General features: G+C 37.4%; 2 protein-coding genes across 2 annotated transcripts; one reads left to right on the top strand and one right to left on the bottom strand.

Moving 5' to 3' along the window:
- The first annotated feature begins 15,951 nt into the window (after positions 1-15,951).
- Positions 15,952-34,781, top strand: LOC131146931 (protein LPA2). Its single transcript, XM_058096785.1, has 2 exons — positions 15,952-16,443; positions 34,306-34,781. Exons 1-2 carry the CDS (start codon positions 15,981-15,983, stop codon positions 34,449-34,451), a joined length of 609 nt encoding a protein of 202 aa, XP_057952768.1. The 5' UTR covers positions 15,952-15,980; the 3' UTR covers positions 34,452-34,781.
- A 34,195-nt stretch (positions 34,782-68,976) lies between these two features.
- LOC131146930 (protein EXORDIUM-like 3) lies at positions 68,977-70,310 on the bottom strand. Its single transcript, XM_058096783.1, has one exon. It carries the CDS (start codon positions 70,199-70,201, stop codon positions 69,179-69,181), a length of 1,023 nt encoding a protein of 340 aa, XP_057952766.1. The 5' UTR covers positions 70,202-70,310; the 3' UTR covers positions 68,977-69,178.
- Positions 70,311-72,089: the final 1,779 nt, after the last annotated feature.

The following is a 72,089-nucleotide window of genomic DNA, read 5'->3' as shown; positions in this document are numbered from 1 at the left end:
ATCTTGTTTGAAAAATCTTATACTCACGATTTTGTTCTTTGAATTACATATCATATACATTCACATATTACAAAGATCGAGTTGTGATTAAATATTTGATAGAAAGCTTTTTGATATAGATTGATAAAATATTAAAAATAAGGCTTCTATCAAGTTCACATTAAATATATGTGTGCATCGTTACAAAGTAAACTAGAACCCTAGTATACTCTAAAGCATTTTAAATATATCATTATGTGGGAGTTTTGGTTAAAGAGGGTTTGTGTGTTGAAGCATATCATACATAAAACGATTGTATCATTTTCATACATTCATGAGCTTCAAGTTTAATCATATGTTAATGTGTTAGGAATTTGATTTGTACTCAGACGCTTTTGTTAGAAGCATTTTTGAGTGTTATTTTTCAGATTCTATTGTATACACTGTTCGGTGTGTAAACTGGTGTGTAAGGAGAGAGTTGTATCTCTTGTAAGCAGCGGAGTAGGAGGGAGTTGTACCTCTTGTAAGCAGCGGATTGTAAGGGAAGTTCCGTCCCAATTTAAGGAGTAGGGATTTAGTGAAATCCTTGAGTGGTTGCTCAAGGCGAGGACGTAGGCCAAGTCGGTTGAACCTCGTAAAAACTGTGTTTGTCTTCTCTGTTCCCTTTACTTTTTATTTTCAACACTGCATTTAAATTGTGTATATTGCATGTATAGGTTGGATAGCCTTACGCATAAGTAATTGAGTAACAAGAATTCATTGGTAAATATATAAGAAGGGTTAAGCGGTAAATAAGTGTCAAAGAATTTTTTAAATACCCAATTCACCCCCCCTTTTGGGATTACACCTGATTTAACATTTGGTATCAGAGCGGGTTTACATAAACTTGATAGTTAATTTGTAAAATGATCACATGACACACATTGGTGTAACTCCATTTGGTGAGGGATTCTCATCCACTAGACCACCCATTTTTGTGGTGTAAATTACACCTATTTGAAACGTAGGATGAGCATATATCTACTGAACGTAGATTGGAAGGTTTGGAAAATATTGACTAAGGGAAATCACATTCCCATGAAAGTAATTGATAAGATTAATGTACCTAAAACTGAAGATGATTATATTGAAGAGGATTGGAAGTTAATACAAATCAATGCCACTACCATGAACTTACTTTTTTGTACATTAGATGTCAGTGAATTTAATAGGGTAATGGCATGTAACTCAGCTAAAGAAATTTGAGAAAAATTAGAAGTTTCATATGAAGGCACTAAGGAAGTCAAGGATAGTAGGATAAACATGCTCACTAGTGAATATGAAGCATTTAAAATGACGACTGATGAATCCATACAATCCATGTACACTAGATTCACACATATCATTAACTCTTTAAATGCTCTTGGAAAAACTTACCCTACTTATGAGTTGATCAGGAAAATACTCAGGAGATTACCTCCAGTGTGGGAAGCGAAAGCTACGACAATAGCAGAAGGGAGAAATCTCAAGGAGATGTCGGTGGACGAACTCATTGGATCGCTCATTGCCTATGAGTTGGCAATAAACGAGAGGAAAAATAAGCAAAGCAAAGCAAAGAAGGTTACTGCACTTAAGGCATCATCAAGCTGTTCAAGTGAAGGAAGTGATTCCGAAACGGATGATGACATGGCCTTGCTAACAAAGAAGTTCGGGAAGTTTTTGAAGAAGAACAAGAAGTTTAACAAAAAATTCTGGAACTCTAAATCGGAAAGAGGAGAGCAAAGCATGAAGAAAAAGAATGAGGATCCACCAACATGCTACAACTATCGAGAAGTTGGACACATCAAGCCTGAGTGCCCCAAGCTCATAAAAGCCTCAAAGAAAAAGAAGAAGGCGCTGAAAGTTAGCTGGGATACATACAGCACTAGCGGTTCAGAATTCTGAATCTAGTGACGACGAGGTGGCCAATCTGTGTCTAATGGCACATGATGACCTTGAGGTACAATCATCATTTTCATCATCTTCATATTATTCTAGTGATTCTGAAAATGAAAATGATATGATTTCATATGATGAACTGAAACAAGAATACCTGTACACTATTAAAATGCTTGAGAAAAAAACAAAGAAAATTTCTGAGTTAAGAAGTAAAGTCAAAGAACTTTCAAGCTTACTTGAACGTCAAAATGAATCTCGTGCATCTTTCATAAGAAATAAAGATTTGAAAATTGAGGAGTTAGAAAATGATTTGAAAGATAAATCTGAAATTATTTGTAAATTTACGGAAGGACAAAACAATTTTGAAAAGCTCTTAGGATCTCAAAGAAATTCCCTAGATAAGGAAGGGTTTGGTTTTAATGGTAAGGAAAATCTAAAGAAAAGACATATTTACATGAGTTATTTTACAAAAGAATCAAAGTCATATGTTCCAACTAAGAATTATTATAGAAATACTACATGCTTTGAATGTAGAAGGTTGGGTCACATACAATTCGACTGTCCTTTCAAAAATAAAGATGTAAAAATAAAGAAAGTATGGAAGGTCAAAGGTCAATCTAGCACTAACCCCCCTGGACCCAAGACAATCTGGGTACCAAAGCTAGTTGTTTGATTGTGTCATGCAGATTTGCTTAAGATCAACATCCTCAAAAGATAGATGGTATATGGATAGCGGATGCACACATCACATAACCGAGGATAAAACAAAGTTCACATCCATCATACCCAAGGATGAAGGGTTTGTTACTTTTGGAGATAATGATAAGGGAATGATCATAGGTGTGGGTAAAGTCGGTAATGATTCCCCACTCATTATAGATGATATTTTATTAGTTGAAGGTTTAAAGCACTATTTATTGAGCATAAGTCAACTATGGGATAAAGGCTACAAAGTATCATTTGAACATGACAAGTGCATAGTTGAACACAAAATTGATTATAAGACACTCTTCATTGCTAAGCATCATGAAAACGTATATACCACAAGCTTTGATAACTTAACTACACAAAGTGTGACATGCCTATATGCCTATCTAGCATATTACATTTATTATGAGCATATTTCATACACCTTGTGTATGAACATGAGCATATTATCCTTCATTAATTATTTGATGCATTAATTGAGGGGGAGCTTTGTTTAAGTGTAACCCATTATATATATTTTTTGCTTGTGCATTTGTCATCATCAAAAAGGGGGAGATTGTTGACTCTACGAGTCCAATCCTATTTTGATAATGACAAATCACTTGATATTTAATCTGTGTATTGAGTTTGTGAACAGGACTTACACTGAACATGCACAGAAAGATAACGAGTCATGGACGCCATAAAGTAAAGCTTATACATTTTAGAAAGCACCATGGAACTCAAAGAGTATGAGAATCAAGATGCAAGCGGCAAAGTTCAAGAATATTTTGGGAATGGGTATTTAGATCTCATGTACTTACATTTTCGTATAACTTAATTTGAGGCTCATAACTTAGAATGATTGTTAGGATTCATGCATTTCATGTACATCATTAGGGAATCTTCATGGACCTAGAAATGTTTGGAAAATCATGAAATATATGTTTTATAAAAGGCCTAAGAAAAAGAGCAAAACATTTTTTTTTAATTAGAAAAAAAGGAGGGGACTTCAGTAGCCTGAAGTTAACCTCAGGCGCCTGATGAATTTTTTCGGTAGCCTGAAGATTAAATTTAGTAGCCTGAAGAATTAAATGGGAAAGACAGAACCTGGCAGAGGTACCTCGGTCGCCTGACCCTGGAACCTCAGGCGCCTGAAGTTGCAACTTCAGGAGCCTGAAGTCGAGTTCGGTTGCCTGAACTCGCGGGAAAGCCTAAAAATCAGTTTTTTATTAAAAAGACTCGCAAGCTATCTTATTGATCCAACGGCTGAGATCAATCCTAAAGGTAATGTACTATATATTACGAATATCTAAACCCTAGAACATGAGTTAGACACACAAGAAAGACAAAAACACACCTTGTTGCAAGATCATTGAAAAGTGTTATACGATTGCCTATACATCAATCTAAAATCTTCAAGCTTGGGCAAATCAAATCAGATTTTCAAAGAGAACTTGTTTACTCTACTGGACTTCAATCTAGTATTGAGGTTTGATCTTTCAAGTTATTAGTGTTGTGACTTTTCATCTCATCTCAGTGCTTGTTCTTGACTAGGTATTGAAAAGTTTTGATATTGAGTGTGCCTATTCATATAAAATATATTTTCGAGAAGATCATTACTTGAGAAAACTTATTTAACTTGCTTGATTGATTTTTTGATTCAAGTGTGTATTTTCTAAAGGATATATATTTTAGTTATATTACTACTTGATTAAATATCCTTAGTACTTACAACTATACATTTAATTGAGGGATATTTTTTGAAAATTAATATTCTCAGTTTGTGATTGAATACATGAAATAAAGCTTTGTGATTTTGATTGAGTTTGTATTCAAGACAAAGATTTTGTTAATGAGTTCACTTCAAACATACTTTTTGCATCTTTACAAAGTGAACCAAGAACCCTAGTTAACTCCAAGGCATTTCAAATATATTTTTACTTTGGAGTTTTGATTAAATACGAATTTGTGTGTTGACACATATCATACATCAAACGATTGTATTGTTTTTCATACATTCATGAGTTTCAAGTTATATCATATGTTAATGTGTTAGGAATTTGAATTGTACTCACAAGCTTTTGTTAGAAGCATTGTTTTGAGTGTATTTTTCAGATTTTATTGTATACACGGTTCGGGGTGTGAACCGGTGTGTGAGGAGAGAGTTGTATCTCTTGTAAGCAGCAGAGTAGGAGGAAGTTGTGCCTCTTGTAAGCAGCGGACTGTACGGGAAGTTCTGTCCCACTTTAAGGAGCAGGGTTTTAGTGAATCCTTGAGTGGTTGCTCAAGGCGAGGACGTAGGCCAAGTCGGCTGAATCTCAAAAAACTGTGTTTGTCTTCTCTCTTCCCTTCACTCTTTATTTTCAGCATTGCATTTAATTTGTGTATATTGCATGCATAGATAGGATAGTCTTGCACTTAAGTAATTGAGTAACAAGAACTTATTGGTAAATTTATAAGAAGGGTGTAAGAGGTAACTAAGTGCCTTAGAATTTTTTAAATACCCAATTCAAGCCCCCTCTTGGGATGACACCTTAATCAACAAATTGTGTATTGAATTTGCCAATACCATGCAAAATGAATTTGAGATGAGCATGATGGGTGAACTAAATTTCTTCCTAGGACTTCAAATCAAATAAGCAAATCATGGAATATTCATAAATCAATCAAAGTATATTAGAGACTTACTCAAAAAGTTTAATATGGAAGACGAAAAAATACTAGGTACACCTATGAGCGCTTCATTGAAATTAGACAAGGATGAGTAAGGTATACCAGTAGACGTCAAACTATATCGTGGAATGATAGGTAGCTTGTTATACCTGATTGCCAGTAGACTTGATATAATGTTTAGCGTATGCTTGTGCGCAAGATTTCAGTCTGCACTAAAAGAGTCTCATTTGCTAGCTGTTAAACGGATACTTAGATATTTGATAGGAACCGTGGACATTGGGTTATGGTATCCTAAGTACACATCCTTTGAGATTCTTAGTTATTCAAATGCTGATTTTGCGGGTAGCAAAGTGGATAGGAAGAGCACTAGTGGTACTTGTCATTTCTTAGGACACTCCTTGGTCTCTTGGTTTTCCAATAAACAAAATTCAGTTGCTCTTTCCACAGCTGAGGCTGAACACATAGCGGTAGGTAGTTGTTGTGCTCAAACACTATACATGAAACAACAACTAAAGGATTTTGGAATAAGTTATGAAACAATCCCTTTATGATGCGATAATACGAGTGCAATAAATATCTCAAAGAATCTCATATTACATTAACGAACTAAGCACATAGAAATACGACATCACTTTCTTTGTGATCATGTACAAAAAGGGGATGTAACACTAGAGTTTGTATGCATGGATGAACAATGGATAGATATATTCACGAAACCACTTGCGGAGGATAGGTTTATCCAAATTAGGCGTGAATTAGGTCTCATGCATAGTCGAGAGGTTGTTTAGAATCATGTCAGATGATATAATTCAGGGGGAGCAACGTCACTTACGATATAATCACTTGGTATTGCATTAATTAACAATTGGACACGTTTAAAACCTTAAGATTTCTAAGGGGAGAAGAACATAAGGGTACGTCTACTCGTACTTTATTAGTTTACACATTTTTGTTGATGTCAAAAGGGGGAGAAAAATCAAGAGCAAAAATAATAACACACAAAAATCGGAAGCAAAGAAAAATTGGGAGCAAAAATTGTTATTGAAGTTATGCAAAGGGTGAGATATACAAAGGGGGAGAAACTGATTTCTACCGGAGTGGATTTGTCGTATGAGCGGCGTAGGCATATCTCCTGGGGTAAGCTAAATTCTCTCTCTTACCTCATTTTTTTTGTAAATCTTAAGCCTAATTGACAATCAGATACCACCACAAGAATTTAGGGACGATTCTCTACAAGTCTAGCGGAGCGGATTCCTCATGGGGTCGTCGTAAGCATAACCCCAAAATTAGGATAAGGAGATTATTAAGGGGCTAATTATTTTTTAATTAATGTAGATTAAGAAATGTTAGAATATTGGACATTTTGAGGTTGAACTAGGGTTATTGAATTCAGGGTTCACGTAAGCGCCGCGAGTGTAATTTTGGGACCGTGCAAGCATAGTTCAGGAAACGAGGTAAGTGTGTTCAATATTAGTTTATATGTTAATTTGGAGTATATGGAGCCTAAGGAAGGTTATATGAGTATTATTTCAGGAAATGAATTAATTAATCTAGGGAAAACACGAATTGTAGGATTTGAGTTTCGGGCGCTGGAGGTGTAGGATATGGGTTTTAACAAGACTCTTAGTAAATCAGGTAGAGGGAATAAATTATAACAGTATTTTTGATATTATTGATTGAATGAATATGTGAAAAATGAAGTTATGATATTTTTCCCTGTGAAATTAGTATATTACAAATATTAGATGAAAATTGTGTGGTTTATGATGTATATTGAAAAATATGAAATTTGATGATGAGTATTTTATGAGAAAATGATGAAATGAGAACTATTGATATGTTTGTTAGAAATGATGAAAATGATATATAAATACGTGTATAGAAATAATTTTTTATGAAAATAGGAAAGTACGAATACTAATTTGAGTATGTTGAGAAGTGTTGAAAAACGTGAAATGAGTTATATGCTAACATGAGAATGAAATGAAAGTGAAAAGATATATATATATATATATATATATATATATATGTATTACTATGAAATGAATTTTGAAATGTGGGAATATTGCAATGTAAATTTTGAAATATGAACATTGAAATGTGGAAGTTGAAATATGACTATTGAAATGTAAATATTGAAATAGGCATACTGGGAAATGTGAACATTGCAAAGTGTAAAAGCTGCAATGGGATCATTGGAAATATGATTAATGAAATGCCAATACCGTATAATGATTGCAGGTTTGTGGTAATAATAACCTTGATAGATGGATATGGAAACCCTAATGATGGGTTGTGATATTGAGCATGGTACCGTTGCTAGTGGTGTTAGTGCAACCACACGGACTCGTGGAGTGCGTGGTGTGACATTCGACTGAGTTGTATAGTAGAGTTGTTGTGCCCCCTGAGTCTAGATCAGGGCGATGGGCCAGCCAGTCATACTACAAATACGGGATATGTGATATGATATTTTGATCTAACCGAGTCGGCCAACTGCGGTTAGATCCATCCTTCGGACCGTACAACCCCGACCATGTGGGGAAGTATGGCAGAGTGAATATCCTCAAGGCTGTCATGAGTTATAGACACAAGTATATTGGTTATCAAGGACACTCATGAGCTAGATGAAAATGGAAATGCAATGAAAATGGAAATGTAATGAAACAAAATTAGGGAAGAAATAGTGTGAGCTAATAATATAAATAAATGAGGCGAATTAAAACTCTCTGCCTAAGGGCTTATTGAGTAAGGTGAGTGCTCTGATAATTATTAGTTGCGGCTAAACTCGAGTAATTGGGTAGGGTTGCAAACGATATCTTGGATAGATATTTTCCAGCTACTATTAGGGAAGCTAAAGTGGAAGAATTCCTAAATCTGAAGTAGGGACAGCTGTCGGTCCAGCAGTATGCGGCGCGGTTTATAGAGCTCTCTCACTTCGCTCTGTATATTGTTCCTGATGAGGTAAAGAAAACAAGATAGTTTGAAAGAGGATTGAGGCGAGACATATATAGGCAGGTGGTAATGCTAAAGATACAAGATTTTGTTGAGTTAGTCGACAGAGCAACCTTGGCAGAGGTTAGTGAGCGTATGAATGTAGAGGAACAGGGATAGAAGAAGAGATCTGCACCTTCAGGCTACCAGTAGGGTCCTAGGCAGGGTCAGTGGAGGATAGGAAACTATGGTAGAGGACGGAGGCAGGAGACTGGAGGTCGTAAGGTTCAAACGATGCAGAATCATCCTGTCTGTCAGACTTATGGGAGGAGACACTGAGGAGAGTGTCGAACGGGGAGAGCTATCTGCTATCGCTGCGGTAGACAGAGACATTTGGTGTGAGATTGCCCTACACCACCAAATGTTGCTCCTGCTCCCAGACCATACCAGGGAGGCTATCAAGTGCCACATGGAGGCTAACAGAAGAATATGGCTCTAGCCAAAGTTTTTGCTTTGACGCCGGGTGATGCTGAGACAGCCGACGACATGGTGACAGGTATGGTTAGCATGTTTTCCTTTAAAGTTATTGTATTATTTGATTTAGGGGCCACACACTCGTTCGTGTCTATGGGATGTATGAAATTGTGTGGGACAGAAACACAGTTGTTAGATACCGAATTGTTAGTTACTACACCGACAGGGTCTGCAGTGAGGTGTAGTAGGATGCTTCGGGGTTGTCCAGTTGACATTCAAGGGAAATTTTGTCTGTTGATCTGATAGTGTTAGACATGTATGGGTTCGATGTAATATTCAGTATGGACTGGTTGACAGCTAATTATGCCAGTATAGACTGTCGTTTGAAAGAAGTAATATTCAGACCTTCGGGAAAACCAGAATTCAGGTTTATAGGGTCGCGAGTGCAATCCTCACCCCAGTTAGTTTCAGCTATTCAAGCGAGGAGACTGCTCCTAAGTGGTTGTCAGGGATTTGTGGCATTTGTGAAGGAAATGATAGAGAATGAATTGAAACTCACTAGTATGCCTGTAGTAAAGGAATTTATGGATGTTTTTACATATGAGTTTCCAGAATTGCCAGCTAATTGTGAGGTAGATTTTACTATTGATCTGCTTCCAAATACAACGTTGATCTCTAAAGCACCCTACCGAATGGCGACAGCAGAGTTAGCATAATTAAAGAATCAGTTGTAAGATTTGCTTGATAAAGGTTTTATACAACCTAGTGTATCTCCGTGCGGAGCTCCAGTTCTATTTGTGAAGAAGAAAGACGAGACCATGAGGATGTGTATGGATTATACGGAAATCAATAAAGTGACAATCAATAACAAATATCCTCTACCTCGTATAGATGATTTATTTGACCAACTCCAGGGTATGCGGGTGTATTCTAAGATTGACCTCAGATTAGGTTATCATTAGGTAAAAGTGAAAGCAGAAGATGTCTCGAAGACAACTTTCAGGACCAGATATAGGCATTATGAATTTCTCGTTATGCCATTTGGTCTGATGAATGCTCCTGCTGTATTTATGGACTTGATGAATAGAGTCTTCTACCCGTATTTAGACCAGTTTGTTGTTGTTTTCATCGATGATGTATTGGTCTATTCAAGGAGCTATGAGGAGCATGAGATGCACTTGAGGTAGGTTTTACAGATGCTCAGGGAAAAGAAGTTATACGCCAAGTTCAGCAAATGCGAATTCTAGCTCGAGAAAGTTGTGTTTTTGGGGCATGTTATCTCAGGGGATGAAATTTCTATGGATCCTAGTAAGATTGATGCGGTAGTGAATTGGGCTAGACCAAAGAATGTCCAGGAGATTAGAAGTTTCTTAGGCTTAGCTAGGTCTTACCGTCATTTTGTTGAGGGATTCTCAACGCTATTAGGGCCTCTGACGCGACTGACTAAGAAGAACATCATATTTGAATGGAACGATAGCTGTGAGTAGAGTTTTCAGGAATTGAAGCAGAGGCTTCTCACGACACTAGTGCTGATTATTCTGTTAGGGGGTGAGGGTTATGTTATCTACAACGTTGCGTCATTGAAGGGACTTGACTATGTATTGATGCAGCATGGTATAGTGGTAAAGTATGCTTCCAGGCGGTTGAAAGAGTATGAGAAGAACTACCCTACCCATGATCTTGAATTGGCTGCAGTAGTACATGCATTGAAGATTTGGAGGCATTACCTCTACGATGAACGGTGTGAAATTTTCTTTGACCATAAAAGTTTAAAGTACTTTTTCACATAGAAAGAGCTAAACATGAGGCAGAGAAGGTGGTTGGAGCTTATTAAAGATTTTGATTGTACCATCAGTTACCACCAAGGGAAAGCAAACATGGTCGCTGATGCGTTGAGCAGGAAGTCTGTGGGACCAACGTTGGCAGTTTTGGAGATCCAATATCCTATCATGATGGATCTGGAGAGATTCAGCATAGAGTTCGTCGAGAGTGATCCTTAGGCATGTACTGCTAGTTTAGTGGTACAACCTACTATGCAGGAAAAGATTAAAGCTACTCAGAAAGAAGATTTAGAATCAGCAGAGGTAATGGTTAGAGTACAAAATGGTCAGGGAGAGGAATTTTGTATTTTAGATGACGGAACTTTGCTATTCCGTTCCAGATTTTGTGTTCCTGCCGTTGCTGACATCAGAAAGACCATCTTAGAAGGGGCTCACAGGTCTTTGTGTACAGTTCATCCAAGTAGCGCGAAAATTTATAGGGATCTGCGAGAGTCATATTGGTGGAGTAGTATGAAGAAGGAGATCGCCGAGTATGTAGCACAGTGTTTGATGTGCCAGCTAGGTAAAAGCTGAGTACCAGAGGCCAGCGGACCAGTTGCAGCCACTTTTTATCCTAGAGTGAAAATGGGATCACATATTTATGGATTTTGTTTCAGGACTGCTGACAACATTGCATGCCCAGAATGCCATTTGGGTGATTGTGGACCTTTTGACTAAGACCGTCCATTTCCTACCTATAAAGATCAGCTACTCCCTTAACCGCTTGGTGGAGATTTATATTCAAGAAATAGTCTGTTCTCTCGGAGTGCCAGTATCTATAATGTCAGATTGGGACCAGCGTTTCACGTCACGATTTTGGAGAAGCTTGCAGGAAGCTCTAGGGTCTCAGTTATCTTTTAGCACAACATTCCATCCTTAGTTAGATTGGTAGACTGAGAGGACGATACAAATATTAGAAGATATGCTTTGAGCATGCATGTTAGATTTTGGGGGTAGTTGGACCCAGCTTATGCTGCTGGTGGAGTTTGCGTATAATAACAGTTATCATACTAGCATTGACATGGCACCATTTGAGGCGCTTTATGGTAGGAGATGTCGTTCTCCTTTATATTGGGATGAGATGGATGATCGGAGAGTTGTGGCGTCAGAGTTAGTACAACAAGCGTATGATAAGGTTCAACTCATCAAAGATAGAATCAGTGCGGCTCAAAGTCGACAGAAGAGTTACGCTAATAACCTCTGCAGGGAATTGGAGTTTGATATTGGTAACCATGTGTTTTTGAAAATAGCTCCGCTGAAAGGGTTATGATATTTGGAAAGAAAAGTAAACTTAGCTCTAAGTTTATTGGCCCGTTCGAGATTCTAGAGAATGTGGAGCTGGTTGCCTACAGGTTAACTTTACCACCTGTTTTGTCTAGGATACACAATGTATTCCTCGTTTCCATGTTGAGGAAATACGTCCTAGATCCTTTTCATGTAATCAGTTATGATGAATTAGAGTTCAGTGATTCACTAGTTTATGAGGAGGTACTAGTACAAATTCTGGACAGAAAAGAACAGGAATTACATAATAAGAAGATTCCTCTAGTAAAGGTTATGTGGAGAAATCACGCAATAGAAGAGACTTCTTGGGAGCTTGAGGAACAGATAAGGCAGAAATACTTGCAATTGTTCCATGGGGTTCACACATAACCAGGGGAAGTGTAAGTGATTGTATATATCTTTTACAGGTACATGTATTAGTTTAGTTAGTAAGTAGTCTTTTGGTTTTGGGAGAATTTTTTATTTATTTTTTGTATGTGAATCTCCCAGAACTTTGAATGTAATCACGGTATTCCTCTGCCATAAGTGAGGGTAAGTAATAAAATATGTAGACTGTTTGTTTTCAAGGGATGGTGAATCGTATAAACAATAAATTTCGATGACGAAATTTTATAAGGAGGGGAGAATGTAGAGACCTGCATAATTACCATAATTTAATAATGAAAGAAGGAGAAAAGGAAATTGTATTTGGAATACTTAAATAAGGCCTCGTCGACGAACATAGGAAGTTCATTGACAAGCACACATGAGGGGCTCGTCGACGAGGACACGTGTCTCGTCGACGAGAAGATACCGAGAGATTGTATTCAGCTCTGAATTTTGTCGATGAGTGATAGGTGTTCGTTGACGAAATTCCTTTGTGGCCTCGTCAACGAAGTGACGTGTCTCGTCGATGAAGCCCAGTGTATAAATAGTTCTAAACTCATATTTCAGCGCAGATTATTCAATGAAATCATACTTTCTCTCTCCTCTTCGGTTCCCTTTCCTTCTCTCTAAAATTTTGGGTCTGTTCTTCGTCGGATCGACAATTCGAAGCCACCACAACACTCGTGGGGAAGTTCTCTTCAAGTATATTAGAGTGGATTGTTGGTGGGGTTAGCTTGAACTCCATCCCAAGTTAGGGTAAGGTTTTTTTTATTCAGTGTTTGACTTTCCTACAGTTGTAGAAAATGTAGTAGTTGAAAAAATACTGAAATTTTACTCTAGGAGATGTTGCTTTGAGGGTGTTGAACGGGAACCCTGCTGGTGTAAGGCTAAACTTTATAAGAGCTTTTCTAGAAGTCAGGTAAGGGGATAAACTAAGTCAATTGTTTTTCATGGAAATATATGTATAATTTTACAGCATTTAATTTCAGGAAAATAAATATATATTAGCATTATGTTTGGGAAATACTGCTGTAAATAATGATATGATTTAAATATGAGTAATACCCATTTTGTGTGGCATGAGTAAAATTTATCATGGGATACTATGTTTTCAAAATAAGTATGGTTTACTGTTTCTAGGAAAATGTTAAAATGAAATAGAATTTTTATATGATATGTCAGTATACGAGCTGGGGGTTTTATTATGATATATCCGCATACGGGCTGAGGGTTTTCTTTACATGATATGTTAGCGTACTGACCGAGCCTTCTATATGATATGTCAGCGTATGGGCCGAGAATTTTATCTGAAATGTAATACGGCGTACGGGTCGTGATTGAAAAAATACGGAATGCCGGCTTAAGGGCCGAATATTTTCACGTTATGCATGCAAAATGATATGATGATATTAACTTGGAAATTATTATTATGAAATAGTCATGTATCACTATTTGAATATATGTTATATGTTATCAGAACCTGGTTGACTTGATTTAGGCTTTCACGAGCATGGTATCGTAGTTATATGATCATGATCATGATATGTTAGTGCTACCGCTAGCTGTACGGGCAGTGGAAGATTGACAGTCGATGTGGTTTATTATAGAGTTGGCGCCCTTGGTGTACGGACCAGTAGAGGCAGATCCATCGTACTTACAGACTTTTGCTTTTGATTCGGCAGTGGTTGGCCAGCCATTGTCGGGTCCCGCCTTTGGGCCGCACAATCCAGTTATGTGGGGGTAAGACATGACACCAGCCAACTAACCTTACAAGCTGTTTTCTATTATTATTATTATTATTATTATTATTATTATTATTATTATTATTATTATTATTACATGAGATGAATTATGTTTGAGGGAAATCAGTTTGTTCTATCATGTTATGATTATATATGTTTTCTTAGATACGATAGACAGTTCTACCAAGTATGTTTATGTACTGTTGAATGTATAACACAAAAAAATACTTATGTTACCACACACTGGTATTAGTTTATTTTCCCTTACTGAGAAGTGTTTCACCCCAAATTATATAAACATTTCAGGAGCCCCTGATAGAAGAGTGGATAAAGCTCCGCAGCGCTAGAGTTCGATAGTCCTACCTTACCTGAAGGGTGAGTACTTGTTAGGGTTAGACGAATTTTTGGGTAGCGACCTTAAGACTCTTTTTGGATATTTTTGAGATATATATATTTATATGACGGTTGTAGCAAACTCTGGTATTGTGTTGAATGATATTTTGATTTGTATATGATATCACGTTTCTTGCTGCTTAGGTAATGGTAATGAATTTCAGGTTACCCTTGGTACCATTGGGTCTAGGTGGATTATGAATTGTCAGGTCTATTATTGGAAAGAAAAAGAAAAAAAAATATAGAAAATAAGCAAGTTGTTACAAGTACACTTTAGCCATTAATTAATTATATCTTCAGAAGAAAGAAAAAGAAGAAGAAAAAAAAGAAGAAGGGAAACAATAGTTAGGAAAGAAGCATATAATGACTGCTACATGACTCATTCCTATTGAAGGTTGGTCATTGTACTTGAATAAGGATCAACCAATGCAAAATATATTAAAGCAAAAGAATCCACCCATCTGTCACCTCCTATAGGTTCACATTTTAGAAATTTCATAAAAACAATATATGACAAATAAATAATGTTTGCATGAAAGCAAATGTTGTCGATAACGAATATGAAACTACTAAATTTGTTCTTTCCTTTACTAGTGATGCATGCTTTAAAAATCATCAGGTGATGGACCAAACAACGAGATTTAAATGGTAGCCCAATCGAATAAGTACAAGGAGGGACAAGTCCACTAAATAACTTTTCATTCTCCTAAATTTCAATTTTTTTCATAAAGTATCAACATAGCATTAAGAAGTCTTCATGTGAATTTGACACCAAATTAACTCAAAATAATAAGCTATTAAGTATTTGCTATTCATTTGTGACTTCCCGGGACTCGATTTTTATATTGCTTGTTAGTATATGAAAAATGTTACGTCAATTTCACCTTAAATAAGAAATTAATATGACACGTTATTATTGATGAATTTTAAATCTTATACTTCTTTATAAATATTTATCAATTTTGCCACCACTACTGTGACTGAATTGTTATGAAAACTTGTTCACACCATAAATTACAACTAAGTATGAACATTTGGAGCAAAAGAAGTTGGGACGCATAAGAAGGGAATATGTACATTTCAATCAATGTGTAACGTGGGATCCATCCTCCCCCCCAAACACACCCATGATATAAAAAAAATAATTAATTAATTAGACAAACGACCATTTTTTTGGCCACACAAATAATAATTGATTTATTTTTCTTTTTTTATTTTTTATTTCTGAGTGGCCGAGATTGAAACTATTGTCAAAAACTAAATTAACTAAATTTAATTTATTATTATTATTATAATAAATAAATAAAAAAGGAGAACACAAAGAGTTGAAACAATTCATGTTGTAATTGTAGTTAAAAAGATTTTTAAAAATAACATACTTTGGATTATTAATAAAAAAAATAAATGCACAGTAAATCTCGTTGCTTGATCTAGCGGAATTTAAACAAATTTTACTGAATTAAGCAGCAAGATTTAAATAGTAGCCCAATCGATTGAGCGGCACGTGACAAGTAAACTCGCACATGATCCAACGAGATATGTCTAAGAAATAAATTGGTGATGAAGTGTGACAAATCTCACACACACGAACATCATTTGGAATTATTTTTTGGAACAGATTATTTTTTAATATATTATTTTAAATTAAAGATAAAAGGGTGAAAAAACTCATATAAAAGCGCATGGCAAAACATGTGGTTAACCAACTAAAATGAAAATGGCGCTACCAATCCAATCTTCTTCCTTCGCCACGAAACCCTTTGGTCTCGTCCATAATTCTCTCCTTCTTCTCCCCACCAGAACAAGATTTGTCATCAAATCGCAAAACCCACCAGAGGCTCAAAACCCCCCGGTCAATGGCGAGTCCACCGACGAATCCTCCCCCGTTCTGGTCCCACCTGAGAAACCCAGTTCATCTGGGCTTGGATTTGGCTCCTCTTCGTCTTCATCCACCAAATCTGCTGCAACTACCGGGGGTACCGAGAAGAAGCAGAAGAAGGGAAGAGAGCGGGCATCTGTAATTCGCCGGTCGCCGATGGCAAGACCTGCTTTTGCGTCTCAGCAGGAAGAGGGTCAATCCAAGGAACTGGGAAGGAATGAGAGCACTTTTCTTCTGGCTTGGTTAGGCCTCGGATCGATTATTCTCGTCGAGGGCATTGTTCTTGCAGCTTCAGGTGAAGTCGCCGATTTCTCGTCCTGTTAAACTTCAAAAATTGTGATTTTGTTGATTTTCATTAGGGTATATAATGTAGGTGTCTTTTTTTGGAGAGAAAAACATTTACCCAGTGCTTGCTACTCCAAACCTTCAACATTTTCCCCTGAAGTGGCACTCAAAGGAGTCGAACCTATATGTCTACCATTGAGCTCGAGCGAAGTTCAAATTAGACCTTTTACTTTTTGTTTTATTTGTATAGATTTACACTAATGCATGTGGCTGTATCTGTTATTGTTAAATTTAGGCAGTCAATGTGGGAATAGCCAGCACTGTTATGCAGCCTCATTATTTAATCTACTCTTTCCTCTCTAAGTACACGATGAGCCAATAGGTTTATGTCAGCCGGTGTTGTCACAGTGTTTTCAACCATTTGATGTTCATCCATGGATGCTTCACTTGCATCGAAAGCAAAAAATCTTTTTTTTCAGTTAAGCAATTTTGTTCAATTGATTTACCATGCAATCATCCTTTTTCTGTTTTGAGAAGTAAAGAAGCACCAAGGTATGCAACCCAAATATAAGAAAGGAATTTCCGGAGATATTGTATTAATAAAATCAATGATATACCATCCAAGGTATTGAATGCACATGCCAACAAACAATGCATGTTGCCACAAGTGGACTTGTTCAAGGAATTATGCTTGCCTTTGACCGTTTCTTGTGTACATGGGATGGTTAACCATTTTATAACAATGCCTTGTGTAATGAGAGTGTGACTCCTTGATCAATGTTATGTTTCCTATTGCCATAGGTAGAATAAAGTAAAAAGCTCTTTAGGGAGGGTGAGTGTTCATCAATCATTTTTAATTTCACTAGCATTTGTGTTGTGAAAATGCCCCTCAAACAATGCACAGCGGAATATGTAGGTTGTGTAAAGAATCAAACAAAACCAAATGCAACAATATAAATGGTGATTATGCAGATTCATTCCTCAACCACAGCATATAAACAAAGTAATAGTAAGAGCAATGACACCAGGAATTACGTGGTTCGGCAAAGCCTACATCTATGGGAGCAATCGGGAAAAATTTCACTATGAAGATCACAAATTACATAATACAATGATTTTCAATGATCTTCACTCATCTCCTCTATTCAATATGCCCAGAATAGCATATTTAACAACCCCATAGAGGCTTCCCTTCAAATGCCCAATCGTCCCAACGTTCACATTCAAAATTTGAAATCTTCCTCACAGCCTTGAGTCCATTCGTCGACGAATAAAGTCCATTCGTCGACAAATAGAGTCCATTCGTCGACGATTAGTGTTCATTCGTCGACGAACGAGACCTTTTCGTCGACGACTTCTGAATGTTTGAATTTTATCTGCTCTTGATATCTCCATTCGTCGATCAATGAGGCCCATTTGTCGACAAATACCTGCTGCACAACACAGAAGACTTCACACATATGTTTTTCTTCCTTTGTTTATGAACTCGACCAAGTATAAGAGTTACAAAAAATACAACAATCTTCACCTTGACGATTATACTCCCCTCAGGAGAACCTGAAAAAACATATCTGATTGCTCCACCTTGACCTTAGAACGTTCGATTAAAACCATCTCCCTTCTAGCACTTGGAAACATGGAGTAAGTTCAAGCAATGTCGCTTGAACTTGCCGCTGGTAGCTTTAGTTGTTACCATCAAACCCAATACAGTTGTAGATGCAACACCTGAAGACTTCATCTTAGGCTTCCAACAAGACCATCCCACAACAGTAAACACAAAAGCTGCTGCAAGCTTTATATCACTAAAGCCCTCTACATAGTCTTCAACAAAACTTGCAAATGGTGGTCCATTCTGTTACCTGCCGAAACACCCCATTGCACAATCATGGGGAACTTTTGACATATCCCGGACATCACAGCCCGTTCTTGGGTACTGAACGGTAGACATTCCATATTGATTCTCCACAGAACCCCCTTGAGATAGCAAATAAAGTCTCCCTGCGGTTTCATCCATAAAGCTACCTTGAGATAACACCAATCTCCCTGTAGCCCTATCCACAAAACTTCCTTGAGATAACTCTAATCTCCCTGCAGTTATGTCTATGCGAATTAGCAAATCAAGACCCATCTTGGGCGTACCCAACACATTCTTGTAAAAAACTTTCAACAGAGTTCCCAACTGATTAGCCTCAGTTAAAGCCTTTCTAGTCAATAACATGTCATTCACACACAATAGATACATCACTCCACTGCATCCTATTACCCTCTTCCAGGAAGTCTCATCAACTCACACACCTGGTACATATGCAATACCTCAATTTTCTCCACCATAACACTTATCCTTCTATTTTTCCCTTAGCCATGCATTGCAACTTGAAAAATAGTAGAAACCTTGCTGCTGGTAGTAATGAATACATGAAACACCAGAATGCCAAATTTACACCTAAATGGTGGTCTGATAGTGGTCATGGGCCCACCGTGATTCTGTTGGTCCCCCAAGCAGAAACTCCACGCAATATGACCAATGTCATCTCTGCCTTGAGTTTGTAGCTCCACTTGCATCACACGCCCATTCATACCGTGATACTGTTGACCCAAGATAGAACTCCCCGCATTTATGCCCTGAGTCCCTATCTCCGCCTAAATAACATGATTGCTATTGCAACCGTTTTTTGGCATTTGTTTCTCTTCCTTTACCTGAGTATGCTGCTCCATAGCTTCGTTAACAAAAGTCATGTCCTCGATCATCCCTTTATTTTCCATAGGTTCACTCAGCTTGAACCCACCTTTCTTATACCCCAGAAAAGTGTACTGTCCAAAAATAACACCAAGTCTAGATTCTCCATCACTAGAATATTGCACCAGTGGACATCCACTCACAATCGAGTTGTCTACCGCAAAACCTGCCCACAATTCACCTGCAACTTTCCCATCTAACGATACCTTTGGCGATTGGTCACACGAGAAACGTGCCATACTCACTGACTTTACCAATAAGTATCTTGCAAGCCCTGAATATGATCTGCCTTGCTCACAACACTCCTTGAACAAAACCAGCGTTCTCAGCCCCTAAATGTTTGATTTGAGAATCTTTCTCTCGGTCTGGTTCTCCACCTTAGTCAATGCATGAAGTACACCAAGACCCTTCGTGATAAACCCTAGAAATACATATGTCTATCCCTTGAGGCTATCATCATCGGTTCCCAAACATCTGAATACATGTAGTCACCCATATGCTTTAACTACATATGCCACAAGATATCTGACTCAGATTCAACAACTGCAGATCCACCTACAACTGTAACATCTTGCAGTGCATAGATATTTCCCGCTACTTTTTCTCCTTTCATCACTATCGAGTTGCCTTCACATATTTTCATTTCTCCACTTTTGGACTTGTAACGTTATCCATTACAATTTAAAGTACCCAATAAAATACCATTCTTCCTTAGACCCGGTTCATGCTTTACATCACATATGGTTCTTACAACACCATCATACATTCTGATTTTGACATTTTCAATAACAAATATTTTACATGAAATATCATTTTCCATCAAAATACAACTAACATAAACTGACCTGTAGGTGTCAAACCATTTTCTAGGATAAAAGCATCCGGTATCTAAGATCCAAGAATCACCCGTGAGGCACTCCGAACCTGATGAAACACATAGCATATCTCCATCAGTACATTCTGAATCTTCCTCAACTACACTTTCAGATTTTGACGAACCCTTAGACATATATTGGCATTCTAGTTTTTGCCAAACTAATGCCGGAGAATCCTCATCTGTGACGTGATACAACACATCATTAGCCAAACAAAGTCGAAAGGTTGATACTTCCGTTGCTCTTAATTCATTCCAAGTCGTTGCATCCATGCTATCCGGTTGAATTCTGTATAAAACTTTCACCATACCTTGTTGCACCTAGAGCTCCTTCACCCTCCTCTGCCACAAACCGAAATTTCCGGTTCCATAAAATTTAACAACATCAAATTTTGCAGAAGAAGAAGCAGAGGCTAGTACAACTTCGCTCTGATACCAATTGTTGTGAAATAATGTCTCTCAAACAATGCACAACGGAATATGTATATTGTATAAAAGGATCAAACATACACTTGCAACTATCTAAATGGTGAATACATAATACTTCCACAACCATAGCAATATAAAGAAAGTAATAATAAGAGCAATGACACTAGGAATTACGTGGTTCGGCAAAGCCTACATCCACAGGAGCAATCGGGAAAGATTTCACTATGAAGATTACAAATTACACAATACAATGATTTTCAATGATCTTTACTCATCTCCTCTATACAATATACCCAGAATAGTATATTTAATAATCCCACTGAGGCTTCCCTCCAAATGCCCAATCGTCCCAACATTCACATTCAAAATTTGAAACCTTCCTCGCAGCCCTAAGTCCATTTGTCGACGAATAGGATCCATTTGTCGATGATTAGTTTTCATTCGTCGACGAATGAGACCTTTTTGTCGATGACTTCTGAATGTTTGAAGTTTATCTGCTCTCAGTAACTCCATTCGTCGACGAATGAGGCCTATTCGTCGATGAATACCTGCTGCACAGCACCAAAGACTTCACACATATGCTTTTCTTCCTTTGTTTATGAACTCCACCAAGTATAAGAGCCACAAAAAACCCAACAATTTGTAACTGTGTTTAGCCTACTTGCCTCCCTCGCAAAACACACTTTACCTATGGAGGTATTAATAATGAACTACGTTCCTCATTGTTTAACGCATGACTCTTGTTTGCTTTCATGAATAGATCATAGGATCATAGAATCGCACAATCTGGACCAGGATTTTGATAATCATGATCCCAAGGGACCTAGAAAAGAGACTGTTGTCCTCAGAATTAGGAATCAATGGCCTAGTTGCGAATTGGGATTGCATGATTGTCAAGTAAGTGAAAATGGATAGAACTTAAAATGGCTAAAATTAAGACAATCTAGGCCGTTGAATTCCTAATTGAATTAACAATTCTTGCCTTGGAAAGAGGAAGAGTGAACCAGATATCTGTACAGTTTGTAAAAAGTGATATATATTAACTATGATGGACTATATGCTGAAGAAGGGTTCATTGGTTGACCCTAACTAGAGAGCTATAGGTGATGATAATAAGAGGGTTTGGATGGAGGATATATGTCTTAAATTTATTTAGTTGTATTTCAACAAGGTTTTGACTAGATTCATCTTGTCTTTTCCCCTCCATTTTCAAAGGAATTGATGAGTTTTAAGTTAAACTAACATTCATTTAGTTTTTAGCCTGCCATTACTTTGGCCATGATTTTAAGATGAACTATAATTTGCTTGTCTAGCCAATGGTCCTACAGCTGTTGTGTTAGGGGGAGGATTACTTTCCTGTAAGAAAACCATGTGCTATTGACTTGCTATGAATGTACTGCTATTTTATAGGTTTCATGTTGAAATATGGTCATTGAATTCCTTCTTGAATGATTTCATGGATAATGTACATAATTTCCCTTTCTATTCTGACATTTAGATGGGTTCTATCCCTTAAAACTTTAAAGGCTTGAGGTCAAGCTTCAAAACTTGAGGCTTCATAGATCTCTCAAACCATCTGGAGAGGTTTTTTATGATCATTATTTTGCATAGTTCAATGCAGTAACAAAAATATCCTTGACTTTGTTAGTGTTGAATGTTTCCATAGGCAATTCCAAATATGAACTTCCAGGATTGATGGCAGCATAGGTAAAACATGGCTTCATACTTGTGCAATTGATGTAAGCGTTGCCTGCTTGGCAACTGGGTCATATTCTGATAGTTGTGCTACCTGTCCTTAAAATGATAATCCTGTAGCAAATTGACTTAAGTAATTAGAAGGTGTTATATGCAGGTCACTGATTTTTCAAGGACTGCTTTTATTGTTCTCTTAGCATGCGAGAGGGCAGAGGCCATTTAATAAGGTTCTGTCTAGGACTCTAGGTTTATCATATTTAATGTTGTGGTCCTTGATTTAATTAATAATGCTTTCGCTATATTTATGTTTAGAATATATTAGCCCTTGTAAAAGGCACTCATACTGGTGCCCATGCAACCCAAAGGAATGGGTCTTGTTTGGAAAAAGGAATGGCAACACCACTGTATTTAAGGTTTGGGCTTTGTGGACTATTTAATACACGCAACCCAATATATTCCATTTTAGTCTTTTAAACATTGAAATGGGGTTGGTGGCTGTCAAATATTTTGTGAATGGCCGAATGAATTGGCCTTGAGTTTTGTATATTATATATAGACTTTACAAGAATGCTATACATGGAAAGTAAATAAGGTCTATCATGATTCTAGCCCTATACAAGTAAACTATAATTTGTCAATTCCCAATCATGTAAACTAAATATATGCTAACTATACAAAATAATGAATTTACATGTAAGGATATAAATGTGGGCTGAAGTAAGGAAAGAAATCTTTTGCTTTGCTGTTTGCTGTTTTGTTGACAACCCCCCTCAAATTGATGCGGGTTGATCAACAAGCATCAATTCGCTACTTAGGAAGCAATGTTGATGACGAGTGAGCGCCTTGGTGAAGATATTCGCAATTTGTAATTCAATGGCAATGTGTGGACGAGTGATAACACGAGCTTCAAATGCTTCACGGATAGAGTGACAATCGACTTCAATATGCTTCGTGCGCTCATGATAGACGGGGTTGGTCGTGATCTGGTAGCACTTGTATTATTGGCATGTAGAGGTGTATGATTGGTCTCAGAAAAATCTAGCTCAGCAAGCAAGCCTTGAAGCCAAATAATTTCAGAAAAAGCAAGAGACATTGCCCGTTATCTAGATTCCGTCGATGACTTAGAAATTTTATCTTGCTTCTTACTCTTCCAAGAGATCAATGCATCACCTAAGAACACACACCAACCAATGATGGAGCGACGTGTATCCGCACAACGAGCCCAATCAGCATCGCTATAAGTAGCAAGGCGAGTAGAATTGCTTATAGGGAAGAATAAACCACGGGCAAAAATGCCCTAAAAGTGTATGATCCTACGGACAACAGCCAAATGAAGATGATGAGGAGTTTGAAGAAACTAATTGACTTGTTGTACAACAAAAGAAATGTCTGGTCTAGTAATGGTGAGATAGACAAGACTACCCACCAGCTTTCGATATAAATGGGATCAGCAAGAAAATCACCCTTCTCTTCGCGAAGCTTGACATTTAATTCCATGGGAGTATCAACAGAAGTACCCTTCTGAAGGCCAGCTGTGGCCAACAAGTCACTAGCATACTCATGTTAATTGAGTGAAATACTTGAGGGACTACAATTCACCTCAAGACCAAGAAAATATGTGAGAGACCCAAGATCTTTCATATGAAAGGAGTCTGAGAGATGAGTCTTGAGTTGAGCAAGTAAAGTAGAATCCGAACTAGTAATCACAATATCATTAACATAAACCAAAAGAACAACAGTGCCATGTCTGATTTCTGAAGAAACAATGAAGTGTCATACTTGCTATGCTTGAATGAAAATTGTAATAAAGTGGTGCGGAATTTATCAAACCAGACCCTCGGAGCTTGTTTAAGACCATAAAGAGAACAACGAAGCTTACACACATGTGAAGTCGGAGAGGGAAACAAGCCCGGGGTTGGCTTCATATAAATACACTCTTTAAGATCCCCGTGAAGAAAAGCATTCTTGACATCCATCTGATGTAGTGGCCACTCATTGGAAGCAGCAATAGCCAGAATGGTACGAACAGTAGTCATCTTAGCCACAGGAGCAAAGGTCTCTTCATAATTGACACCATATTCCTGATTATTCCCAAGTGCAACAAGGCGAGCTTTGTAACGATCCAGACTTCTATTAGATCGGACCTTGACTGAGTAAACCCATTTACAACCCAGAGGAACAATAGTGGGAGAACAACGCTTAATGTCCTAGGTGTGATTGGCCTCTAGAGCGGCAATTTCTTCTTGCATAGCTGGTCGCCAACAATCATGCTTGGCAGCGTGCGAGTAGGAAGTGGGAATATCTAAATTGGACAATGTAGCAGTAAGAGCTGAAACAGAGTTACTAGAACTTGAAGAGGGAGACCCATAGCTGTCTGGGGATACAGACACTCAAGAAGAGCGACGTACCAAATGCTCTGGAGGTGCGGCAACTGACTGAATTTGGAGCATGGTAAGATCAAATATCAGATGAGCTACCAGAAGAGACTTCGGGCGGGGGCACCGTGTATACACAATACCTGGTTTAAAATGAGAACTGATTGGATGAGGATCCGAGAACTGCTCCTCAAAGGAAGGGAGAATCACAGTTGGAGAGGAGGGTACAGAGGACACAGGAAAGAAATGTTGATTTTTAAAGAAAATAACATTCCTAGAAATGCGTGTATGATGTAATGTAGGATCATAGCAAACAAATCCCTTTTGACACACATTTTATCCCAAGAATGCACATCGAACAGATTAAGCAGATAATTTATGTTGCTCATAAGGAGGTAAATGAACAAATATACACAACCAAAGGTACGAAGGATATCGTAACTCAGTTGCTTAGCAAATAAACGAAAATAGGGAGACTCCATGAGTAGGACTTGATAAGGTAAACGATTAGTCAAGTAGCAGTTTTCAAAGCCTCAACCTAGAACAAGGATGGAACAGAGGATTCCAGCAAGAGAGTACAGACCACATCTAGGATGACGATTTTTCCGTTTGGCTACTCCATTCTGTTGGGGAGTAGTAGGATATGAACGTTGATGAATAATGCCTTTAGAAGCCAAAAATTCCTGAAACTCAGTAGACACATATTCGCCCCCAGAATCTGTGCGTAATGTCTTAATAGAAGCAGAAAATTGATTGTCAACATACGCTAAAAACTCAATGAAAGTAGGAAAACCTCAGATTTAGAGTGAATAAAGTAGACCCAAGTAAATTTGCTATGATCATCAATGAAAGTCACATAGTATTTAAATTTTTCACGTGAACTAACTGGGGAAGGTCCCCAAACATCATTGTGGATAAGCTCAAAACACCGAGAAGCTCTACTAGCTTGCAAAGGGGAGGGAAGAGTTTTGCTTTTACCAAGTTTGCAAGAGGCGCATTCAAGAGATAAAGAAGAACGTTCTTTATTACCAAGTAAAGTAGAGTTCAATACATGAGATAAAATTTGAGTATTGGAATGGCCTAAATGACGATGCCACACCACACTAAGATCTGAAACATTATTACGAGCAAAAGACTTAATAGAAGAAACTGGAGAACGTGCTAGAATAGGCAAAAGTAGTGGAAACAAGCGCCCCACTTAGGTCCCTTTGCGATCGGATCCCCCGTTACTTGGCCTTGCACAACACAACCATTATCAGAAAAATTAATTGCACAATTGTTATCAACTAATTGACCAACAAAAATAAGATTCGTGGAAAGTTGAGGAGCAAGAAACACATTAGTGAACTTAGAAGAGGCATCTCCGATAGTAGCTATTGGCAAAGAACTGCCATTGACAGTCTGAATAGCAGATTGACCAACGTAGGGACGAACATGACACAAGGTAGTGGGATTATTCGTCATGTGATTCGAGGCACCCGAGTCCACATACCGTAGATTAATAGAATTGTTACCTTGGAGCCCCATTGCTGATAATGCCGAAATTAGCATCTGTTGCACCATTTCGGGTGTGTAGTAATTCGCTGGAGGAGGTACAGGAATAGAGAAGTCACCTGAAGAAGAGCCAGGAGCCGCAATCGTCACTGTGGGTGGTACACTAACAGAAGTCTGGAATGCCTGGGCCTGACAATTCTGTGGGCGGATACAACATTCTTTGATAATGTGACCCTTCTTCTTGCGATAAGAGCAGAATTTCTTTGAACAATTAGCAGCGATATGTCCAAATTCTTTGAAGCAAAAACATTGCAAAGTGCTAGAATGTGCAGGCGGTCCTCGTCGTTGAGCAGCATAAGGCACAGGGACAGACTTGAAACTACCATGAGATTGTGTCAGAGTAACTTGAGTACTAAGCCGTTGTTCTTCACGAAGTAACTCACTAAAACAAACATCTAGAGAAGGAACAGGGAGAGTGATTTAGCAGAGATGAGTGAATAGATTCATACTCGGGGTGGAGTTTCATAAGAAACTGATCACGGCGACTAGTCTTGTGAAGACGTTGAATAATGGGAAGAGAAGCCGCAAGAACATCCGCAGTAACCAGATCAGGATATTCATTCCAAAGAGTTAGAAACCCTGAATAATAGTGTTGGATGGAACGATTGTCATGTTGAAACATGGCAATCACATGCTCTAACTGAAAACGACGGGCATCGTTATCTTGATGATATACTGCTTTTAAATAAGCCCGCATGGATTGAGCGGTGTGATAAGGTCGCAAGTTGGGGACAATATGTGGATGAACCGAGCCAAGAAGCCAAGACATAATCCGAGCATCAAGCATAGACCATGAAGGATAAGCTGCAGACTCCTTGGATTAATTAGGATTGGGTGCACAATCTGAGCCATCAATATGACCCCAAAGATCTTTTTCCTTCAGGAAAAGTTAACATTGAAAAGCCCACGTAAAATAATTGTTGCCCAAAAATTGGCACATATAGGTTCGGAGTCCATGCTAAATAATGGAGAAAATCGAGAAGCCCAAAAAAAACAGATTGTGCTGAAAGAAATAGACCACCAGAAAATCTAGAAGCCCAAAATAAACAACACAGGTGTTGCGACGTCCCGGACCCGACCTTTCTTGATGCTGTGAGACTGAATGGTGCTTTTTTGATTGTTTGCTCGTGGTCCGTTTAGGCCTTGCTCATGTTTCGATCTCTGGATGGTCTTTAAGACTCGGGACGAAATGTAGGCTTAGGGATGTTGGCTCTCAGAAGAAAAGGAAACCCAGGCTCAAAAAACCCCATCGCCTGATAACTACCCCAGTTTGGGGTTTCTACGAGGTATTGACCGAACTTGTCACTTTAACAAGCTGCCTACGTACCTTTTCAGGATTAGGTCATTACGTAGTTCAGACTCGACATTGAGTCTGGCAAATCATTTTAGACAACAACGCGTGCACCAATCAGGTTAGGTCTTTTATTTAGACTATAACGTAGGCTAGGGGTACTGGTTAAATAAGGAAACGGCTTTGATATGACTCAAACTTTGATGAACTTAAAAGGGTAATCCTCCGTCAAAGATCACACCTTAAGCATGTCCATTTTGTTTCTTTTTTTTTTTCCTCTGCATTTTCTTCTTTTGCTTTCCCTTTTATGGAGGATTTTTGAGCGATGCTCAATAGGGACTAATCTTTTTAAAACTGCTCCAGTGTGGGGTGTGATCATTTGGTGGGTCGGTCGAGAATCGAACTCTTTCTAGGCTCAAGGGGGCTTGCAAAGAGGTTTTCTTTTTCTCAATTTTTACTTTTTCGGTAGCCAAAAAATGGTCTGCCATTTCTTTGGGTAACCAATTGCTGTCTCATATAATCTGTCAGACCTTTGAAAAACCCTGATCCAATTTGATTTTTGGGAAATGACTTTTTTGAACAAAATGGTTTAATTTTAAAGGTCAAAAGGTTCTTCAAGCGATTAACAAACTTTGGGTTTTTTAAAGGGAAATTGGTGGGCCAAAAATGGCCATCTGTCATTTAATCGAAACGATGAGTAAAGAGAGAACGCATACTGATCCTTTTATTAACTTTTCTTTGGGAATATACACAGCCATTAAGCGTAGTACTACTTTATAGCATCAGAATTAATAGGATGCAAGAGGTCGGTTCCGTCCATGTTTGCCAATAATAGGACGCCTCCTGAGAATGCCTTCTTCACCACGTAAGGCCCTTCGTAGTTAGGCATCCACTTGCTGCGAGGGTCCGTATGGATCGACAAAATCTTATTCAATACCAAATCCCCCTCCTGGAACTGCCGGGGGCACACCTTCTTGTTGAATGCCCTTATCATTCTCCTTTGGTACATTTGTCCATGGGCAATGGCGGCCATCCTTTTTTCTTTAATTAGGTTCAATTGATCGTATTGGGATTGTACCCATTCTGCCTCAGTCAATTTTGCTTATTTCAGGACCCTCAGAGATGGGATTTCGACTTCTATCGGGACCACAACCTCCATTCCGTATACTAGAGAGAAAGGGGTAGCACTTGTGGGGGTTCGGATTGTGGTTCTGTAGGCCATCAGAGCAAAGGGGAGCTTGTTATGCCAATCTTTGTAAGTTTCTGTTATTTTCTCCAAGATGTTCTTATTGGCTGCTTCCACCGCCCCATTCATCTGAGGTCTATAAGGTGCCAAATTGTGGTGCCTGACCTTGAACTGATCGCATAACTTCGTCATTACTTCGTTGTTCAAGTTCTTGGCATTGTCTGTAATTATCCTTTTGGGGATTCCGTATCGGCAGATCAGCTCTCTTTTGATGAAACGGCTAACCACGTTCTGCGTGACACTAGCATATCAGGCTGCCTCTACCCATTTTGTGAAATAATCAATAGCCACAAAGATGAAATAGTGCCCGTTACTGGCTTTCGGAGTAATCAGCCCAATCACGTCCATACCCCAAGATGAAAAGGGCCAAGGTGCGGATAGGGCGTGGAGTGGGGCTGGTGGAACTTGTATCCGGTCTCCGTAAACTTTGCATTTATGGCACTTTCGGGCATATTCAATGCAATCCCTTTTCATGATCATCCAGTAATATCCATTCTTGAGGATTTTCTGTGCCAACGAGTGACCCCCGACATGAGTACCACGGACTCCTTCGTGGACTTCATGCATGATATGTCGTGCTTCCCGCACTTCTACACAACGTAGAAGGGTCATATCGTGGTTCCTTTTGTACAACACCTCACCGTCCAAGAAGAATCCCATTGCCAACCTCCTGATTGCCTTTCGGTCATTGCTGGTTGCCCCTTTAGGGTACTCATTTTGCTGGATGTATGTCTTGATATCATGAATCCAAGGCTTTCCGTCGGCCTCCTCTATCACGGTGCAGTGGGCGGGCTCCGACTGTATTTTGATCTGAATAGGCTCAATCTCCACCCCTTCTTCTACTTTAAACAAGGTGGCCAGTGTAGCCAACGCATTAGGAATCACATTGTTTTCTCATGGCTGGTGGGAGAAACTGATACTATCAAATCCTTTGATCATCTCTTGGATGTACTCCTGATACGGTACCAGTTTGGCATCTTGAGTTTCCCATTCTCCAGTCAGCTGGTGAATGACCAAGGCCGAGTCTCCTCTTACCGTTAAATGCTCGGCACCCCGATCCATAGCGGCTTGCAATCCCAGTATACATGTCTCGTATTTTGCTATGTTATTGGTGCATGGAAAATTCTGCTTGGCTACGACCAGATAATGTCTCCTTCCTGGTGATATGAGTACGACTCCTATTCCATGTCCCCACACATTGACCGCCCCATCAAATAACATCATCTATCTTTCGTAATCTTCTTCTTCTTGGCTTATTGAATCGATATCCTTATCCGAGAAGTCAAACTCCATATGCTGGTAATCCTCCACAGCTCTATCTGCCAGATATTTCGCAATGATACTTTCCTTGATGGCTTTCCTGGTGACATAAGTAATGTCATATTCGGTCAACAACATCTGCTAATGTGCTAACCGTCCTGTCACTGCAGGCTTTTCAAACATGTACTTGATTGGGTCCATTTTGGAGATCAGCTAGGTGGAGTAATTGCCTCAACCTATTGACCGCCCATACCAAAGCACAACATTCCAAGTCGGAGTGCTTAGACTCGTAATTCGTGAACTTCTTTCTTAGGTAGTAAATGACCCTTTCTTTTCTCCCTGATTCATCGTGTTGGCCTAATACACATCCCATGGAGTTTTCTGATATAGCAAGGTAAAGGATTAGCGGCCTTCTAGGCACTGGAGGTACTAACATTGGAGGGTTCAAGAGGTACTCCTTTATCCTTTCGAAAGCTATTTGGCACTCTTAGTTCTACTTGATATGCCTAACCAAGCCCTGATCCGACCCCAAACCTCTCTTGAGAATTGACATGAGAAAAAGAGATGCTCATTGGACTCCACCTTTATGGTGAGGGACCTTTCTTGATGCTGGGGCAGTTGTTGAGAAGGGCGAGAGGTAGTTTTCATTAGTTAATGTCGGTATCATGAGACTAGGAGACGCTGGTGTAAGGTTTATCCTTTTCCTGAAACAATTTCTAAACATAGCATAACAACTATTTTGCATAGCCTGATATCTTGATTCAGCAAATTGATGACATAAATGCATAATCATTTTCATTACCAAAAACCCTCTTGTTTTTTCAAAAATCCCCAAAAACGGATAGTCAAAAGAATTAAGGTTCTGAAACACTGGGGCAGATTTCGAGCGCCAGTGGGAAATGGAAGCATGTCCAGAATCAACGGAAAATAAACACGGGGGCAGATTTCGAGCGTCGGTGGGAAATTGAAGCTTTTCTAGAATCAGCGGGAAGCTAACACTGCGGCAAAAGATATCTTTTGGGGGATGAGATGTTTGAGCCTTAGTTTCCATCTTCTTTTGAAAACCTAAATCCCCAAGGCCTACATTTCGTCTCGAGTCTTAAAGATCATCTTGAGATCAAAACATGGGTCGGACTGGTTGAACTAGGAGCAACAATTAAACAAGAGATTTTCAGTGGGTTCACAGCAAAATGAGATAAAAGAGGAGAAGTTTCCCTTGATAAAACAGGGGCAATCGACAAAGGGAGAAAGTCAGTTATCCAGCCTGATAGACTAGCATCAATATCACATGACTTTTGAATACTGGCATAAAAATTTTCCTTTCAAAATAGCATGAACATGGTAAAACATCTATTTTGTGCATTTGATCTCTTGATTTAGCAAATTGATGTCCTAAATGCATGAACATTCATCCTTTGAAAAAAGAGACTCCCTTTCTCACTCTTCAAAAGCTCCAAAAGAGGAATGGATAGTCACAGAAGGTATCCAGCAAGGAATTGCCAAGAAGGTCCCTATTGAAAGAATGCCAAGTGAACAGAATCAGCCATTGATGAATGTAACTAGGGCAAACTCCATGTTGAGTTCCTGTGAAGTCAATCCAGGTGCCTTCATGATAGAGCAAAAGTTGAAAGCGTAACCAAGATCAGTGACATGAAACTGGGGCAGATTTTGGGTTGAGTGTCATTTGAGCCAGATTCAGGGGCATTCACGTCAGATTGGAGTTCGAAAACATGGTCAAACTCAGAAATTGGGTTGATGATTACAAGCGCATTGGAAAAAGAAATTTCATTCATTATCATGCATTTCATTAAATAGAAAAGAAAAATGTATACATGATTTTGTGTCATAGGTAGCAACATGCATACATATAGCGACATATCCCTACATGCATACATAAAGCAATAGAGCATTATTCCTCCATACATGTCTTGTTAAATAAACTTCTGAACATCTTTTTGCACCTTTGACTGAGTAATTCTTGAAATTGGGGCAGCAAATCCCAGGCACAGATTGACACACTTTGAAACTGGGGTAGCTGACCCCAGACTTGGATTGATTCACTTTGAAACTATGGCAGCTGACCCTAGACTTAGATTGAGTCACTTTGAAATTGAGGCAGTTGGCCCCAGGCACAGATTGATATGCTTTGAAACTAGGGCAGGTGACCCCAAGAACAAATTGAGACATCTGTTTTGGAAACTGGGCTGTTGACCTAGGAGAAAATTAACCCATTTGTTTTAACACCTGAGCAATCCTTGAGTTTTTCGAGATCCTACACTCGAATGATCATTTTGACTCTCAAGATTCTACACTTGAGACTCTCAAGATTCCACACTTGAGATTGTTGAGATCCTACACTCGAGCAATCAGCAAACTCTCAGAATCCTACATCTGAGAAGTCCTCGAGATCCTACACTCGAGCAATCAACGGACTCTCAGAATCCTACATCTGAGAAGTTCTCGAGATCCTACACTCGAGCAATCAACAAACTCTTAGAATCCTACATTTGAGAAGTTCCCGAGATCCTACACTCGAACAATTAGCAAACTCTCAGAATCCTACATTTGAGAAGTCATCGAGATCCTACACTCGAGCATTTAGCAGACCCTCAGAAGCCTACATCTGAGAAGTCCTCGAGATCCTACACTTGAGCAGTTAGCAGACTCTTAGAATCCTACATCTGAGAAGTCCTCGAGATCATACACTCGAGCAATTAGCAGACTCTCAGAATCCTACATCTAAGAAATCCTCGAGATCCTACACTCGAGCAATCAACATACTCTCAGAATCCTACCTTTGAGAAATCTTCGAGATCCTACACTCGAGCAGCCAACAGACTCTCAGAATCCTTAGTCTGAGAAGTCCTTGAGATCCTACATGAGTAATCAGCAGACCGATTCTCCCCCTAACGGGGTAGCAATCAAGTGTTCTAACCGCACTTCAAAAGGTTAGTGGCGACTCCATACACCATGTTTTCCACGAAAATCACACATTCATTTTTTCCTGTTTGCAGCAGCACCCATTGCCAGAGTGGTTTCTGGCGGGTCTGGGACGTCGCGACAGCAGGTACGAAGAAAAACCAAGAACAACCTCCCTGCACTAAAAAATTAAATCTGGAACCAAATAACTGCACTCAAAATTAAATCTTGAACCAAGCACCTGCTGTGCTGAGAAGATAAGTGCCAGAAACAAAAACAGAAAGCTGTTGCTTGCTTGCCGAGAGTCACAAACAGCAACAGAAACTGGAGAAATAAGTGGCAAACCAGAAACCTGCTGTGTCTGCTTGCCGAAAGTCACAGGCCTGCTTGCCAAGAGTCCAGAAACTGGAGAAATAAGTGGCTAACCAGAAACCTGCTGTGCCTGCTTGCCGAAAGTCCCAAACAGCAACAGAAAAGTGTTGCCTGCTTGCCGAGAATCACAAGGACATAAACTGTACGAATAAATGGCAACCTGGAAACCTGCTGTGCCGACAGCCACGCAGCCACAGAAGTACCGAAAAACAGAGAAAAAATTCCAGAAGAGAAAAAAAAAACCCCAACAACCATGAAACCGAGAAGACAAAGAATCGAAAGGGGAATAAAACCTAGCAGTTGGCTGGCTCTGATACCATGTCAAATATTTTGTGAATGGCTGAATGAATTGGCCTTGAGTTCTGTATATTATATATAGACTTTACAAGAATGCTATACATGGAAAGTAAATAAGGTCTATCATGATTCTTGCCCTATACAAGTAAACTATAATCTGTCAAGTCCTATACATGTAAACTAAATATATGCTAACTGTACAAAATAATGAATTGAAATATAAGGAAATAAATGTGGGCTGAAGTAAGGAAAGAAATCTTTTGCTTTGCTGTTTGCTGTTCCATTGACAGTGACAACAAGTATCTACTTTTTAGAAATGTTGCTTTGTGACAATATGCATGAAATCTGCTCCTACCCACCTGCTAGATTAATCAGAAACATTTAGAATTTTCTTGAAGTTATATTTGGTTTGAAACAAAACAGATGATCTTGTTTAACAAAATTTGTATAATATCATGAATGGTAATGAATGTTTTCATTTCATAAATTGGGGTGAGTTCACAAACTCTTTCACTCCTTTACCAGCGGAACTTCTCATTATTCTGTTGCATAATAACCTTCTGATATGCTCTTGATTTTTACCTTCAGTTGCTTCCAACCATACTTTACAAAATCTGGCCTTCTGTTTGAAGGCAAGTCTCCCCAGCAAGATATATGTAATCTGTTTACTGCAGAATTTGATAATATTGCTGAGAAGTATATGGTTAACTGGTCCTGACCACATATTAGATTAAATCAATTTTATTCTTGCACTATTTTTCTTAAATTTGAAAGTTGTGATTTGCTTCTAGATTGTGACTTTTTTGCTCTGTTATATCTGCAGGCTTCCTACCAGAAGAGTGGGATAAATTCTTCGTGAAGTATCTCTACCCATCTTTCACTCCAACAGTCATCTTGTTTCTTGCTGGAACAGTTGTATATGGAGTGTCGAAGTACTTGCAGAATGAAAAACTTAAAGGACAAAAGTAATCTTTGAATCTAAACTGACATTTCAGGGTTGATTGAGGAAGTAATGGGTAGAACTTCGAGTAATCATGGATTAGTACGTTCACACTCTTACACCTAATGCTTTCCATGCTGAACAGACAGAAATATCACTGAGATTGGATGACTAAGTTGCCGTGGCTAGTTTTACAAAAGGGAACGAGACTTGCCGTCTTCTGGATCATTACAAGGGGGCAAGAAAAATAAATGCCAAGCTGGAGTGGCTGTGTGATGTATCTAAATATGTTTTCTATTATTCAATCTAACACTTCATATTTGGTTCATGCAATCTAGAATTACTTATTTTTGGTCAAATGATGCCCTACTGAATTGTCACTTAATCTTTAAACTGTTTGTGTACAGTTTTAAAATTTTCAATTTTGGTTTCCATTGTAGTGATTAGCTTTATTCGGATTGATTATGGAAATTGGTGTGTTTGAATGACATCTGAGCTTGAACTTGCTCAACCCAATGCCATTGATTTTAAGTCATGAACTGCAACATCTTCCGATAATTGTTTTATTCTTGGTTCTGGTTTGGTGAATCGGCATATTTGGGCATTTTTTTGTGTGATGTTAAAAGGATGGATTTTGGACCACCAAGTTTTGCTTCTGCTAGTTTGAGTTACAACACTTGCTTCAACTTGTTTTCTTCGTTTTTTTTGGGGGTGGGGGGTGGTTTGAGACAGCCATAGTAAGTGTGGATTAGAGTTCTCTGTTATGCTTGCTTACTCAGAAGTCTGTACAGGTATCTGAGTTAACAGTTTATGGATATTAACTGTCTAGACATGACAAAAATGACACAAAATTACAGTTTCTTGTATTTGTAGATAATATGGGGATTATTTGATGTGTGAACCCATCATACTTTGTCTAGGACTAAGGGAAGATTTTGATGATCAACAAGATGGAATGATTTGGCTTGCATAGAGATATCAGTATGCAATAGGTGTTAACCAAGGACGCTTTCCTTTGAAGTTTTTGTGTAGAAATGTAGGATTCTTTCGAAGGTTTCCCTCTTTGTTTGGACAGCTACTTTGGGCAGAATATTGACCATTGTTGAATCTTGTAAGAGGAGATTCATGCTAGTGTATAGCTTCTGTTTGTGTAAGCCTCAACAAGAGACAGTTTAGTCCCTTGCTTTTTCATTGCCAGTTAGCTTCTGAATCTTGGAATGTGCTTTTGGATCTCATGGATAATGCCTTTTTCTATTAAGGATATGCTGGTTAGTTGGAGGTACCAACTCCAAAGTCTAAAATGAAATGTCTGTAATATGTTCCAGTGAGAATTATGTGGTTTCTCCAGGAAGAACAAAATTGGGTGGTTACAGAGCTCTTGGTTGCAAGGCTGAAGAATACAATTCTCTTTAATTTTTTTTTTTCTAATGGATGCAAAATCCCAAACTCTACGAGGTTTTCAGTTCTCCTTTCCCTGATGTTATTGGTTACCTGTCCATTGGATACCGTCCCTTTGTAACTGTTGCAGTCTTTGTCTTATTCCTAAAAACTTATTTTTATTATTTTTTAAATGAATAAATAAACTTATTGCTCATTAGATAAAATGTTAAACTCAGGCATCAGGGAGGTTGCGCCCTAGTTGCAGGGATATTGTTTTCTGATTTTCTAGACAAGCAGGAAAAAAAAAGCTCATGTAAAAAGAAGGTTTATTATACTACGTATGTGCGTCCTTTCGAAAAAATTGTTGTTATTTTGTGGAGTAGTCAGAAACAGAGGAATAGTGCTTTGTTTCCTTGTGATGAACTTGATCCATATTTTGTGGTTTGTTTTCCGTCTGAAATTTTGTACTTTATAAATTGCTTCATTTTATCTAATGATAGATGGCTTTCTCAACAGTCACGATAAGGGTGTGCCAGAGTGATGAATCTTTTTGGAACCAGGGATGTTCAGTGTATTTGTTGGACTCCCCCTGGCCGCAGTTAGCCAAAATAAAATTTGATGGATGTTCATCCTGCAACTTGTTCTGCTGTTGTTGGCTTGGTTATTTGAGATAATGCAGGTGAAGTAGTAAGTGCCAGTGCTGGAAGGGAAGGTGTGGCTTCAGTTCCAATTGTTGAGTGTAGGGATCTCAAGCAGTGCTATTGGCAGCAAAAAGATGCAGGTCTCAATTATGTTCAGGTGGAAGGCAATTCTAAATTAGTCATTATCTGTCTTCTTGGTGATGCAAGGCACTGCGAATTTTGGATGCTTCCTAGGGATCTTTTGCTCGCCAATTTTCAAAATGTTTGTATTGCTCATGTATTTAGAGAAGCTAATTGTGCCACTTGCTATCTAGCTAAACTCGGTCATTCTGTTTAATGCTTATAGATTTCGGGAAAATACCATCTTACCCACTCTGATGGTTTGCTTAATTTGTGAAGAAGAGTATGTCGTCTCTTCCTTGTATTTGTTCAATTAGTGGCCAATTTTTTGGTTAAAAATATAGGTATCGTTGATGATTGAACATTGAAAACCAAACTTACCCCCATATTAGATGGTGTTTGACCCTTGCATAAAGTTTGCTCTTAATAAAGAAGAAAAAGTTATGATGACAGGTGCAGTTATGAAGAAGAGAAATGATTATTAATGGCATAAAGATATTCTGCTCATGTTCTAAGATGCACAAAATTGATTATTTAGTTTTGTTTTTAGTTATTATCACAATTTATAAAGTGTGGCAACTTTCCAGCTACTTTTGTGTCTTTATAATTTATCAAGGCAGATCACATGAATGATGTAAATGATGTATAACCATGCAGCCATTGTACCTAAAACAGCAGAAGAAGCATTAATCAGTTGTTGATCTACTATGATAGAATAATTGAAATTTGGTTCTCTTTCTTGTCATTATTACCTTAAGTTGCTATGGGACAACTAATGCTTCTTTGCTGCTTTAACAGGTAGTTGATAAAGAGAGATGGATCTTCATGCAGTTGCTGTTACTATTACACCTAGAGGACTGAGTCTTTAAATTATGTGGTAATATATGTCAAAAAAATATTATTTCCTGAAGTGATTTCCTTTGACTGGTTATATGGTGATATGGCTGAACCCAATGGTTGGACTGGTTGTAACTTTCAATAAGCCTTTAGCAAATGCCATGTTTGTTGAACATGTTCTTTAACTTATTTTTCTGTTGATTTTTAAGAAAAAAGAGGGTAGAATTTTAGAATTTTCTTTTGCTCTTTTGCTCATTAATTTCTAATCACTTGGATTTCATGTCTTTAGACTTTAGTCAAGGCTTTTGACATGTGTATAATTTCATTTTGAGCATCATAGTAATTCATTGTGTTTTAAAATATTGCAGCGTGGTTGGTGTACCGAGATTAAAAAATTGTAGTAAGGTTTAGTGAACTCTCAGTTATGACTGGCCATGAAGTTAAATTTCATTATAATGCAGTATTTGACATTGAGCAAGTGAGGGCCCAAGAAATAAATCATAAAATTTTCAATAAACCATTCTCTAAGATAAATTTGAAACTTGAAATGGTGGGAAGTTCAATATGGTCAAAATAATTAAATTAATAGTGAGTTTATTAATTTCCTACTGCATAATACTGTATCATTGTAAACATAAAAAAAGGTTGTGTCCTCAAATTCCATGATGGAGAATTCTAGAGAACAAAGAAAGAAAGGAAGAAAGGAAAGAACATCAAGTGCTGAAGGCACCCTCGCCGCATCAGGGTCCGAGCAAGGCATGATACACCCTGCCCCCACATCTGGATAGCCTATGACCCTTATCAGTGGGCAAGGCTTGCTCAGAATCCTGGAAAGTGGATACTTTTATTTTCCATTAATCATCTCTTTTGATGATTGAACATGCAATTGTGCTTTCCTCTCCGAAAATGACAAAAAATGCTTTATTCCATAAGATATTGTCTTGTTTTGATAGAGATTTCTTATCAACCTGACTACCACTGTTTAATATTTTTCAAAAATGAATTTTTTGTATAGTTTGGGAGCTGCCAAACTTTATGTTGAGTCTGTCAGGGGATCTATGTGTAGGGACTTAGAAGAACAGGTCGACTTATGCAAAATTTTGTGAACCTCCTTTTCTGTATAAATGATCGTCTTAATTTGTGCAAGAGAGAGCAGGCCTGCTTTGGATCAATGGTAAGATTGTTCCTTTGTGACCAGTTGGTTACTGGTTCAAGTGAAACAGCCTCTTTGCATAAAAGTAGGGGTAAGGCTGCTGTGTTTGCTGTGATGACCATCCCCCTATTCTCACAAAGCAAGGAGGCTTGTAGCTTGGAGATCACACATTTTAAACTTGTGCCAAGACCACTTTCATATATGGAATAGCATAATCCAGATAATAGATGCACCTACAGAGTCATGAAGAGGATTTACGTAGAAGGATGCTGCTGTCATTTTGTTGAAAATAAAGTAACTGACATACTGGTAAAGTAAATCTTGCGTAAAAATTTAAATAAACTCATAGGATTATCTCTTTCTGCTTTTTTTGGGGGGGATCCACATTTTTGTTATTTCCTATAGGAGTTCCTGTGATTCTGTCTTTTTCCATTTAATAGTTTCTTAATCACTGTGTCTGTCTCTCTGAATTAGTTTCCTACATTGCTAGGAAAGACCAAGGGGAACTCATTGTGATTGCACTAGGTGCTCAGGCTCTCTTAAAGTTTTTGTCCGCAAAGTGGTTGGCGTTCACTCCTTTGCCTTGAAATCACACGCACTGATGCACCTATATTTGAAACACGTTACTGGAGCTGATTGAAGAGGGCCATCATAGAGCGCATTTTTTTTTTTTTTGTTGTTGTATGAGAATTTCAGTGGACAATGTCAAGGCATGACAATGTTAACTTACACTGTCAACTGAAGTGGGTTTGCAAATTTGTCCTTACAGGGAACCAGAGCCTGCTACCCCCAATCCCTCACCTCAATGCTGGACAAGCCAAGCAGAGTCCCGAGAGGAGTGAGTTGGATGCAGATATGCAATTCCCTTTACTTCGTGCATTTTATTCATGAAAAGTGCCTCTTCTCAAGACTATCATTGCTTTCATAAAAGTTGAAAAGCCAGAATAAATTTGCGCTCATTCCTTCTAGGTGGAGTTCTGTTTACGTGGGGCACATTGGGTGGAGTACAGCTTGGTTCATAACTGCATTAATTTTTTGAAGTGATTTTGGTTGGGTGTGACTGTTGTTTCTTGGATTGCACTGGTGGGTTCCACTCTAGATTTTTCCCAAATTTGGGTGAGCACTAACTGTGGAATTCAAGTGCTCACCTGGGTAAATCATGCACACATGCTACTTTTTTTAGCGGAGGCTTCTGAAGAACAAATGACTGTCAGACACGAAAGCTGTGTTGCTTTCTTTTGGCATGCCATATTTAAATCAAAGCCTCTTGTCCTCCTTTGTGGATTGTGGTTGTACACATCCTGCTTTGCTACTCCTAGTAGAGCTGTAGTGCGTTGAAAAAAAAAAAAAAAAATCAGTCATCATTTTCTCAAGACTCTTTCAATCCTGACCCCCTTTTACATAATTCTCAAGGGCATCAATTTTAGTTCTCACAGCACACACATATATCCCTTTAATTCCCCCTTTTGCTTGCTTCCCTAATTTTCTAGGGTTATAGTCTTTGGGCAACTCTGCAATGACTTCTTGAAGCACAAATAGTCAAAAAAGGGTTTTGAAAGGCTTATACTTCTCTTCTAATCGAAGGTATAAATAGCTACTGTATAAGGTAGGATCCTAAAGTTTAGGATCACGATGGACTAATTTAGGAAAGTAATAAATACCTGGATACAAAATAATAATCACAGAGATCCTAATCTGTTATGTACAGTTTACAACAAAGGAAACAAAAAGGGAAAAAAGAAGACAATCTTGGATTATGGACAGAGGTTTAACAACTTGGATATAATCACTCAAAATTTCAACACTCCCTCTCAAATTGGTGTATAGGTATCACTTATGCCCAACTTGTCGAGACAACTGTCAAATGTTTGTTTGGACACTGCCTTGGTTAGCACATCAGCAAGCTGGTCTTGAGATCGAACATGAGGAACTTCAATAAGCTTTGCTTCTAGTTTCTCCTTGATAAAATGCCTATTAACCTCAACATGTTTAGTTTGATCATGTTAAACTAGGCCCTGGGCAACATGTTTGGTTTGATCATGTTTTGTTTGGATACTGCCTTGTTATCGCAGTATAGTTTCATAGGACTTATCTACTTAATATGTAACTCTTGCATTAGATTCTTAATCCATGGTAATTTGCATACTGCCATGGCCATTCCCATGTACTCAGCTTCAGTGCTGGATCTAGCAACCACCTCTTGTTTCTTACTTCGCCAAGTAACTATATTTTCGCCTACAAATGTGAAGTATCTAGATGTAGATTGTCTATCCTTGATTGACCCAGCCCAATCAGCATCAGTATAACCTTTTGATGCGAACTTCAATCGACACGCGTTAAGACCCAACAATCAATATTGGAATACTTACCAAATGATGCGAACCTTAACCAACACGCATTGAAACCCAACAATCAATATTGGAATACGTGCCAAATGATGTGAATCTCAACCAACACACGTTGAAACCCAACAATCAATATTGGAATACGTGCCCAAGAAAGCTAAAAATCAGGTTTTTGATAGAAAACCTTGACCCAACGTTTGTAAATGAAACGCGAACCGTAGATATAAAGTATCAAACCTTAACCCAATGATTATAATTAAATCACGAACCAAAGGTATAAAATTTGAACGCCACAAGAAAGAAATCCTTGATAAGTTCACAAGTTCTCTAAAGAACCAATAGAAGAAACAAAACCTCACATTTTTATTCAATGTCCTCTTTTGTAGAATGTGGCTACAAATTTATTTATAAACCCCTCCAATTAAATTTAAATTCAAATTCAAATTCAAAATCAAAATCAAATTTAAATTTAAATTCAAATTTAAATTCAAATTCAAATTCAAATAACGTAACCCTAAACACCTATAACTAATAAACATAAAATAGGCTCACATGCCTATACTTATTGAAATAAAAAGTCTACACTAAACACTAGGCTATGTCGTCCCCTGTTGTAATGGATTGCACCAATCCTTACATCGCTTCCTTGATCTTCTTAGCTCTTGACCTTGTGATTGGCCCATCTGGAACTTGCAATGGATCCTTTAGTGGTGCTTGTCAATTCTCATCACCTTCAATATTTAGTTTGTCCCCTTTTTTAAACAAAATTCCCTTTCCTGGAGATGATTTCAAGTAGTGCAAGATCAGGGTAACAACATTCATATGTTCTTCTTCTGGAGAGTGCATGAACTGACTGACCACACTTAGTACATAGGCTAAATCAGGTCTGGAATGCGTGAGGTACATTAACCTCCTAAGTAGTCTCTGATAACGTTCCTTGTTAGCATGAACTTGATTTGGATGGGTACCTAGTTTCAAATTTTCTTCCATAGGAGTGCTGGCTGGACTACACGCTGTCATTCCAGTTTCTTTCAATAGATCTAATGTATATTTTTGTTGAGACAAAAAAATCCCTTTCTTTGATCTTGACACTTCAATTCCAAGGAAGTATTTTAATTGACCGAGGTTTTTCATTTCAAACTCTCGACCAAGATGACTCTGCAATGTCTCTTCAGGATCATTTCCAGTCACTATCATATTATCAACATGCGCAATAAGAGTTGTGATAGATTTTTTATTATTCTTCAAGAAGAGAGAATGATCTGAGTTGCTTTGCTTGTATCCAGTAGACTTCATAAAGTTCGTGAACCTTCCAAACCATGCCCTGGGGGCCTACTTCAAACCATATAGGGACTTCCTTAATTTACAAACCTGTTTGCTTCCTTTCTTCTGCATAATACATCTAGGAGGCAACTCCATATATACTTCTTGGAGATCTTCGTGCAAAAAAGCATTCTTTACATCGAACTGCTGTAAGGGCCTGTCAAGATTCACAGTCAGAGATAGTAGAATACGAACGGTATTGATTTTGGCCACGGGTGCAAATGTCTCCATATAACCAATCCCATAGGTCTGAGTATATCCCTTGGCAACAAGCCTTGCTTTGAACCGTTCAATGGTACTATCAGCTTTGTATTTAATAGTGAAAACCCACTTACATCCAATGGGTGTCTTCCCTACAGGTAAGTCAACCACTTCCTATGTTGAATTCTGATGGAGGGACCTCATTTCTTCATTCATCGTTTCCCTCCATTTAGGATCTTTCAAAGCCTCCTACACACTACTATGAATAGATATTGTAGATAATTGATTCACAAATGCTTCACTTTCCTTTGACAATCTATGGTAAGACACAAAATAACTTATAGGATACTTAGACTTAGGATTAAGAAGAGGTTCATAGTTTACTCTAGGTTTTCCTCTTGTGGTTCGATTGTGTAGTACCTTTAGTTGGGTTTCAGAAGTTACCTGAGACTCAGACATGGGCTCGACTATTTAAAGCACTTGATCAACTGGTATATTGTAGAAGGGGGAAGTAGTTGGCTGAGTAACTGGTTGTACCACTTCTATTTGATCTTGACTATTCTCATCCTCCAAATTGTGCCCATTTGTATTATTTGGATATTCATTACTGTTATCCAAATATTCACCACTTGGAAATTCACCATTTGGACATTCACCCCTCTCATCCAATTTTTCACCACTTATAAGATCCAAGTTGTCAAGAGGATGAATAAGGGTCAACAATTCGTCCCCTGAATTGAAGACTTGGGAGTAGAATAATACATGTTGTCCTCATGAAATACAACATCAAGAGTGACGTACAATTTGCGAGAAAGGGGGTGATAGCACTGATAGCCTTTCTGATGTTGAGCATAGCCAACAAATATACACTTGAGAGCTCGAGGTTCCAACTTATTTCTCAATGGTGTATGAAGATGCACAAAGGCTACACACCCAAATATTCTAGGTGGTAGATTCGACACAGTAGGAGCACTTACGGCTTCATGAAGGACATTAAAAGGGGTCTGAAATTGTATTGCACTAGAAGGTATACGATTGATGAGGTAAGCTGTAGTGGTGATAGCTTCACCCCAATAATTGGTAGGCATATGAGTTTCAAACAAGGAAGCACGTACAACTTCAAGAAGGTGACGATTCTTGCGCTCCGCAGCCGCATTTTGCTGAGGGGTGGAAGGGCAAGTTGTCAGATGGGTGATGCCGTGAACCTCTAGATATTGTTTCAGATCTTGATTAACAAACTCTCCACCATTATCACCGCGGAGAACCTGTATATTAGATTGATACTGGGTGGCTATAATTTTGTGAAGTTTTTGGAACCATGAATAAACTTCATTTTTTGATTTCATTAAGCAAATCCAACTTATACGGGTGTGATCATCAATAAATGAAACAAACCAATGTTTACCACCAATAAAGGAGGTATTTGATGGACCCCATACATCAGAGTGAATAACCATAAATGGTGAATGGAACACAATGTCTTTAGCCAATTCACAAATGTCACACTTAAAATCTGAAATAGATAATTGAGTAAAGAGCTTTGGAAACAATTTCTTCAAGTATCCAAAAGATGCATGACCTAACCGTCTGTGCCACAACTTGATTCCATAATTCTATATTGTTGCAAACTTATTCATTGAGAAAGTTTGAGCTAATTGATGGGAGCTTACTCATATTAGATCAAGATAATAGAGCTTCCCTCTTCTAGTACCATAACCAATTTTCTTCCGAGTTCGGATGTCCTTTAAAACATTGAGGTTAGGCCAAAAAATCACAATACAATGCAAAGTGAGTGATTTAAGAAATAGACAATAAGTTATTGTTGAGGGTAGGAACAACTAGAACAGAGTCTAGACTCAAATTTTCAGTTAAAGTGATAAAACCTTCTCCAACAACAGGAGAGGGAATACAATTTGCTGTGGATACTATATGTTGTTGTAGAGACCCGAAGCCGTAAAATAAGGAAATTAAATAAGAAAAGGAAAAAGGGGATTTCAGTAGGCTTCGTTGATGAAGTCCAAGATCTCGTCGATGAAGGCCCTTCAGTGCTTTGTAACCGAAATTCAAAGCCTTGTCAACGAAGAGATCCAGAATGTCTGAAAATATCAAGTTTAGGGTTCGTCGATGAAGTTCTTCTTTCGTTGACGAACAACCTTTTGTGGTTGGTCGACGAAGGCACCATTTCGTCGACAAATTTCACCGGGTCAAGGGGTCTATAAATGGGATATTTTGTTTGCTTCTTTATTAAGAAACTTCATTTCTCTCTTTCTCTCTCTAGAACCAGTGCCCATACTGTAACGACCTGAACCCTTAAATCCGGGAACGGCGCGTTATACCTGATAATCCATAATCAACATATACGCAGCGGAAAACATAAATATAATCTCCACAAATATAGTACCAGAGTTTACTATCCCTATCTACCAACCATAATAAATTAATCATCCACCTGTATTCAACTTATATAAATATCCCCAAAAACATCCAGTATTCACAACCATTCCTATCTCAGAAAACTTAAAACATAGAACAAAAACATAATTTTTTTTTTTTCATTAAATTCATAAAAATTTTGATTTAATATATATTTTTCCCCTTACCTGGTTTCTTGAACTACGCCAACAGGGACCCAGAAAAATACCTGTGGCGCTCACCCAGATCCTAAATCAAAAATCCTAATTTCATTAAATTAATTCTAAATAAAATATTATTTTAATATTTTTTAGGCCCTTAAATTCTAAATAAATAATTATACCCTTAAATATAGTTAAATTACCAAAAATTTCAAATCCCACTCTCGCTTTGGAGTGGGGCCTAGAAAACCTCAATTGAAAAATTACCTACGCCAAAATGACGACGATCACGATTAGGACCCCGTGGTGGTGCCTAATCGTCGATTTAATGACAAATTTAACGAAAAATTGAGAAATTAGGGGAAATATACCTTTCCCCAAGAGTGGTGCCTACGCCGCTCTCACAACAAATCCGTTCCAGTAGAAATGTCGCTGGCGGAATTAGGAATCTAACGACACCTTCCTTTTTTTGATTGGCGCTCGTTAAACTGATGAAATCAAGGAGAGAGAGGAGGAGGGCGGAGGACTGAGACGAGGAGTACAGGGAGACAGAGAGATGTTGAGAAACGGCTGCGCAGGAAGATAAGGAAGCTCAGGCTTCCTTATCTCTTTTTTTGTTTTTCTTTTCTTTGTTTTTTTTTTCTTTTACTTACTTTATAATATATATTATAACAATATCATATTTTATATATATATATATATATATATATATATATATATATATTGTCCTTATATAACCACCATTTTACTTAATTTAATTAATTCAATTTAATAATATTTAATTAACTAATTAATAATTACTCTTAATTTTTTTCCTACTATTTCTTTTTATTTATTTATTTAATACATTAATTTAATAATGTTTAACTAATTAATTGATTAATAATTTTAATTTATTAATTAATTTTTTTTATTTAATTTTTTTTCCGAGTTATTACATTCTTCCATCTTTTAATAAATTTCGTCCTCGAAATTTCGCTAACTAATCAATTATTTCCTCATTTCAAGATTTCCACACATTTCCATATACTCATATTTAAATATAAACACCAACTTGACCACAAATCATTTGATCACATCACTTAAATTATTCTCTTTCAAAGATTTTTCTTCCTAAATTAACCAACCTAACCTTCGAGTTTAAATTCCAAGTTCTCATTTCTCTACTCTGAAACATCACCATCGATGGATTTACCATGATTTTCTGAAGCTAACTACTTCTTCAGAAAAACACAGAAGACCATCAAGGAATTTCTGTCCCCAAACTTACGAAACACAATTCAGAATTCCTAACGGTATCTTAATTTACCCATTCCTATCCTTTTTGCAACTTAATCCTATACTCTGATATAAATCATCCCTAACCTAATACTTTAATATTTTCATATCTAGGCGATGTGAAATTAATCACACTTCCAGTTGGATATGACTCTGATACCATAATGTAACGACTCGAACCCTTAAACCCAGGTTTGGTGTGTTATACCTAATAAAATCCCTGATAATCCATAATCAACATATATGCAGCGGAAAACATAAATATAATTTCCACAAATATAATACCAGAGTTTACTATCCCTATCCACCAAGCATAATAAATTAATCATTCACCTGTATTCAACATGTATAAATATCTCTAAAACATCCAGTATTCACAACCATTCCTATCTCAGAAAACTTAAAACAAAGAACAAAAACATAAATTTATTTTTCATTAAATTTTATAAAAATTTGGATTTAATATATATTTTTCCCCTTACCCGGTTTCTTGAACTACGCCAACAGGGACCCCAAAAAATACCTGCGGCGCTCACCCGGATCCTGAATCAAAAATCCTAATTTCATTAAATTAATCCTAAATAAAATATTATTTTAATATTTCCTAAGCCCTTAAATTCTAAATAAATAATTATACTCTTAAATATAGCCAAATTACCAAATTTCCCAAATCCCACTCTCGCTTTTGAGTGGGGCTTAGAAAACCCCAATTGAAAAAATTACCTATGCCAAAATGATGATGATCACGATTAGGACCCTGTGGTGGTGCTTGATCGTCGATTTAATGACAAATTTAACAAAAAATTGAGAAATTAAGGACAATATACTTTTCCCCAGGAGTGGTGCCTACGCCGCTTCCATGACAAATCTGCTTTAGTAGAAATGTCGGTGGCGGAGTTAAGAATCTAACGGTACCTTCTGTTTTCTGATTGACACTCATTAGGCCGACGAAATCGAGGAGAGAGAGGAGGAGGGCGGAGGAGTGAGACGAGGAGTATAGGGAGACAGGGAGATGCTGAGAAACGGTTGTGCAGGGTTATCTCTCTTTTTTTTTTTTCTTTTCTTTGTTTTTTTTCTTTTACTTACTTTATAATATATATTATAAAATATCATATTATATTATATTATATATATATATATTTTATCCTTATATATTCATATATATATATATATATATATAACCACCATTTTACTTAATTTAATTAATTCAATTTAATAATATTTAATTAACTAATTAATTAATTAATAATTACTCTTAATTTTTTTCCTACTATTTCTTTTTATTTATTTATTTAATACATTAATTTAATAATGTTTAACTAATTAATTGATTAATAATTTTAATTTATTAATTAATTTTTTTAATTTAATTTTTTTTCCGGGTTATTACACATACTCTCTCTCTCTCTCTCTCTCTCTCTCTCTCTCTCTCTCTCTTCGATCTTTCGTCGTTTGTTGCCTGTTTCAACGATCGGAAGTTACCGCGAGAATCAGGGAGCGAATATCTACAAGTCTAGCGGAGTAGATTCTTGATCTCGGAAAAAAGTTAGGGTTTCAATTTTCGAGCGTCTCGGGTGTTTTTCAAGAAATAGGTAAGGAGATTTTTTTACATCAGTTATTTTTGAAATCTAAACCGGTAGAACTGTAGGTTACGATATTATGTACGATATGACTACTTATTTGGAAAATTTCACCGGGTGAAATTGCCGATTTTTTGGTTTTACGGTTTTGGAAAATCTAGGGTTTTGGGTATGATCTTTGTTTTTCTTAAAGCTCATTTATTTGTATTAAATTTAAAGTAGGAGATGCTTGAAACCCTTGTTTTCAATTCAAATGATAATTTTTGAACCATTTACTATACTATTGCGTATTAACCAAATAAGTATGGCATGAGATGTTAAATGAAAATATATTGAACATGAGAAATATGTGTATGAGATATGGGAATTGGAGTTCCAACTTGTTATTAGGAAACGTAGAAAATAGGTGCCGGTTAAATACCGAGAGATGCATGTACCAAGGTTAAACTGAGAGTTGTATGTGCTGATTTATACCAATGAATGAATGAATGAAGGACTGAATGAAATGTGAAAAATATTGGAACTGCTTAAATGCTTTATGAATGAAAACATGCTACTGTGCTTTTGATATAAATTGTATATATGATATATGAACTGCTTGAGAAAGCTTGTTACAAAGAAAGCATGGTACCGTTGCTAGCATGAGAGATACAATGCAACCACACGTTATTCTTGAGCTTGGGTATCTAAATAGTTGACTTGGTATGAAGGGCCATTGGTTGATTACGGACCAGGGTGGTGTAGGCCAAGTCAGATTGGAGAGAGTAACGTGACTAGCCTGGTGACCCCAAGACTAGATCAGAGTATTATAAACGCACAACCCGTGCCATGAGGGAAGTAAATGATGTTGATATGATGTTTCAAAGTTGAGATGAGTTCATTATGCATATACATAATTTAAAAATAAAATGGGCAAAGTTACAACGTCAAAAATACCGAGCGGATAGATTGTACAGTGTATGGGCCTGTATCTTACCCTAACCTTGGGGACTTTCGCTCGTAATGAGCCAAACTATCTATTTTAGGAATTATATATATATATATATATATATATATATATATATATATATCTTCTATATGATAGGTTTGTGAATGATTTAAATGTGTAACTGGTTTCTACTAGAATAAACTCATGTAGTCACACACTAATGTAATATGATCTACCGTACTGAGAAATGTCTCACCCAAATATACAAATCTTATTTTAGGTCCTGCAGGAATTGGTCCAAGACTTCTAGAGGGACTCTGGAGCGTAGTGTTTTTGTTAGCTTATGTAAGTTCTTGTATATATGTATTGGGCTTTGACCAGGTTGTCTTTTTGGGGATTGCAATAGCAGGTTATGTCTTTAGTTATGTATGGATGTATGTGAGGAAACAGTTAGAAACTCTGGTAAGTTTTATTAGATGATGTATGTTTATGTTTTTCCACTGTGTATGACTATGAAGATCAGTATGAAATACTCGATTTTCCTTATTTGGGCGGGTTGTATATGTATGGTATTAGAGATATGTATGTATAGTAGCACTCTGAGCCCACTTAAAGGGTCGACACGTTACAGTTGGTATCAGAGCATTTTTCAGCTGGAAATGTGAAGAGATTCACATCATCTGGTTATGAAAATGTTTAGAGCTTATGTTGTTAGGTTCTGTAGACTAGGTTGGATAACTTTACTAGAGTATAGGATGGGGATAGGACTTTCGAGTTTTGCTCTGTAGACCTGGAGACATAAATTCCATTGACGGACTTCTGTGTTTTTCTGGATCAGTTGACGGGTTCAGAAAATCACGACAATCCATCGACGGTTTTGTTTCCAAGTGGAGGGGTGAAACTTGAGTTAGAATGAGAGTATCAAGTTAGCAGAGTATGTCATTATTAGGAACATTAATTTATTGAAATGAGTCTTATAGTATTGTAGTTGTAGCACATATGTAGGGTATGAAGATTCTAAACAATTTTCTCAATTGTCTCTTCAAGATGGAGTCTAGGAATAATACGGCATTAGCAGTGAAGGCATTGGTCATGAGGTTGGCATCGATTCCACAGTAGTATTGAGGAACTTTGCCCAGCAACTTATGACTGAAGTTGTGCGAACTTCTAGGGGGCAGGAACGTCCCACAACTGAATTGGGACGTTTTATTGATCAATTCACTCGACTGAAGCCTCCAACCTTTGTAGGGAGTGCAGACCTAATCCGAGCAAAGAATTGGATTCGGGAGGTCGAGAAGATCTTGGTTGTTCTATGTTGTATGGAGGAACAGAAGGTGGCCTATGCAACGTTCAAATTTACTAGAGAAGCCGAGAGGTGGTGGGAGTCGGTAAAGATGCTGGAGGAGCACCAACCGGTACTAGTGGTGATGACATGGGGCCGTTTCAGAGAGGTGTTCTTTGAGTGGTACTTTCCAGCCACTTTTGGGAATGCAAAGATGGAGGAGTTTATGATCTTGACTCAGGAGCAGCTACAAGAGCTACTAGATAAGGGTTACATCCGACCGAGTGTTTCGCCTTGGGGAGCACCGATCCTGTTCGTGAAGAAGAAGGATGGGTCGATGAGGATATACATCGACTACAGAGAGATTAACAAGGTAACAATGAAGAATAAATACTCGTTACCTAGGATTGATGATCTGTTTGACTAGCTACAGGGCACACAAATCTTCTCTAAGATCGATCTACGATCTGAGTATCATCAGCTAAAGGTGAGATCGGAGGACGTACCGAAGACAGCTTTCCGAACTCAGTATGGCCATTACGAATTTTTGGTTATGCCGTTCGGCTTGATGAATGCTCCTGCAACATTTATGGACCTGATGAACAGGGTGTTCCACAAGTACTTAGATAGGTTCGTGGTGGTGTTCATCGATACATTTGGGTCTGTTCAAGGAGCCCAGTAAAGTATAAGACTCATATGAGATTGGCTCTTTGGGTACTCAGGGAGAGGAAGATATTTGCTAAATTGAAGAAATGTGAATTTTGGCGGGAATAGGTTGTATTTCTAGGGCATGTAGTGTCCAAGGAAGGAATATCAGTGGATCCAAGCAAGGTAGAGGCGGTAGTTGACTGGGCAAGACCGAGGAACGTTAATGAGGTTCAAAGTTTCTTGGGGTTTGGCTGAGTATTATCGCCGATTCGTCGAGGGCTTTTCTAAATTGTCAAGTCCTTTGACGCAGCTTACGAGGAAGAATAGTAGGTTTGAGTGGACTGGGGAGTGTGAACAGAGTTTTCAAGAGTTGAAGTAACGTTTAGTCACGACTCTAGTACTGACCATTCCATTAGGGGTTGATGGTTATGTGATTTACAGTAACGCATCCCAGAAGGGACTTGGGTGTGTTATGATGCAATAGGGAAAGGTTATCTCATATGCTTCTCACCAACTCAAGGAGTACAAGAAGAACTACCCTACGCATGACTTGGAGTTAGCAGCTATTGTTTTCGCATTAAAGATCTGGCGGCACTACCTATGCGGTGAAATGTGTGAGATCTTTACAGATCATAAGAGCCTTAAATACTTCTTCACCCAGAAGGAGTTGAATATGAGGCAATGCAGATGGTTTGAGTTGATTAAAGACTACGACTGCACCATTAGTTACCACCCACGAAAAGCTAATGTGGTAGCTAATGCATTGAGTCGGAAGTCAATGGACGTGGCAGTTTCAGCGGTTGTTGTTCAGTATCAGATCATGATGGATCTGGAGAGGTTGGGAGTGGAATTGGTGGAGAAGGATCCACAGGCATTCATTGCCAGTTCAGTTATTTAGCTAGCTTTGCAGGAGAGAATCAAAGCTGCTCAGAAAGAAGACATAGAGCTGATAGAGGTTATGGAAGGGGGGGGGGGTTCAGAATGGTTTAAAACTAGATTTCAATATCTCATACGATGGAGTATTGAGATTTCACACTAGGATTTGCGTACCGAATGACGCTCAGATTAAGAGGGTCATTCTAGAGGAGGCACATCGTTCACTCTACACAGTACATCCAGGGAGTACGAAGATGTACAGAGATCTGCGAGAATCTTTCTCGTGGTCTAACATGAAAAAAGAGATCACTCATTTTGTAGAGCAGTGCTTGACATGTTAGCAGGTTAAGCCAAAGCACCAAAGGCCAGCAGGTTCACTTCAGTCGCTTGACATTCCCAAGTGGAAGTGGGAACATAACTCGATGAATTTTGTATCGGGGTTACCTGCAGCGGTGCATGGGCAAAATGCCATCTGGGTTGTAGTGGATCAGCTGACAAAGACTACGCACTTTATTCCCATCATAGTCAGCTATTCCATGAATAAGCTGGCAGAGCTATATGTGTAGGAGATTGTACGACTCAACGACATCCCTGTTTCTATCATTTCAGATCGAGACCCACGGTTTACCTCTCATTTCTGGAAGAGTTTGTAGGATGCCTTGGGATCGCATCTCACATTCAGTACATCATTTCACCCGCAGACGGATGGACAATTCGAGAGAACTATTCATACTTTAGAGGATATGCTGCAAGCTTGTGTGCTAGATTTTGGGGACAGTTGGATTCGTTATCTACTGCTCGTGGAATTTGTATATAATAACAGTTACCAAGCCAGTATAGAGATGACACCATATGAGGCTTTGTATGGTCGCCAGTGTCGATCTCTGTTATACTAGGATGAGGTAGACGAGCGGCAGATTTTGGGATCAGAACTGATTCAGCAGACCTCTACAAAGGTCGAGCTTATCAGGGAAAGAATTAGAGCAGCACAAAGTCAGCATAAAAGTTATGCAGATACTCGCCGATGGGAGTTAGAGTTTGAGGTAGGGGATATGATATTCCTGAGGATCACCCTGATGAAAGGGGTGATAAGATTTGGGAAGAAGGGGAAGTTAAGCCTTTGATACATTGGGCCATTTGAGATCCTGGAAAAGATAGGTTTAGTTGCTTATCGAGTGGTATTACCCCCAGCACCATCCAAAGTTCATGACGTGTTTCACGTATTAGTATTGAGGAAGTATGTGCCAAACCCTTCGCACGTGCTAAGTTAAGAACCCCTAGAGATTGGTGATGCCCTAGCATACGAGGAGGTACTGGTTTAGATTTTGGACCAGAAGGTACATAAGCTACGTACAAAGGAAATACTATTAGTAAAAGTGTTGTGGCGTAACCACGCAGTAGAAGAGGCCTCATGGGAGTTAGAGTCAGAGATACGTCAGAAGTATCCTCAGTTATTCAGAGATGTTCAGAGCTAGATAGGTAAGCAGAATGGTAAGTAAGTTGTTTGTATATATATATATTTAATAGAGTGGGTTTGTTCAGGTTTAGAGTATGTATGGTCTTTGGGAGAGTTTTGTATGGATATTGTAATCTCCCGAGACATTATGTGTAACTACGGTATTCTTCCGCCATAATAGAGGGCATGTAATAAATTTCGGATGTGACTGCTATGTGGGTGGCCGCCCGCTCTTTCTTGAGTTAGAGTAGTGGTAGTTCAGATGATGTGAAAGAAAACAGTTAGCAAATTTCGAGGACGAACTTTTTATAAGGAGGGGAGATTGTAGAGATCCGAACCCATAAAATAAGGAAATTAAATAAGAACATGAAAAAGGAGATTTTAGCAGGCTTCGTCGACAAAGTCCAAGATCTCGTCGAAGAAAGCCCTTCAGTGCTTCGTCACCAAAATTCAGAGTCTCGTCGACGAAGAGATCCAGAATGTCTAAAAATATTGAGTTTAGGGTTCGTTGACGAAGCCCTTCTTTCGTTGGCGAACAGTTTTCTGTGGTTCGTCGACAAAGGCACCATTTTTTCGATGAATTTCACTGGGTCAAGGGGTTTATAAATAGGATATTTTGTTTGCTTCTTTATTAAGAAACTTCATTTCTCTCTTTCTCTCTCTAGAACCAGCGCCCATACTCTCTCTCTCTCTCTCTCTCTCTCTCTCTTCGATCTTTCGTCGTTCGTTGCCCGTTTCAACGATTGGAAGTTACCGCGAGGATCAGAGAGCGAATATCTACAAGTCTAGCGGGGTAGATTCTTGATCTTGGGAAAAAGCTAAAGTTCGGTTTTCGAGCGTCTCGAGTGTTTTTCAGGAAATAGGTAAGGAGATTTGTTTACATAAATTATTTTCGAAATCTAAACCAGTAGAATTGTAGGTTACGATATTATGTACGATATGATTGCTTATTTGAAAAATTTCACTAGGTGGAATTGGCGATTTTTCGGTTTTGGGAAATCTAGGGTTTTGGGTGTGGTCTCCATTTTTCTTAAAGCTCATTTATTTGTATTAAACTTAAAGTAGGAGATGCTTGAAACCCTTGTTTTCAATTCAAATGATAAATTTTGAACCATTTACTATACTATTGCATATTAACCAAATAAGTATGGCATGAGATGTTAAATGAAAATATACTGAACATGAGAAATATGTGTATAAGATATAGGAATTGGAGTTCCAACTTGTTATCAGGAAATGTATAAAGGAGATGCCAGTTAAATACCGAGAGATGTATGTACCAAGGTTAAACCGAGAGCTATGTGTGCTGGTTTATACCAATGAATGAATGAATGAATGAAATGTGAAAAATACTGGAACTGCTTAAATGCTTTATAAATGAAAACAGGCTACCGTGCTTTCGATATAAATTGTATATATGATATATGAATTGCTTGAGAAAGCTTGTTACTAAAAAAGCACGGTACCGTTGCTAGCATGAGAGATACAGTGCAACCACACGTTATTCTTGAGTATGGGTATCTAAATAGTTGACTTGGTATGAAGGGCCACTGGTTGATTACGCACCATGGTGGTGTAGGCCAAGTTGGACTGGAGAGAGTAGCGTGACTAGCCCGGTGACCCTAGGACTAGATCAGAGCATTATAAACGCACAACCCATGCCATGGGGGAAGTAAACGGTATTGATATGATGTTTCAAAGCTAAGATGAGTTCATTACGCATTACATAATTTAAAAATAAAATGGGCAAAGTTACAGCATCAAGTACTGAGCAGAGGGATTGTATAGTGTATGGGCCTATATCTTACACTAACCTCGGGGACTTTAGCTCGTAATGAGCCAAACTATCTATTATAAGAATTATATATATATATATATATATATATATATATATATATATATATATATATTCTGTATTACAGGTTTGTGAATGATTTAAATGTGTAATTGGTTTCTACTAGAATAAACCCATGTAGTCACACACTGATGTAATATGATCTACCTTATTGAGAAATGTCTCACTCCAATATACAAATCTTATTTCAGGTCTTGCAGGAAATTGGTCCTAGACTTCTAGAGGGACTCTGGAGCGTAGTGTTTTTGTTAGTTTATGTAAGCTCTTGTATGTGTACTAGGCTTTGGCTAGGTTGTCTTTCTGGGGATTGCAATAGCAAGTTATGTCTTTAGTTATGTATGGATGCATGTGAGGAAACAGTTAGAAACTCTGGTAAGTTTTATTAGATGATGTATATTTATGTTTTTCCGCTGTGTATGACTATGAAGATCAGTATGAAACACCCGATTTCCTTTATTTGGGCGGGTCGTATATGTATGGTATCAGAGATATGTATGTATAGTAGCACTCCGAGCCCACCTATAGGGTTGGGGTGTTACAGTTGTTCAGATGGCTTCATAGATTGAATATGATGATTGTCAAAGGTCATATGGTCAGTAGTTCCCGAATCAATTATCCATTCACTATTACTAATAGGAGCAGAAGTATGAAGAACCTTACCAGGTGTAGCAATTAAAGATGAAGCTTCCTCGAGAGTGTTGGTGGAAGGTTCGACCACTACGGCTAAAGCATGGTGGTTTGATTTTGAGTTTCATTTGCGGGGTGCCTTGGCAGGATCCCCCACCATTCTGGATACCCAATTAGCTCATAGCATTGTGACTTAGTATGTCTAGTTGCATAACAATGAGTACAAATACGTTATGATCTTGCTATTCCAATTTCATAGCTACGATTATGCGATCCAGATGACTGATTTTGGTCAGTGATGGGACCAGCTACTCGATTTGATTTAGGCTTGGCTCGGTGAGCCAACATGGCAGATGACTCAACACGATCAAGTTCACTATTAGTGTTGCTCTACGAACAGAGTCACACCGTACGTATGCATAGACTTCTTCAAGATCCAGTATAAGATCCATCCTGAGAATCTGACCTCGGATCTGTTCAAATTCTGCATCCATTCCATTCAGGAAAATGTGTACACGCAATCATTAAACTGATTTTCTATAGGCGATAACATCATCATGATCTTTCATTACAATCCTATTACGATGATCCAGTTCTTGGAAGATTTCTACAAGATCACCATAATAGATTGATAGAGGGCATCCGACATGTTTGGCAGAAAAGGCTCGCTGATTTAGTGAAAAAAGCTGTGATTTGTCTGACCCATCATAGAAAGCTTTGGCAAGAGCACTCTAGATTTCGCATGCAATGCGCAATCGAATATAACGCTTCATAATCTCCAGCGACATAGAAGTGAGCAACCATCCCTTGACCTTTTGATTTTCAGCATACCACCTTGCATAGGAAGCATCAGTAGTCTGTGGAAAGGGATGTTTTGCCCATAATATGCTCAAGCTTCTCACGTCCTGCAATCTGCATCTCCATAATTTGGGACCATACATCATAGTTTACTTCAGTAAGAATGACGCTGGTTGTGAAACTAGTGTTTTTTGTTTGAACATGGATAATTGGTGTTGAGATTGATTCAGGTTTGTTATTAGACATGGTGCAAAATGTAGTGACCCGAAGAATAATAGTATTTAAATAATAATGAGGGAGAGAAATGGAATCAGTTCGCGTTCGTCGACGACATTTCATTTTGGAGATTATAATTTCAAGAAATTTCCAGGCTTCGTCGACGAATACAGGGATTTGTCGATGAAGGTCTTCAGGACCTCGTCGACGAGAAAATGCTAGGTGAAGGATTTTGGGCTACTCTGAATTTCGTCGACAAAGGGTAAGGTTCGTCAACGAATTTATTGAAGGACTCGTTGATGAGGTGATGTGTCTCATCGACGAATCTGGCCTTATAAATAGTGCAAGCTCGGATTTTTATCACTTTTTCAGTGCTCTCTCTCTCTCCTTTCTCTTTCATACGGTCTCTCCCCCTTCTCTCTTCGATTTCAGCCCCGCCAGTCGCCGGATCGATGATCCAAAGTCACCACTACGCTCCTAGCGAAGTTCTCTGCAAGTCTGCCGGAGCGGATCGTTGATGAAACAAAGTTGGATTTCATCCCAAATTCAAGGTAAGACCTTTTAGTCTATTTTTGGCCTTCTGACAGTTATAAAAAATGATGTAGGCGAAGAAATACTAATATTTTATTCTGAAAAACGTTGTTTTTAGGGTGTTATGTAGGAGGCCCTGCGGGTGTTAAGCCAGTATACCATACGGGTTTTTCAGTAGTCAGATAAGGGAAATATGTTATGCTAGGTAATTTTATAATATTATACAGTTTATTAAATTACGAATATTATGTATTAAAGTATGGTGTGGCTTGAGAATATAAATATAGTATGGAGATATGTTTATGAATTTCAGTATCACGATTTTATGAATTTCAGTACCATGATTATACGAATTCTAGTACTATGATTATACGAATCTTAGTACCATGATTATACAAATTACAGTACTATGATTATGCAGTTATCAGTGTTATGACTATACAGTTCTTAGTATTATGACGTATGAATTACAGTTACAGTTTATGTAGCATAATGATTATTACAGTTATTTCAGAATCATGGTAAATTAGATAGTGGTATATAGAGATATACTATATAATATCATACCCTGTTGGACTATGCAGTTACGGAGTACGGTACCATTGCTACAGATATTATGTTATGTTATGAATGCAACCACCTATTTAGATAATACGTGGTAGTAAGTCCATCACTTAGGCCTTTAACGTGGACAGGCTCCCCATCAGATATGGGTTGAGGTGGGCTGATCAGATTGATGGAGTATATGATTTACCCTGGTCGGCCAGCCAGTATACATCCCGCCTACAGGCCGCACAACCCTATCATGAGGGGTTAAATCATGACACAATTATCCACAGGGAAAGTTTTCAGTTATTATTACGTATGTATAGATTTACAGAAACATGGAACATACTAATGTATAATAGAAGTATTTTAAATAGTAACCTACAATACTGTTATGTTAAGCAACATGGAAAGGGGGTGAATTTTATTTCTTATACTGTATTTACATATTCAGTTATACATGTTTATATGAAAACGAATTTTCATAATATTGTAGCTCATTTGCCACACACTAGTAATAGCATATTTCGTCTTACTGAGCGTTGACTCATCCTAGTGTTGAATCATTTTTCAGGTGATCTAGGTAGGCGAGCAGAACAGGCTCGTAGATAGAGGGGTCACTGCACTGCCCTGTCAGTGGAGAGTGAGTATATTTGTGGGAGTGTTTTTATATAGCCCGCACCAGTTGAGGATATTTTGGGAACAATGATATATGTATATTTTGAGGATACGTTCTGGTATTGTATATAAATGTATATGGATATGTTTATTTGATTTCTACTTCTTGCTGCTTAGGTTGATGATTGAGTTTATCTTAGTATGGTATCAGAGCATGTAGAATATCATAGTATATATATATAAAATCCATTTATATATCAGGTTGTTACACAAAAAATATGAGATCAATAGTATGAGATTTAGCAATACCAAGTCAAAAATAGGTTTTGAAAGGCTTACATGATGTAGGACGGGAATGGTCGACCTATGTCCTACGATTCAATCCTCACACAAGCACATACACTTAAATACTTTAATTTAAGAATTTAATTATTTAAACATAAACACAATAAATCATATTTTATTTCACCTGTTCAAGGATTTTCAAAAGGTGTTTGACTTGTCCAGCAATTAAGTCCCAATTGATTCTTTCACAAAGGAATCAAGTTATATGCTAAAAAGTTGTTATTTCAAAGATTCAAAAATAAAAGTTCTATGTTAGTAAACTAATATTCATACAATTGATTTTAACTAGCAAGTACCAATATTGCAATTTATGGATCAAATTAGCTATTCAAAGATGTGATTTTAATCTACTAGCAATGGTCCACAAGATAAAGCAAAAGATTACTGAAGTTACCAAGGAATTGGTTTGGATGACTTGACGTTGTTCCACACGTAGTTAGGTCACACTGTAGGTCCTTCGTACAAGCTTTGAATCACAAGATGAACGCAACAATGAAGTGTAGATGATGATCGTCGTGTGGGTGTATGAAGATGCTGGCCGTGTGGTGTTGATGGGGGCCGTGAGAGTATTAGATGGAGGAAGGGTTGATGGAGTCGTTGGATAGTTTAGTGGTCTCTCACCACTTGATCTTCGGAGAGAACGCCGTAGCCTCACACTACTTACTCACAAGGAGAGGAACAAGCTTTACAAGTTCAAGTAAAGAGATGCTTCTTTAATATTCAACTTTAACTTCATATCTCTTGTTCTTACAATAAGAAGACTATTTATAGGCATAGTCTGGGAGACAAAATACTATACACTCAACAACTCTCAACAACTTTCAACAACTATTAACCTAACACAATTAATACTTACTAAAAAAACAAGGAACTCCAACTTATAAGTACACAAGTCAAGCTTAGTTGTCTTGCATTATTACAATTCAAATTTGAATTTAAACATATTCCAAAAGGAAGGCCAAAACCGTATGGGACCCATTGAAGCCATGTGGGGCCCACATGGGTTTTGAGTTGGACTTTGTTTCAATACTTCACTTGGGTCTTCAAGCACCTAATAATCTTGAAATAACATATCCACGAAAAATATAAATTAACACAATAGTAAAGTTTTCACATAAAAATAGTCTTCCATCAAAGAAGTAGAAGATCTTCAATTAATCTCATGTGTTCCTGCAAAATAGATATAAACAATAGTGGACATCTGGAGATCGTCCACGTGTCACCATGTCAACAAAGGAGTGGACATCAGGAGGTCGTCTATGTGTCATCATATCAAATAAAAGGATACATAAGGCATGTTGATCCCCATCATTACACTTCTCTTCTAATCGAAGGTATAAAGAGCCATTGTACAAGGTAGGATCCTAAAGTTTAGGATAATGATGGACTAATCTAGGAAAACAATAAATACCTAAATACAAACTAATAATCACAGAGATCCTAATCTATTATGTACAGCTAACAACAAAGGAAACAAAAAAGGAAAGGAGACAATCTTGGATTATGGACAGAGGCGTAACAGCTTGGATATAATAATCACTCAAAATATCAACACTAATATCTTCCTAAATTTTCCAATTAGTGGATGACCCAACATTTTCGTCTAGTTCATGTGCATTTTGGTTTTACTGGCAGAACAGTTGAGGCGTCAATTTAACAATTAACTGGTTCAGAAGTCCTACCAATAGGGTTACCCTTTTTCTTTAAATTCTTTTGAAGCCATATGTGGATGTCCCTGCAGGTGCATTTTTGGGAAGTAGCAGTAAGGACAGAGCTGGTGCGATTAATGACCTATGTTAATCTTGTGAAGGGAAATGGGGCAGCTGATTTACAGTTCATTGGAATATCTGAACAAATAACTATGCCTCAAGACTCAATAACTTGCTTGTTTTTGCTGATGTGACTGCAGAATTATGTGAAGCGGTGAGCCTTTTAAACAGTTGAAAGCCTCTTGTAGCTGTGTATGGGTTAGGTGAACTTTGAACCAACTGCTCCCTTTGATTCTTTGTCTTCCAATATAGCAAATGCATGTGGTTTCTGAATCTGTACCATACCTCAACCACAAAAACTGGTCTGCTTTGAATTTAATGATAACTTTTTCAATAATAATATCATAATTTAGCATATTATTTCGTATATTTGTTCAATATAATTGTCAAATATTGATAAATTTATATAGAAACTATATAATATTTACACAAATTGCATGCAATACGTAGAATTTTAAAGATGTTATGGACGTGTACTATAAATAATATAAATTTGCTTGCGATATACCAATTTAAGCGTGAAATTTATTTTAAAAAATAAAATACGGATACAAATCACACTAATATCGAATGAGAATTTCAAACGTAAAATTTGAGCATATTTGAAATACCTTATTTCATAAGATATGTAAGGTTGAACACTTATTAAATTTATATGCACTTTAATGTATTTGTATATAAATATATATATATTTATATATAATTGTAATGTATATTTGTTATTGGAAACTTTTAGTGGAAAGTAGGTGAAAAAAATTGTATTGTATATTTTTTTTAAAAAATTCAGTCACTTTTGTAGTTTGTGTGTATATAAAAGTATATGTAAAATGGTGCACATTATTTTTCTTAATTTGTCTAATGCTATAAAAGGGATTTCCCCTTTATTTTTATTTTTGAAATTCCAAATTTACCCCTGTATAGTATTTTTTGAAATAAAATAATAATTAAGGATATTAATGTAAAAAAGAAAAAACTCAGCTCCTTAAAAATAAGACACAATTTGAATTTTAAGTCTCTACTTAAAATATCCTTTGATTATCTATAACAATCCTAAAATGTCCTTATAATTCACCATAACCACCCCTAAAATAAATAAATTTAAATAATTTTCAATTCATAATTATTTTTTATATATAAATATAAAATTTTATAAAGAACATGCACATAGTGCATGACCATGGCTAATTTTAATAATTTGAATTTGAATTAATTTTATAATTATTGAAGATATAAACACAAATGTAACAAAGATAAACAAAGTGGGAACTTATAGTTTAGATTATTAGGAAGAAAGGTAGTTGAATTAGATTAATTTGATAGTATAAAATTATTAGGAAGAACGGTAGTTGAATTGGTCAATTACATGGAGAGGGGTAGAAAAGTAAAAAAAAAACAAAGATGATTTTAATAGGATCCATCCATATCGGGATTTTTAATTTCTTTTTCAAGAGAGAGAGAGAGAGGAGTTTAAAAAATAAATTAATTACTTTATGGGGCTGAGAGAGCCCTTCTTGCGAGCTAGCCTGCTCTGTGTGTGAGAGAGAGGAAGTTAAAAAAAAAAAAATAAAAAAAAATTAACATTAGTGAGGCTTGCGGAGCTCCTTTGCCTAATATAGACAACGAAAGAGAGAGAGGGAGAGAGGATGCAAAAAAAAAAAAAAAAAAAAATCATCGCCACTTGTCAACATCAAATTTGCCTCTCACTTCATAATTAATGTATAGTATAAATATGATGTTTTGTGACTAGACGTGACAGACTTAGATCCTTCGATTGAGAGGAACAATTATTTTTATGTTAAAATTTTTTAGACAGTATTATATGTTTTAAATCATTCATTGTAATTGAGCGAGAGAATAACATCTTTAGCGACAACAGTTAGTTAGTTAGTTAAAGTAGAAGGTAAGTTTTGGCATAAAAGTAATTTCGCTACAATTATTTCACTATAAACACATCATTAACATTTTTATCATGAAAAATTCGTTAACAATTCGATACATCTTCTATTATGCTCAATGAGTTTTCATATTTTAATTTTGTTTTATAATAGGAAAGGACAGTAGAAGACGAAAATGATATTACCTCTTCCAATCCTTATTTATCTATTTTTCCATAGAAATGGGGATTCTCTAATTCCCATCTTGTTAGTGGAATATTGTTGATTAGTGATTTTTTAATGATGTAATTTTAAAGAATTTAAGTTAATTTAAAGTAAAATTATTAATGGAATGACATTGTGTGAAGCAATATTTCTGATCCTAAACTTGTACCTTCATTATCTAATAAACTTAATAAAGAATTTTTTTTGGCTACCAAAGGTCACAATGTGTAAACATGAAAGCTAATTTCTAATATCTAGATTTAATCTTGCAGAAGTTGAATTGAGTGGTGGAAAATTTTTACAAATTATCTATTGATACCAAGTATATAATAAGGAAACTTTTTCAATTCCAAGAGTTAATGGGTAATTGAATACTGTGTAGATCGGCCAATGGTAATGATATACCGCTAGACTTTATGTCAGGTTTTATAACCATTTAATTATTACACAAAGTGTCAATACATAACTTTTTTGTATTTTAAAATAAATAAATAAATAGCGTCCACGTACCAAATAATGTGATTATAGAATTTGTCAACTTTCCTTAAAATACCTTTTGCTTTGAGCAAAGATCGATCGACCGGCGTGAACAAACTAGCAAGCAATCCCCAATAATTCTTCCTTCGGGCACAAAAAAAGGGGGAAAAAAACACTCATGATTCACATCTCCGTTTGATTTCAACTCAACCTACATATAATATCGCACATATCGCAACTATTGTATTATTAACTTTGTGACAATCAAGAATAAATTAGAAGCATCGATACGACACAAAATGCTCATGATTCTCATCCCTAATTCTCCATCTAATTTCAACCCAACATTCATATAATACGCACAAATCCAATCCAAGTCAACCCAACCTACTCCATCATTAACTTGTAGTGAGAGAGCACAACACAGACATAGCCAAATCTGAGTGAGTGTTAATATAGAACATAGGTGTGGACTGTGGCGTCTAAGGACCATAGTTGGATATTATGGAGTAGGCAGGGCACAAATGAGAACATAGCCCATTAAGTGATATACAGAAGGCCATGCTTGAACATAATTACTTAATAGTAGGTAGGGTAGGGAAGACAGAATCATGGACAAAGTGAATATATGTGAGTTTTTAAAATGCAAGTTGAGAGAGAGGGCTAGGAGGTCAAAGTTGAAGCTTTCAGGCATGGGCTGCTGCCCTCTTTCCACCGCTGCTGACTTCTATTCATATCATAATGCATCATTTCATGAATGTTCCATCACTGTGGAGTGATGGTACTAGTTGTGTTTATGAATCATGTTTAGGAATTAGAAGGATGTGTGTTCTTCATTGGGACTTAGTTGGCTTTTAATATTGCTCAAATTTGAAAATTAGTACCCTTAAATCATATAATGGAATATGTTGGACACTTTTGTCAGAAAGATTTGCAATCATGCTAATGCTAATCCTTACCTATCTACTAACATGTTATTAGCTTTTTATTATTGCAAGTGATTTTTTTTTTCGGGTGTCACTTGGGAGCTCATTATAGGTACGAGATGTAATATAAAATTGTATTGAAATTTGTTCCAATCTATCCAAATTTAAATCCAATATCCAAAATTTATGTTCTGAAATACAGTATAAGGATATTTCTCCAAACCAAAGAGGACTAAGAAGTATCCTAACTTCTCGAAAAAAAGAGCATGAAAAGCAATAGACTTGATACACTTTGCAAACAATTATAACGATAAGGATATTAGTCTCCTTGCCTTCTTGTGACAAGAGCAGTTGAAAGGCTCAAAATATTGTAACCTTGACACTTCCTCTATTTTTTTTTTATTAACATATATAGCTTGTACATACCAAGATGACATATTCTGTTTCTTAGAGCCATTATTATTCCTTCCCTACCAAAATTCTACATGATTGTGTTCATCTCTTTGCAAACAAATTGTGGGATTGTTGAAATAGCTTATGATATGGATTGGGAGTTAAATGCACCTTTGTTAAGGAGGCTGATTCCTCTAGCTTAGGAGAGGAGCTTTCCAAGACTGAGTTGAAGTTCTAATTTTGTCCATTGCCTTTGTTAAGCTTAAATGAAAAATTTGAGTGGATGATGGGTGTTTATATATATGGTTGGACCCAAGACCCAATAAGTTTAAGCTTTTGGATCAAATTGATGTTCACTTATGTGTATCAAGCCCACTCATGGGCTCCTTCGGTCCTAACAAGTAGTACCAGAGCCGACGGTTCATAACTCTAAGTGAGCGACATCATAAAAAGTCGATAAATGAAACTAATTCTCCTGACGTGCTAACAGTTGGAGGACCAAGTGTGTGGTCGAGGCCAATAAGGATCATTTAAGCCGGGGATGGATCTGAATAGGGTCAAGATGTGAGAGATAGAATTGGTTCGGATGCATGTGGAATGCAATCCAACGAACGTAAGGCATCAGTGGTAAGGCCACTTGAGCAACTGTTGGGGAATTGAACTTACTCCCATAAGGGAGACAATTTCCGTTCAAGTAGAAGCAATTGGAACTTACAAGTGAGGAAGAGATTGTTGAGAATTCCACTTGTAAGTTTGTCTCATATTGAAAAATTTGAGTGGATGATGAGTGCTTATATACATGGTTGGACCCAAGACCCAATAGGATTAAGCTTTTGGGTCAAGTTAGTGCTCACTCATGTGTATTAAGCCCACCTATGGACTCCTTCGGTGCCAACAAGTGGTATCAGAGCAGACGATTCGTAACTCTGGTTGAGCGACTTCATAAAAGTTGAGACGTAAAACTAATTCTCCTAACGTGCTAGCGGTTGGAGGACCAAGTGTGTGACCGCGGCCAATAAGGATCATCTAGGTCTGGGATGGATCCGAATATGGTCAAGACTTGAGAGGTATGATTGGTTCGGAGGCACGTGGAATACAATCCAATGCACGTAAGGTGCCAGCGATAAGACCCACTTGAGCATTTTTTGGGGAATTGGGTTTACTCCCATAAGGGAGACAGTTTCCATTCAAGGGGGAGTAGTTGGAACTTACAAGTGAGGGGGAGATTGTTGAAAATTCCACTTGTGAGTTTGTCGCACTTTGGAAAATTTGAGTGGATGATGGATGTTTATATACATGGTTGAGCCCAAAACCTAATAAACTTAAGTTTGGTGTTCACCCATGTGTATAATGCCCACCCATGGGCTCCTCCGATCCTAATAGTCTTACCAAAGTTCTTTAAATCCTTAAAGTTAATGGGAGTATCCCAAGTATTTCTCAATCTCACATACATTGTTTATTCAAAATATTTGACTCAATATTCTCATAAAGTTTAGGGTACATTTGTAGAAAAATGACAAGTAGATGCATATATAGTATTTAATTTTTAACCCTATATATTGAACTAAAGGTCAACTACATTCTCTTCTTTGTATGTCGGAAAAGGCTTATTATACTCTCTTTACCACTATAGATACTCAAACTATATGGATAAGAAGCCCTAACTATATGGATACTAGACTAAGGGAAATTATATAGGGAACCTCCCTCTCCTCGTGTCCGTATGCTTATATTTTAAATGTTAGACATGTGATAAACTATGTTTACATATATCAGACAGATAAAGAAAGAGACATATTTTCATTATGTAAAAAATTTAAGAAATAAGCACATGGACACATAAAGGGAGAGGTATCTGAATAATTTCTCCTTGACATAACATAACACATTGACTATAAAGTATGGCATTTTCCTCCCATCATCTTTATATATTGTACTATTGAACCTTTAAAGACAATAGTATAGTATAGCTACAATATTAAAAGCATACTTATAATAACATAAGAGAGTAAATGCGTATGACCACATGACTATTCAAATTTGAGAGATGAAAGTTGTGTTATGTTTAGGGTAGTTTGTCTTGCGTCCCGATACAAGTCTCCCTAAATTTGGTTTAAATGTAACTTTGAACAACTACAAAATTGATCAAAATGTTAACATAAAATATTTTGCACACATGATTAATTTGTCAAAAATATTAATCATTATTTTAAAATTCTGTCATCAAGTAAACTGCCATTAATATGTTTGAACTCAATATTAACATCTACTTGTAGATAAAATATTATGTAAGAATATCCAAGAAAGAAATTACACAAACCCTTCAATCGCTCAATGCAATACATAGACCACACAAAAATGGAGACCATTTCCAATAAAAAAAAAAAAAATACTTCTTTTTAGATTAAGTACTCTTAAAAGGCATTTATTCGTCCCATCACTGTAACAGGCAACCCTTATTTAATTCAAATAAAATCACTACATTCAAAGCGACAGCTGTATTAAGCATAAAAAAAAGTACTTTTTAAAATACAAAATATTCCCACATCCAAGTGCTTATATCGTCGACCATATATTGTTCATAAAATTGGCTGCAACTTACTTGGGCGAAAGAAATTTTTGTAGGGTTGAAGTTAGATTGGAGAGAAGAATTTTGCCACCAAAGGTGATAGCAGCGGGAGATCCTGTCTCAATCGCCCAGCTTAGTAAAAGGGGCATATGCTCAAACGTTAACAGTGTGAAAAGCAGTGAGATTGGAATCGGGTGGCCTGCTGTGCTGCAGATGCATGTCCAAACGTGCCCCTTTTGAGAAAGAAAGAAAACAATAAAAACAGAAAAAGCATTCGAAAGTGTTTTTCAAAAACAAAAGAGTACACCGTAAGCCTCGAGGCTCAAATCCCAATAAAAGGAAAAACAGAAACAAGAAAAAAGCAAAAGTTCAAAACACTAGTCCTTGATCTACGCTACTCTGCTGACTGGAATTGATAAAAAGTTCTTCACAGGCTGTCTGATTTGCTTGCGTAGTTACACATTTGCCCTTTCTGATTTTTCTTTTTGAAATATATATATATATATATATTCAATAGAAATTATTGAAGTGTTTTTTTTATTATAAAAAATAAGATGACAATGTTTTGCTGTGCAGACAAAACTGATATTTTTGAGGATTGGGCGAAAAAATATCGACTTAAATATCTGTATGTTTCTTTTTAGGCAAGTAGTGTGGGCCGACAATTGGAATTTTTAGCTTGGTTAGGGCTTGATGAGGTTTAATGGACATTGATTCTTAATTTAAAATTTAAGTAAGTTAAATATTATTGAGACAAATTTTAGTGCAAGAGTTTATGGAACCGTATAAGCTTGAATGGTCAAAATAATTTCTTTTGTAGATATAAATTCTATTACAATATGACTATACAAAGTTATTGTTGAATGATTGTTTAGAGGTCAATTGCTATCGAGTAGGATTAGTGATTTCAAACCATTCCTCCTATTATAGACTTGTAGTTCTACATATAAACTTGCCGTCCTCATCCCCACAACAACGAATTGGATCCCAATCTCCCATTTGGGAAACAAGCAACGAACGAACTATAGACTCACGATTGAGGTTCGTTGTTATGTTTTTTTTTTTTTTTTTCCTCTTTTTGCCTAATTGATATGTAAATAAAGTTTTTTCCCCATCAAGTGCACACATAATTATAAAAAAATATTAAACTAAATAGGCATAAAGAAAAAATGAATATTACCAAAATAAAAAAATTTATTATAGCTTATCCATAATTTTTACCAACTCTACATGTTTTAAATGCAGTTTTAAAATTACAATATTAAAAATTATTTTTTATGAAATTATAATACAGTAAAACTCTAGTCTTAAATGTGCACTTAGGAGAAATCCATTATTATGTAAAATTACCCTATAAACTATAAATTGTAAGTTACGAATCTGAATATCTGTAAAATTGTAACTTCACATTTGACTCGAATAATTATTTTTTATTAAAATTATTCAAAACATTTGCTGGCACAATAAATTTCATAATCAATACCATAAAAAACCTAAAATTTAACTTTGTCAACTAAATTAGGAGAAAAAGTGAGTAACTCCCACGCGGTAGTATTCCTATTGCAGGAATTTGACCTACTTTATTGTTGCAAAGGGGCTGAAATGAAAACAGAGAATAAACCTGACTGGAAGTAGAATTTCTAATAAAACTAAAAACGGATAACTACTGCGGATTGTGATTTAACCTGAAAACGAATTTTATATTAAAATTGGAAATGTAGAAATTCCACTGTCAATTTCCTTTCAGAATTTAGAAATCACCATTCCCAATTTAGTTACAAATTCCATATACCCCATTTGAATACAAATTTGACCACCACCAAACAAGACCCAGTGTGGAGGTAATCAAATTTCTTTCGAATTTTTCATTCTAATTTTAGTTTCGTTCTATCAAAATGCTTGTGCATTAGATTACGGTCTCTAATTAATTCTTTAATTAGTTTACTTAATTTTCATTATCTGTAATAGTTAAGACACATTATATCTAATCCTCTCAATTCCACCCACGCGGCCGCTGCAGATTGGCGGGTACACCTACCTCCATACTCGAGAGCGTAAAGCTGCGTTTCTGCAGCAACTTGTTCTTGTACACTTTTTCGGTCCTTCTGTCTAAAATTCAAAAAATAATAATTAAAAAAAAAAAATAAAATTCCGACAAAAAATCTACTCCCCTTTAAACGGCCAGGCGGGAACGCGCACTCTATTTGTATACCAAATATCCATTATTACATTTTAAACTTAATTAACTAACTTAACTGATTATATTTTCGCATTAATTAACAATAATACCAACAAATATAAAAAGAAAAAAAAACATTTAAGAAACCCAAATAAACAAAAACAAAAAACAAAAATAAATAATAAAATTACTGATCAAGTGCATTTGGACCGGTGCAGTAACTGACAATATGGTTCCACACCCACTGAACCAGGAACCGCCGGCGAACTCCGTTCATGTTGTAGGTAGCTCCATCCCGATCGCTCATCAGTTGCCCCGTGTAGGACCCGCCCCCACCGGTGCCGTAGATCCCCTCGCAGAGATCCGCGATTTCCACCGGAAAAATTGGGTCCTCGCCGGCGTACCACGCGTTCACCAACGGGTTCGTTGCCAGCTCCGCAATCTCGTGTGCGATCACGCTGATCATCCCGTCGACGCCAACGTCGCCGTTCGGCGACTTCAGCGCCTTGAGTCCCGGAATGTAATCCGGCACGGCGAAGGGGTACGCGCAGACGCCCGGGCAGAGCTTCTCGCTGTTCCCCACCCACGCGTAGGGGAGCGTGTACCCCACGAGCGACGGGAACGTGAAATAGTGGAACCCACAGATGTTGTTGCAGAAATCCTGAACGTACACCTCAGGCGATGTGAGGACGAGATAGAGCCCGCTCTGGGTCACGGGGAGTGGGCGCGTGCGCGCGCTCACCGCGCTTTTTATAACCGACTGTACGGTCAGTCTCGTGAGGGACTTGCCTCGGGAGTAGAACCGATCGTTCTTCTCGGAGCCGAGGACCACCGTGCGGGAGATGTTGGCGCCGGTCTGGTCGGTGTAGAGCTGCACCGTGCGCCACCATCCGGCCACCGACGGCCGCCCCACGGTGGTGGCGGAAATGGAGGAGAGGAAGCCTCGGATGATCCGCTTCTGGGACTGAGCCCACTGGCCGTACCAGATGATGTGGACGGTTATGTTGTCGGTGAGGACGGGACCCATGTGGTAGGTCATGTGGACGAACTCCGACGAGCCCTCGTTCCTCTTGGAGCCGCCGAAGATGGCGTCGGAGGTGTTGTGGCGGTACTTAGGCCAGGGGCGCCAGCCATTGGCGCTGGCGGAGAGGAGGCAGATGGAAAGAGTGGTGAGGACGAGGAGCAACGAGAGGGGCGGCGCCGGAGACATGGTGGCTGCGGTGGCGGATGGGGAAGACGAAGTGGGGAGTGAGGGTTTTATAGAGGGGGAGGGAAATGGGGTTTAAAGGGAGGAAGAGGGGGAGGCTAATGGTCATTGATTTGCGGGTAATGGAGGACAGATAGATTCTTAAAGTCCAGCTGGATGGTGGGGCCAGGTGACCGGAGCAGAGGAGTCATCGTGGCCGTCGATCTGTCGTCGTGTTTGATTGATCGGATATGATTGATGTGATGTTTTTCTCCCTTTTTTCGGGCGAGAGGTTTATGGTGCGGCGGGAAAGGGTAAAATTGGTAGACGCTCCTCGTTTCTGACATAGCAAAGGAGCGTTGAAAAAAAACAAAAAAAAGGGACAAACCATACTAATCTCCCATAATTATCCCTTACAATTCTTTTTATAAAAATAAAAATATATCAAAAATAGTTTAGCTTTATTGTTTCAATTATAAATTTTAAAAACTTATAATTTTGTTAATAAAAATAAATCTTTTCCACTTAGTAAGAGAATAATATTTTATCTTACAAAATGTTAGAAAAAGCTCTATTTTAGGTTACAATAATGACAAGTCTTAACTTCTACTAGATAAGATAAGCTACATGGCTAAAAGAAAAAAGAAGAAAAAAATTAATCCTTTTATCTTTATATTAAATACTATTAAAAGTAATTTTTTAAAAAATATAAAAAAATAAAAAAATTATTAATAATAAATAAAATTAAAATTTTATTCATGAGTTAGAAATATATTTTCTATTTTTCTCCTTTCTTTTTATTTTATAAATATTTTTAAAATTTTAAAAGGGGCAATGTTAGTGTTGTCAAAAAGTGAAGGGTATAACATCACATTAAAAAAAAAAGAAAAACTCTAGAAGTGAGAAATGGGATTTTGTCTTTTGGGTGGGGTACAAATGTCCAATTGTCCAAAGGAGCCAAACAGGGCTGCACCACTGGTCACAATAGGTGCCAAATGGCTGAAGACAGGGACTGGTAGAAAGAGCCAGAGTGGGGGGAGGTGGTGCACCTGGTGCTGCTCCCTGCCTTCTGCCCCGTTCCCAACTCCATCACCAACTGGCCTTTATTGTTTGATGCTTCTTTTCTTTTCTCTGCTCTGTTTTGTTCTGTTCTCTACTCTTATTTGGATTTCTCTCCAATGAAATAGTCCCCAATCTTCCAACTACCTAATACAATCCCTGTTCCCATTTACCACTAGTCAAACTTCACACTTCACCCCCATTTGGCTTTATTTTTAATCTTTGTTTTTTTTTTTCATGGTCTAAAGACTGATTTTATGGGAATTTTTAATAAAAAAATTAAATATAATAAAATGAAAGAATTTTTTTATATATAAATTCTTTTTTTTGTCACCGTAAAGTTAATAGGGAGTCTTTCTTTTTTCTTTTTTCTAGATAAAATGTCTCTACATCTGCAAACTAATAATAATGTCTATACCCTTCTAAAGTTCTGTAAAAGTGATTTTAGTTGCCTATGCGAGGGTTAGGTGATGATCTATGAGACCAAAAGTTAGGTTTTAAAACGAACAATTGATGTCTTGTGTCAATAGTCTTTTAAAAGAAAAGAAGATGGCAACAAAAATAAATTTTTTTGCTTAATAATAATAATAATAATAATAATAATAATAATAATAATAATAATGTGTGTGCGTGTGTGTGCGCGTGTTTGTATAGCCAAATGTAATTATTAATGAACTAGTCTCTTAATTTTGAAACAAGTTAATTGATTTAATTTGACTTAAATATATCACACTTTCACTTAAACATCCTTTTGAATTGTTTAGATGCTAATTCACTTAATCATTCTTCTGAATTGTTTAGATGCTACTTAACTCAATTAATGATGAAGAATTAATATTTGAATTTACCAAAT

The sequence above is a fragment of the Malania oleifera genome, chromosome 13 (assembly GCF_029873635.1).
Source record: "Malania oleifera isolate guangnan ecotype guangnan chromosome 13, ASM2987363v1, whole genome shotgun sequence".
NCBI classification, from domain to species: Eukaryota; Viridiplantae; Streptophyta; class Magnoliopsida; order Santalales; family Ximeniaceae; genus Malania; species Malania oleifera.
The sequence above is the reverse complement of the archived record's forward strand: the minus strand, read 5'-3'. Positions and strand labels throughout refer to the sequence as shown.

Coding starts and splice junctions, on each gene's coding strand:
- LOC131146931 (XM_058096785.1), top strand. CDS start 15,981: ATGAAAATGGCGCTACCAATCCAATCTTCTTCCTTCGCCACGAAACCC. Junction 16,444..34,305: donor CATTGTTCTTGCAGCTTCAG/GTGAAGTCGCCG, acceptor TTATATCTGCAG/GCTTCCTACCAGAAGAGTGG.
- LOC131146930 (XM_058096783.1), bottom strand. CDS start 70,201: ATGTCTCCGGCGCCGCCCCTCTCGTTGCTCCTCGTCCTCACCACTCTT.